Genomic DNA, 72,089 nt, shown 5'->3' on the forward strand with positions numbered 1-72,089 from the left:
AAGGTATTTCAATTTTTTGGAAATTTGATCCTGCCTCTAGAGGAGTCTACACATCTTCCTTAAATCTGGAAGCATACTTTGATCTGAGAAAGTTATAAATAAACTGATATGTTGATTATTTAGATAAAGGAGTTCCCTTATTCTGATGAAACGCAGGCATTCTTACTGAATGTTATGGACAACATTCTGTTTGAAGCTACTTTTTCATTTCTGGAATGTTTTGATTCATTCTTGTACACCAGGTCCTTTATTCCTTTATAATATTCATCACAAAGAGTGCTATCAAGACTTAGGGTACATTCTACATATAAAGCAGATCTGTAAGTTATATACGATGTACTCTGAAATTCGTCAGATTGGAAATACAAGTCTTTTCAACATGTTGGTTGGTTTCTTCTGTGCAATTATAACATTATAGTTGTGATTTTTGCCTTCACTGATTCACAGCGTTCATCACCCGCCATATACAGAATAAAGCAGTACTGCTGATGTTATAATGTAAATGTTTGGGTTTTATATATATTGTCAGAAGATTGTCTCTTGATATATGAAATCCCCAAAGCAGTGACCTGTTCAATATACTGTAAAGACCTCATGTTAAATATGAAGTGGATTCAGATACAGGGTGTAGGTTACATTAATTCACTGCTGATTTGTACTATTTTCTATTTTCAGTTCTTCTTTCTCTTTTCCATCCCTCCTTCTCTTTCTCTGTCTCTGTCTCTCTCCTGGTCTACTCAAAGAAAAATTATCAGTATTTTAAGAAAGTTTTATTGTAGAAGAACATTCTATGGGAAATCTTGGTGATATATAAATACAGGAAAGTTCAATTTTCAGAACACCAAAACTAAACCACATTGATCAGTGGGATTCATATCAAAAGAAAAAACATCTTGGAAAAAGAGAATTATGAACTTTCACAAAGCTACAAAGCAATCTCTTGGGTTTTTGTTGTTTTTGTTGTTATTTTGTGAGAATTGCTCTGAACATGTAAGTTCAAGGGTGTATGAGAATGAAAGGAAAATCAATTGAACATTTATAGACCTCAGTAAGGAATGTATTTTCAGAAGGGTCAGTTGGTTGAGTTAATTTGCTCAGCCCTAATAATCATATGTTAGTGATTTTAGATTTAGTGCCTTTAACTTACTGGAAAATGTGTCAAGCCTAAATAAAATACATTCTGTTCAAATATTCTACTTTCTTTTATTTCTACTAAATAAAACTTCTTATGATCTGTGAAGGTACTTTTTGGATGTTTAGGAAAGCGTTGCAGAAAGTGTAATTCTTAAATATATATCTTAAGATTTTATAAATTGCAAAATTAATGTAAATCATATGAAGATCTTAAACAAGTGAAAATGGTTCTCTTTATCGTTTAAATATTCTGGTAGCACTTCAGGTACTTTTGCATGAGAACTAAAAAGTGAAATTGACTGGAAGAAATCAAAGTGAAACTGCCTACTCTGTATGCATTGTCTAAGCTCTACTGTGCTTATTTTGTAACTTCCCAATCAGTTCTCTTCTAAAGACAGAATAGTTTGGTCTCAGAACAGTTGAGAGTTCTTTGTAGAAAGCTAACTTCATACAACTGATTAAATTAGTATATAATTAAGAAGCACTGTGATAAAATTTCTTTTAATATCTTCTTAGACTTCAGGTACATATTTTGTGATATGACAGTTTTGCAAAGTCAGGTTAAAGGTAGTGTCAAATAGTGATCATTTATTTGTTAATCATTACTGTTGGAAAAAATTTTGGAAATGAACTTAATGACTAATACATTAGAATACACGTTAGCTTATTCCAAGTAAATGTACTAATATCACAGGGAAATCTATAAAGATGTTACAATGTGTATCTTTAAGGGGATTGTGGCACTTTGGAGATTTTCTTCTTTAATATTTTAAATCATTGATGAATATACTACAATATATTATCATTAATTGTCATACTGGAACATACAGGAACAGAGAAATTATATGTTTTGCCATTGGCAAAATGGCAGGTTTTTGATGGTCAAGGCAATTGAATCATAACATTGACTACCTGATTAACCTATACATTTTTTATTTGATAAATTGATGCTGATATAGTTTTGCTCTTCATTATCTTCTGTGGCAAACCATTTACCATTTAAGGATCAAAAAATAATTTCATTTCATTTCTGTTTAAACTGAAAAGGAAAATTTCTAGGTAGATATAACAGTAAGGGAACTTGTGGCTTCAAGTTAAAAAGGACGCACGTTAAAGTAGCTTTAATAATATGGAACTTTTATATCCACCCAAAAAGTTATCTACAGATAGAGTACCCTCAGGGTAGGCTCAGTTATTGAACAAATGGCATTAGAGAGGCCCAGGTTTTCCCATCTTTCTACTTTGTCTTTCTTGATGTTACCTTGTCTTCAGGCTTTCATTACTAATGGCCACAAATCATGTACCAGCTAGAACAAACAGGACAATTAATTAAAAAGAGAAAAAGATGAAATTGTATGTCTACTAAGAATAAGAGAAGTTTTTTCCCGAGGAAATTGTCAATTGACTTAGCATCTTATCTGCCAGCATTACATAACCTACACATGCATACCCAGTTGCTGGAAAGGAAGATAATATTGTGATTGACTTAGAACAGTGTCCCTTATTCATTGAGATGGCACTGCAGTGAGCCTTTGACAAGAAAAGGGCTGCAAGGAAAACCAAATCAAGCTTCCTTTAGAAGAAGGAAAGGGAAAAAAAATAATGGAGAAACAACTAAAAGGGTACCCTAGTTCTACTGCAGAGATAATTCAGATAATACCCATTTTTCAAATGAAGCAAAATTTATATGTAATGAAAATTATTGATTGTAATTATACAATTTCATGAGTTTGGACAGAAATTTATGTAACAAACACCTTAACCATTTCCCTACTCCAGAAAGTTCCCTCATGTCTTTTTCCATTCCATTCCCACAGCACATAAAATGTCTGCTCTGATTTCTATCATCATAGATTATTCTGCATGTTCTTGAACTTCTTAAACTTAGATAATACATTCTGTGTTTTTTTGTGCCAGGCTTCTTTTTCTCCATATCATATTTTTGTTGACTGCATAAATAGTTCAACATGTTTTCACTTATTTTCTGTTTTTATGAGTATATCACAATTTGTTTATATATTGTCTTATTGATGGACTTTTGCTGTGAATTTACATTATTGCTTTTGGGTGAATATCTAGGAATAGAATTGCTGGGTCAGAGGATAGATGTATGTTCACCTTTACAAGAAATTATTAAATAGTTTTCCAAGTTGGTTTAATTAGTTTACATGCTCACCCACAATATATGAGGGTTCCAGGTGTGCTAAATGTTCTTCAAGATTTGCTGTTGTCAGTAATTTTTTTTTATAAAGTTGTGTTTTATTTGTTTTTTTTAAAAAATTGAGGTATAGGGCTTCCCTGGGGGTGCAGTGGTTGAGAGTCCGCCTGGCGATGCAGGGGACACGGGTTCATGCCCCGGTCTGGGAAGATCCCACATGCCACGGGGCGGCTAGGCCTGTGAGCCATGGCTGCTAAGCCTGCGCATCCGGAGCCTGTGCTCCACAATGGGAGAGGCCACAACAGTGAGAGGCCCATGTACCGCAAAAAAAAATAATAATAAAATTTTAAAAATTGAGGTATAATTGACATATATATATATATAAAACATTATATTAGTTTCAGTTGTACACCATAATGATTCATGTTTTATATATATAACAAAATTATATCACCATAATAACTCTAGTTAACATCCGTCATCATCCATACCGTCACCATCCATACTTACAAGTTTGGTTTTTTTCTTGTGATGGGAACTTTTAAGATCTACTGTCTTAACAACTCTCAAATGTAAAATACAGTATTGTTAACTATAGTCACCATGCTGTATATTACATCCCCAGGACTTATTTATTTTATAACTGAAAGTTTTCACCATTTGACCACCTTCACCCATTTTGCCCACCTCCTAACCTCTAGCAACTACCAATCTGTTCTCTAAACATATGATTTCATTTTTTCCCTAGTTTCAACATATAAGTGAGATCATATGGTATTTTCTCTGTCTGCTTATTTCAGTTAGCTCAATGCCCTCAAGGTCCATCCATGTTGTCACAAATGGCAGGATTTCCTTCCTTTTTATGGTTGAATAATATTCCATCATACATATATAGATACCACATTTTCTTTATCCACACATGCATGGATGGATACTTAGATTGCTTCTATGTTTTGGCTGTTGTAATCAATGCTGCAGTTATGATGGGGGTGCAGATAATCCTTTGAATTAGTGTTTTTGTTTCATTTGGATGAATATCTGGAAGTCGGATTGCTGGATCACATGGCAGTTCATTTTTAATTTTTTAAGGAATCTCCATACTATTCTCCATAGTGGCTCCATCAATTTGCACTTCTATCAATAGTTCAATAAGGTTGTCCTTTCTCCACCTCCTCCCAGACACTGATCTCTTGTCTTTGTGATAATAGCCCTTCTAACAGGTGTGATATCTCTTTGTAGTTTTGGTTTGCATTTACCTAATGACTGGTGATGTTAAACACCTTTTCATGTACCTATTGGCCATCTGTATGTCTTCTTTGGAAAAATGTCTATTTGGGTCCTCTGCCCATTTTTTAGTCGGAGTTTTTTCGCTATTGAGTTATGTAAATTATTTTTATGTTTTAGATATTAACCCCTTACCAGATATATGGTTTGCAAATATTTTCTCCTGTTTGGAACCTTCCCTTTTCATTTTGTTGAAGGTTTCCTTTGCTGCGCAGAGCTTTTGAACTTGATGTAGTTTCACTTGTTTTTGTTTTTGTTGCCATTGCTTTTAGTGTCATCATTTTAAATTTTTATAAACATATTTAGTGATTACAGTAGTATTGACTATATTAAGATATTTCTGTTTTTCTTACTGTGTCAGGAAATCCCTAAGAGCAGCCTCAGAAAACATAATTTGCTAGAAGCAATCACAGAATTCAGAAAAGCTGTTATACTCATGGTTACAGCTTATTTTAGTAAAAGGATACATATTAGAATCAGCAAAGAGAAGAGATGCCTAAGGTGATGTCCTGGAGAAACCATGTATAAGGTTCCAGGTGTCACCTCCTAGTGGAACAGCATAGGGGTGAGCTTAATTCTACCAGCAATGGTAAGTGTTAGCAGGTACAAAAGACTGCCAGCCAGAAGAGCTCACCCAAGTCTTGGTGTCAAGATTTTTTATTGAGAGTCCTTCCTGTTAGCGTGTAATGCATGACTGCCTTAGCTGCTTAATCTCTAGACCCCAGAGGTCAAACTAATATAGCATGGGCCAGGACCTCAGACACACAATTAACAATTTCAAGATGCTACCTAGAGAGTTTACTGAATAAATGTACAATATTTTAAAGATACATATTCTAAATTCCAAGTTACCTTAGGCAACATTTTTGGCAATATTTTTGTTATTAAGCAAAATAGGTCACCTTTTGTGACCTATATAGTTTCTCATAGAAGTTTCCCCATTACTTTTCCAGACTCTTCTCCTGACCAGTCCTAATGCCAGGTACCAATTTTTGTATTATTTATCTATTTCTATATAACAAACTACTCCAAGGCTTAATAGCTTAAAATAAAAACTGGACATCTTTACATAGTAATCTCAGAACTGCATGGGGCGAGAGCAAAGCTGTTATCCTTATTTGGAAGTCAAACCACTTCACTTACAGTAAATTCTGTTGGTAAAAGCATGTCAAGTAGCTAGCTAAGAGTCAAGTGGTAGGAAAATGGACTCTACTTCCTCATAGGGAAAGTTTCAAAATATCTGTGGCCACTTTTGTATACAAAAAAGGAGTGAGCTGCTCTCCTATCCATAGGAGTTTGGCATCAAAAGGATTGTTTTAAGTCTCAGAGATTACAAGTTGCTCTTTTTTTTTTTTTCCCTCAAGTTGGTGGATATTCTGGTAGCACAACTCTCAAAATTTAATTGGCTTCATATTTAACTGTTTCCAGACTTATCCTTTGCCAGTAGACTAACTGAAAATTATTACTAAGAATTCCAACCTGCTTCAAGACATGATTTCCTATCTAGCCTCTCAATTAAACTTTTCAACAGTCCTTCATAAAGGCTCACCCTTGGTCTCTTCCTACTGAGCAATTTCAGTCAACTGATAGGATTTATTGGGTGCCACCTTAATTTATTTGGTGGTTTTTAAGAGGAGGCTTAATGATAATCCTTCATAAGAAGCTGAGTTTTAATTAGTTCTTATCATTTAAGGATCTTCTCACTTATTTTTTTTTATGTTCATATTGAGAATTGATCAAATCTTTCATTCTGAGAGTTGCCAAATTTCTTAAATCTGTCTTTTCCCTTTCATTCTTGCTTGCAAACTGGTTGGTACTTTTCTGTACTTAGAACTGTGGAGTAACTTTTCAAATGTTACCAACAAGTAATCAACTCATGCTACTAACATTCAGTTTTCTCACTTCTTTTCAAAAGTGAGAAACTCAATAGGTCAGTTATCTACAACCTGATTTATCATTTGTAGTACTTTTTTTTATCATATTTCACCATGTATTACATGGATTAACATGGTTCCAGACTCCATTGTGTAAACCAGAATTAATGACACACATTTCAGAATTTTTGTTTCGACATACCATATTCCTGATTCAAATGCCTGTCTGTAGAACAGGCTGTAGTGAGAAACACATTAAAAAATCTCAGTGACTTCTGAGAGTAAAGTTTCTCACTCATGCTATGTATCAATCATGTGTCAGCAAAGTGCTTTTCAAGGTCACTCTGGGATTCAGACAGAAGACGTAGATATCTTATGATCCCATAATCTTTGAGAAACCAAATAATGAAATGCTGACTCCTTAAGCTTTTGCCTCAAAGTGACATACATCACTTTTTCTAACATGTAATGAAAACTCTCTTATTATTGCTTGTAGTGTCTTAATTACTGTTATTATTTTTACCATCATAAGAAGGAAGAGAAGAAAGATCTTGGAAAGATCTTCGATGACCATACCCTTCTTGATGTCTAGGCTTTTCAAAACAAAATGACTTAGTAATAAGACTTTCTTTGATCACCAGACTATCCCTTAAATTACTGAGAGCCTTTAGACTTTAAAGTTGATTACATCATCTTATAATAATGATATAGCCGTTGGATTACAAGTACCAATGTTATGTTTGAATATAAATCTGAAATTGGTTTATAGATGTGTTTTCACATAATTAGAGTATTAATTTTGACTGGAGTTTCAGCTCCTGAATGTCTTTCACCTTTGAGATACTTGACAAGCCAATTGGAAGAAGATGTTATTCTCTATGTTACCCGGCTATCCAGAGAAAGCTTCCGTGGCTGTCTCTCATAGGAAAGAGATTAAGAGATAGTAGGATCAGTGGCCAGGTCCTGGTAAGACCCCTAGTCTGAGCTACTGTTGGTGAATCCGTGGTTAGTATACTCAGAGGAGCTGTCTTTTCAGCTTAGCCAAGAAAAGATCCAGTCTCTCCAGAATTCACCAGACCCTGCCCTTTTATTTATATGAACTGTTAAATAACCCCCTTTAACAGAAGAGTCTACCCCCTTCTTGATTAAAGTCGGCTTGTGCTACCAGTTCACAATTGATCATCTACTATTCTTAAATTCAAAATGCACTGAAAACCATTTTTCTTAATGAAATTATATTTGACAGTAAAATCCAACATAAACTGATATGAGGTTATGTATGGTCTTTACTCATCCCACTTAGCATGAAAGTTCAAGGATTATTCACTGCAGAAATATTGACATTTTAATTATAAAGTTATGCAGAGACCCCACTGGGAGGTTTACAGAGCAACTGGTATCTGCATCATTTTGCTTCTTTAAAACTTCAAAAATTATGTATTTAAAACTATTATTGTCCCAACTTTTGAATATGGTAAAAGAGTTCTATATGAGTCTTTACCAATTAGAAGATAATAAAAAAATTTAAGTTCATCATGAATTAGGATATTAGGTTTTAATGAGACTCATAAGAGAAGGAGCAACTCAGTGTTCACCTACTCATGTAATAGTCTTACATTACAGATTGATGATTAATCCCTATGATAAATTTTAACTGTGCCGTTACTTGCCTTTCCAATTTGTTACATATTTTAGTTAACATTTATTTAGATACTTATTGACTTCCAAATAGATCTTAATACTATAATTCTGGGCTGTGGTACACAACTGCATCTAGTTTCTTGAAGAGTCTGAATTTAATAAGAAACAGCTTATTTTTGTACAACATATTTACCCAAATCGGCTGTGATGAATCTCCATCTTCTAAAAGTGGCAGATTCCTTAATAATATCTAGGGTAGAATACTAAAATTTTCTGCACTATCAGTTACTAAAAATCTGTTCAATTCATACCATCAAGCTCATATTCTGTTCCACATTTTCCCCTCCCTTTTACTAGCTAGGCCAGTAGCACATGGGGACTTGAATTTTTTTCCCTTCCCTCACCTTAGAATGAAAAGTGTAGTCTATGTCTTCTTTTGTGTCACTACCTCTTTCTCCTTTTCTGATTTATAGCTTCTCTGTGGTATTATGGCAGAGAGGAAGCACAAAGAAAGGGACATGTATTATTGTTAACTTATCGCTCTTGTAGTTCACTTTTTATGGGTTGTCACTGCCTCTGTGGCGATTGGTCCAAAATGGCTACACTGCATTCCTGCCACAGAAACGGGGGTGAGGGAAGGCATATTCTTGTCTTCAAGAAGACATCTTAAGAGTCCCTCATGGAACTTAATATCTTATTTGCATTTACTTAGTCATAGTTACACCCACCTACAGGGCAGATTGAAAAGTATAAAGTTGTAGCTTTGTGGCAGTGTGCCTGTCTAGAGATTAGGTTCAATAACTCGAGAACGGGGAGATTCATGGTTGGGAAGCAACTAGGAATCTCTTACAAACAGGAGGCAAAAATAGTGGCAAAAACCATATAATTAATGGGGAAGTCATTACTAAATAACATTAAGTAAGAAAAATATTTGAGATTTTTAAAAAATTTTATATAAAAGGCTATCAAATAAATTGTTTTCCTGAGCCTAATAGAAATGCATTACCCAGTACAGGGAATTGATGTTCCCAATCTACCCTACATGTATAAGCCTGTGCCTACAAAACTACTCAATTTTTGACAATGCATTCAGAAGAGGAAATTAAAAGCTAGACCTCACTTACAGAAGAAAGGGAACTCCAAACCATGTCTAAGAAATGCCTAACTGGAGTGAGTCAGTTTAGTACAGAAAAGAAGTGTATATGGGACATGATTGATATCATCAAACCACTGAAAAACTTATATAGATTTAAGTTGATTTGTGTGACTCTGGAATAAAAAAAGGAATATCTGTAATAAGAATTTTCATGGAGGTATATTTTGGTCATGAATAAGAATATTCATGGCACATATTACCTGAACCCAAGGAAGATGTCATTGGGATGATGAGTTGTACGTTCAGTGGACTTTTCAAGCAGAGGATGGATAGTGATTCTGTGTCTGGAATGTGGGCACACAGCACTTGGGTAGAGAATTGTACAGAATGTTCAGTGCTAAAAACTACATGACTCATATTTTAAAATGACACTAAGCACTGGGTCAGAGTTTCTGAAAGAGCAATATCTAGTGATTACTACCTTGGATTGCATTTGTAGAAGGCTAACAGCTGTTCCTCTGATAAAGGGTTATATAGTTAAATTATTTTAGGAGACCCTGGGAATTAACTAAGAGACTTTGTACACCTGGAAGATGCTAATGAGCATCTTCCCTCATCTTCCCTTGAGAATTGTGACCCTCAAAAGGGGTTAGACTATGTAGACTTTCCTAACCATATTTAACTACAAGAAAAAACCTCACATGCATGTTTTAACATCTCCCAGAACTGGTGCTTCACAGAAGGCAGTCTTAACAATATTCCTCAAAAAAACAAAAACATTTTAATCTCTAATTGTTGTGAACATGCAACTTAATTTCAGTAACAGCAACTCTCTCATTCCCAACCAAATCTTATATATTCTCATTTGTGCTTTTGAACGGTGATAAAGACTGGAAACACAAAAGTGAATACATTTTAATACCCTCCTTTATATAAATGTTCCAAAAAGTGTCTTTTTGGGTTTCATATGAAATTTATTTTAAAAATATTACTTTTTGGAAAAAACAGTATATATCAAAAGAATTCACTTTGAGTTTAATATATGAGATTAGATGTTTATGTGTTTGTGTTTTGAACATATATATTTTATATTATATGTATTTAGTATATTGTATAATATTAAAACTAACTTCCTGACACTCTCCCATTTTGATAGATTCTGAATTTTATCATTTGTCAGGTACTAGGCGTTGACTCACCAAAGAACTACCAGTATGACCTGTGAATGAGAACAAATTTATGGCCAACTGTAGCCAATGTAGCAACTGTAGCCAATGTAGCAAGGAAGGCTACTGCACTTAGTGGTGCCCAAGAAGGGAGAGCGCACCAGCAGAGTATTTATGTGGTTTCCGCATCCAGTTTAAAGGTGGTTCTTCCAATGGAGAGGTGCTGATCAGGCTTCCACAACATCGGTTAGGTTTGGTGGACACAGCCAGGCAAGGTGTGTATAGTAGGTGATTAAAAAGTTGACAACTGTTAGGTGAGTCTAGTTGAGTGAGCTCTTGTTCTGAGAAGGAGCTTTTACCCTGATGACAACCAGCTCAATATTCTATTTTCGAACAAAGAGGTTTTCAGAAAGTTCCTGAAATAATGCTACCGCAATCTCACTTCCTAGGCAGCCGTTTCCTGGGCTCATAAAGTCATGTTGCTCTAGAGACTATGTCTCTGGCTGTAGCTGATTTCAGTTCTCATAGGTCAAAAATGACTTAGAATTCGACTAATTCCCAACTTTAGAAAATCATATGTTGGGTAGAGGGCATAAACTAGTTTAGCACTCCTCTCATTTTTAAAAATTATGTAACAAACTTTAAACTTGCAACTTATTTAATATTATAGGAACTACGTTATTTTTCATACCTTTTTGAATTAAAGATGGATGCTATGAAATACATGATGTTACAGAAATAGTACATGAGTAGTAGAATTTTAAGAAAGCGCTAGAATTTATTTTGCAAATAATTAGTTGAATAAGAAGCTCCCAAAAGCTCTTTAAGAACCTGATTTTTAATAATAGTGTTTAAATGATTAAAATATTAGGGTTTTTTTATCCTTGTCATTTATCATGTTCTATAAGGCAAAATAGTTCTGGTTTGTTAAACATTAATTAAAATCACATATTTAGTTCTTTCTACTATTGATGATGCTTTAGTTGGTGAATTATTCATAACTAATAGTTTAGTTGCTTGGTTTCTCTCTATTTTATATGCATGTAGTACATCATTTAGAATTTGATCTTTCCCACATTAAAATCCACATTTACCTTTTAGCCCTTTATATTACCATGTAATCCTTCTTGTTTGAGAGGCCTCCTGGATGACTTTACACATAATCACAGCCGTTCTTTCAGTCGTTTGTGCTATACAATTGAGTTTAAGGTAATTTATACTGACACCAGTATCTCCTCTCTTGTTATGAACAATGACCTAACAAACTTGATTGTAAGGAACCAGAACTAGCAATTCAGCCAAGAATAAAGAGTTGAGATGCAAGTTTAAGAAAGGTGTTGAATTTATCAAACCATCAATAGACAACATAGTTTAAGATGCAAAGGTAAACTAATATGAACTCACTGCAGAATGAGTGAGCCTTAGGAGTAATTCAAAAGGGGGGATGGGTTCAGAAGAGCCTGACCTCAAGCCTTTTAAGGTGGACCTTTCAAGGTGGGCAAATGATTAGGACTGAGCAAAATTCATGAGACAGTAGTGTAGGATTGGGACACAATGAGGGATGGTGTTGAAGTAAGTAAACTGTGACTTGAGAAGTGATGGATGCTCAGGTGAGAAGATTCTTGTCTTCCATAGATTGATCTTTAGGAATTTTCTGAAGCAAACAGTGAAGTAATTTGTGGTTTTACGGTCTTATCTTTCCCAAGCAAAACTTTAAGTCACGTTGACACAAATAGTCTCGGTTACCAAAGCCGCCTAAAGCAAGAAATAACAAGTATTTACTATCTGTCTGGAACTTAGGTTTTGCTGAGTGTGTGCAAACTTTCCTGCCATCTTCATTGCTTGGATCAAGAACTAGGCTAGAATGAGCCCCATCATCTGGTGGAATTTGGAATAATGTCAACTGTCTTAGCCTCAAAGATCAGGACCATTATTTATTCATTGTTTTATTCCTTCATTTAGGCATTCAAAAATTCTCATAATGCCTTATGGGGTAGGCATTCTACTTATCTCTGGAAACACAAATGATACTAATATAGACACGGTTCTCCTACTTTCATGAAGCTACAGCCTAGATATTATATATATGCTCTTAGGTTGCAGAGGTCACCCCTTCCCACACAACTGTGAGACTCTTTAATTTCAAACAAGCCTCACATTTGTACATTAAAGGCAAATTTAGCAAATCTTTAAGGTGCTTGATTTGCAGCCGTCCCCAATCCCATTCTGTATTTCTCTTCTGGTTTTACCTCAGCAGTCCAGTCTCAGCCTTTGAGGCTGGAGATCTGATGCCCTGACCCACTCTTGCTAGTTCCCTTGTTCGGGTCTACTCACCAGGTATCAAGTGACTGGCTGGAATTCTGCCATACATACATCAGAGCTTTACCTACAGTGCACATTCACCTGGGTCGTCCAGATTCTTATTTGGGGTACCAAGTCTAAGTTCTTCATTTTCTGTGCACCTTGGACCACCCTTAACAAAGCCAGTCTCTGCACCTGAATAAACTACCCCCGGCCTATATCCTTGGCTTAGTGACAGGCCTATACCCTTCACTTAATTGGCCTTTCCTAGTTTCTAATGTTTCCCTCCTGTGGGCTTTGTGGTAGCCCAGAACAATCATACCGTCAGCCCAAGCCTACTTGAACAATGGCCAACTATATTCAGGAAAAAACAGGGTTGAAAACAAGGCAAGAAAGTGGCCAGATTGCTTAGGAAGTTTGAAAAAAATTAAATAGTAGGAACAATGCATTTTTTTCTTAATCGGACCAGCTGAAATAATTTACTTGACTAGCAAACCATTAATTAGGTAAGCCTATGTCTTGATTTGCAAAGTGCTTTTAACAATTCTGTCATATCTTTTCCCAAGTTATTTATCTCCGAATCTCTGTAGCTTTTTGTTGACATGACAATTAAGGAAAACTAAATGGACATTTGAGGAGAGTTATATACTAGAACTGTCAATATAAAAATCTTCATCTCCTAAAAGTATCAATAACTCTGGTTTGATATGTTATCAAATGTTATCTGCAAGTGGAACCCTATTCTTCTGAATTTATTTACCACAAACGCTCCTTTCTGTTCTAAAAAATATTATTACCATATTTATTACCATATCTGAATAGGCTGTGCTCATTTACATTTTTGTTCTTTGGTGACTCATCTGCCTGCTTAGATCACTAGGTCACTTCCGTTCTCTCTGGCTATTCAAGTCATTCAAAGCCATACAATTATTTTCAAGCAAATATCTACTGAGGGCCAGGACTTAAACGCTGTTAGCTTAAGATGTGGAGTACAAATATGAGGTATTCATCTTCTCTCTTCTCAAAAGGATTTTCCTGTTCATGAAGAAGAAAATCTGAAAGCTCAAATACATTCTTTCCTTCATATCTTTCTTAAATATCCCGAATAACACTGATCTTTCCCTCTGCTAGATTGCTATAGTTGGGGCTTCCCTGGTGGCACAGCGGTTGAGAGTCCACCTGCTGATGCAGGGGACATGGGTTCGTGCCCTGGTCCAGGAAGATCCCACATGCCGCAGAGCGGCTGGGCCCGTGAGCCATGGCCTCTGAGCCTCTGAGCCTGCGCGTCCGGAGCCTGTGCTCCGCCATGGGAGAGGCCACAACAGTGAGAGGCCCACGTACCGCAAAAAAGAAAAAAGAAAAAAAAAAAAAAAGAATCCTATAGTTTGTAAGCATGTGCCAGAGAATTTAGAACTTAAGAATGCATTGCTTTGTTTTCTCCTTAGTTTTGCATGCCTTAGCCATGATTTTGCAATTAAGGTGTCTTGAGAACAGGGAATAAAAGAAAAAAATTTTTTTTCATATCCCCTCCAGCACATATCTCAGTGTAAATAGCATATACTTCATAAAAAGTTCTTCATTGACTTGGTGATTGATCAAGGGCTTATTGATTAAGGCAACAATTTAAGCTGCTGTATTATACAAAAGCACTAGGCATGGTGATGAATGTTATATGAAACAAAGGGTCCAGATCACTCTTACGATTATCTCTTGTGAATAAAGCAGTTAGCTCTAGTTCAGCAATCCTCAGCTCTACTTGTGTATTCATTCTACGTATCATATCCGCAGAGAATTCAATATTATTTCTTGAGTAGAAAAGTCAATATTTCAGGAATAACATTTTGCCGTGTAATTCAAAAATGTGTTCTCACAATCTTTAGGGACATGTTCTGCATTTTTTACATGAATAAAACGCATTGAAATCATTTTGGAAGTTTCACATAAATGTGACAAATTGCATCATTGGGCCAAGTAACTTTAGGCTTAAAGCCAAATACAATTAGAAAAGATTGGAAACACTGGGATATCATAAAGGGAACAGAAGAACATGACACATTTTTCTTTTAGCACAGAATACTGGTATGCAATTAATAAAATTATAAAATATTGATTTATTTAATTGAAATAATGCATTCTTGTAAAATTAAAGCGCCATTTACACACACTTAGTCTGCAGTGCAAACTGCAGCCTTGGATGGTAATGAATTACTGATGTAAAGTCGAAACAATGATTATTGCTTTTTCTTTTCTCTGAAAAGACTGTGGGGCTAGGAAAAGAGGAAACTGTGGAGTGCAAAAAACTAAAACAATCATGGATTGCTAAAATTGGTCATATTTTACTCTTTGGATAGAAAGGTATGATTATTTGTTAATTAGGAAATAGTAATCGAAGGGTCAGTGATCAGTCTTCATCCTTGACAGACTTGATCACACTTTCCTCCCGGAAACACTTTCTTCACCTGGCTTACTTCACTGGCTGTTCCATCTGATTTTCTTTATGTTGTATCTCTTCATGTGCTAATATCTTGACATTAGAATGCTAAAGCTGGGGCTTCCCTGGTGGCGCAGTGGTTGAGAGTCTGCCTGCCGCTGCAGGGGACACGGGTTTGTGCCCCGGTCCGGGAAGATCCCACACGCCGCGGAACGGCTGGGCCCGTGAGCCACGGCCGCTGAGCCTGCACGTCCGGAGCCTGTGCTCCGCAATGGGAGAGGCCACAACAGTGAGAGGCCCGCGTACCACCAAAAAAAAAAAAAAAAAAAAAGTGGCAGGAATGCTAAAGCTTAGTCTTTGAATCTGTTCTGCATAGTATTCTCTCTTCATGATATTATCCAGCTCCAGTGGCTTTAAATATCACATAGTATATTGATGACCCCGAATTTTTATCTATAGCCCAGTTGTCTCCCTTGTACTCCTAGATGTTTTAATTAGCACTTTAAAATCATATGTCTCAAATTTAACTAATATGTTCAGAATTTAACTCCAAAACAACTTCTTCTCTCATTTAATAGCAAATAGTCTAGTTGATCAGTCCAAAAGTCTTGATACCACCTTTGAGTCTTATGTATCTCATACCTCTCATCCATTTGACTGAATGTGCACTATAACACGTCCAAATGTATCATAATATATTCCCAATCTGCACATTTCTCAACAATACCACTATACCTGCCGTGATCCAAGCCACAATTATTTTTTCGGCTGAGTTATCATAATATTCTCCTGAACTAGTCTTCCTTTCTCTGCATGTGCAGTCGATGTGTCAGGCACTCCTATGAGAACTTTATGTTTTTTATCTTTTTTCATTCTTATAACATCCTTAGGAAGTTAATACTATGATTATCCCCGTTTTAAAGAAGAGAAAATTAAGGGAAGCTAAGATACTTGTTTAGTTACCTCATAACCAGTAAGTGGCAGAGCTGAGATTTGACCTTGGGCAATGTTAAGGAGAGGTTTCATTTTGGTGTTAAAGTTCAGTTGTTGATTGAGTAAGACATACACCATATTTGTAGTATAATTATTGTATACAGATTTCCATACAAATGACCCATGTTAATAATATATGTTAAATTTCCAGACTGGTGTTTAACATAGGTATGTTTTATTTCGTAAATTTTAAAAATAATTAAATTGCATTTTACAATGTTCATAATTTGATAATGAATTTAAAAAATTAAATCAGAATAAAATATTTGTGAACTACTAGAAACTCTTATACTGGAAGTATTCTGATCAAAGTTCTTGTTTCAATTCCTAATCTATGAAGATTATGTCACAAAGATGAAGTGTGTTATTCCAGTTGATATATTTGGTGTATTTTTCAAAGAAAAACAAATTCAAGTCTAGCCTTCATGAACTGTAAATTTGGCTCTACATAGAGTTGATTCCTTTTGCTACCTGAACTTGTATTTCATATTAATTGAAACAAATATATGTGATTACATGTGAAAGCTTAATAGGAAAATAAATGTGAGGCTATTAAAATGCTTGAATAAGTATTATAGATTTTAGTTCTATTTTTTTTCTCACTCTTTGTATAAGGCAAATAGATTTTAGTTGGAGATCCAGATTGAATATCCCAGAAAAGGTGTCAGGTAAACAGTTGGTTTCATAAGACTGAACGTAATTGAAGAGGTCAGAGCTGGAACTGGAAACTCACTTGAATACAGATGTTATTTATAGCCAGTAGGCTGGGGGGATGATGGTAACAGAGACCCTTGGAACTCTCAGCATTTAGCAACCAGAAAGAGGAAAAGTGTGGAGAAGGATGAGGGTCCATGGGGGAGAGTTTTTCTCCTTAATTAATAGATGGGAAATTTTAAAGTATTTTAACGGACAAAGTACAAGGGTGGTTACAAAGTCATAAAAGATGCATCTCTATTCTGGAGGAACTAACAATATAAGGGAGAGAGAACACACGCACGTAATGATCAGCAGTAATTACCAGGTAGGAATAAAGACTTTGAAGAAACCAAAGAAAGCGGAAAGGAACATTTTTCTTACAATCATAATTAATGGTACATTTGGTCACGTTTTTGCATTTAGTCTTGAGTTGATCCTGTTTTCATCTCTGATGGCTGGAATGTTTTTAAAACAACCAATTTCAGTGCTCAGATTGCTTTTTCAGAAACTATTGCTATTCGTAATCTTACAAGAATTTTTTTTTAACCTTTCATTTTCTAATATTGACAATATGACAAGATTTTGCTAAAGGTTTCACTTTATCAAGAGGGGAGAATAGCTCACTGCCCTCAAGTAGTTCAACAGCACACATATAGTTATTATTCCTTTAGGCATAAAGCATTCAGGTCTTGAGATGGAGGTACACTACTATTCCACACAGAAAATACACTAGTGGGTTGAGCATGTGGGTAAAGAAGCATAAACCTCTTTGGAAGTAGCCAAGCACAACAACCAGCAACTAGTTTCCCACTCTGGATAGTTCAAACCCGCATATAATACTGTGATTTTTAAAGAGAAAATGCAACATTATTGTTATATGGATGTGCTTACATATACATTAAAAATGTATATATACATATATATTTTTTTCTCCCATATATTGAAGCAGGTTAAGATTTCTTTGCAGTAAATTAACAATTTCAGTTTTCATTTTGTAATAAGCACCAGTACACTTTTAGAGGCTATGTCTATGTTAGTAAGCATGGATTTTAGTAAGTTTACCCGTGTAAAAATGTTTCAACATAGTAAAAAATTACCCCAGCACTAAAAGCATTAAATATACTTTTAAGAATGGCAATTCTATAGTTGATAATGTGCATCAACTGGCAGGCTTGAAGTTAGGGAGATGAGACCATAGCACTTTTTATTAAATAAGCTCAAGTTGTACACAAGATTATAGGATTTTGCAGTATTTCTTTTCATGGAATTGTGTAAATTGATCTAATTGATAATGACTTGAATATTTTCTTTCCTCCATCTGCTTATAGTGTAATGTTTCTCCAATAAAATGACTTGTGGGGTATATAGTTGGCTCATTCTTTACAAATTACATGTCCAAAGGGCCTTTTGCTCTCATTTCATCCTCAGATGTCATGATGAGATGTCATGGACGAGAGGGGAGCAGTAACAATTTTGACTTGCATTCCTTTTGCATTTGTTTCCTATCTAATCCTGTATTAGGCAATTAACCCTTTTTGCTTTTCCTAAGATCAAATCATTTTTCTCTACTCCCTGTTTCAAATTTTTTGACCTGGCCATGATTCTTACATCTAAATCTCACGCTCTGCAGCCTCTTCTCAGTAAGCATTGGCAAGCATCTGTATCTGTGTAGAGACCTGGGAGCCGATGGCATGTCTGACTATGATGATGTTGTGTTTCCTTTAAGAGATCGAGGATAACCAGAGAGCGTGGCTCCGACACTAACTGGTGTGTTAGAATACAGTTCTGACGCTACCCATCAGGAGTTAGTGCAGGTCCCACGTGCTAAAAGACACAGTCAGTCCTCAACAAGTCTCACCTCACTTCAGATGTCAGAGCTGCACTGTGGGAGTCCCTGTGCCACCTGCAATTCTCATCAACTGGCTCTAAATGCTAGCATTTCCATAGCTTCACTAGAAAGACTTACAGAACGCAGGAGAGGACTACATTTATGATTACAGTTTTATTGCAAAGGATGCAAATCAGGACCAGTCAAATGAAGAGAGACCTGAGAGGGTTTCAAATGCAGAGCTTTCATACCTCTCTCTATGGAATCAGGGCACATCACTGTTACGGTTCTTTGTGTTCACCAGTGAGGAGTCTCCAGTGAGGTTTAAGGTCCAGAGTTTTTATTGGAGTTCTACTGTGTTGGCTTGCTTGATTGAGTTTAAGCACATGCCAATAATTCAATCTCCAGTCTCCCTTCTGTCCCTGGAGGCTGGACTCATTTAAAGTCTCAGTCCTCTAATCATGGGGATGGTCTTTCTGATGACCAGCCCCCATCCTGTGGCATCTGATTAGCATAAACTCACTGTGACCCAAGGGACTAATGAATAACAAAAACATTCCTATTGCTTAGAAAATTCAAGGGATTTGAGTTTCTCTCCGGAGAATCAGGGACAGTGGTCAGTCAAATCCTTTATTATACAACACAGACCTAAATGGAGGGGATAAGGAAGATAAGAAGAGAGACATGAGGAAACATGGAGCTGAAAAGGAAAAACAAACAGTTTCTATATACTCCAGGAGGACCCAGTTTAAAAGGCCAATGTATTTTCCATAATTTCTGCGTGTATAGTTTATATTCCACTCAACCTAATTAAGATGCATACTTTTCAATTGAAGTACAATCCAGGCATTCCTTTTGATGGGTAGGGATAAGAAAGTGGGCAAGTGACTGAAGTAAAATGCCTTAGCAATAAATGTAACAAGAATTTATGAAAAAAGAAATTGATCATAAAGAAATTGACTCATGTTTTAGACTATGAAATAGACTCTTACAATTTCGTTTATATTGTGAATTTGCAAAGCCTTTTTCTGTTACTAAAATAATAATTTTCATATGCTCATATCTACATTAAATAATTACAATGAAAATGACTATATATGTTTGCATTTGCCTCTCTCCACATATAGATATATATACACACACATACACAAATATGTGCGTGTGTGTAATATATATGTATACACATGTGTGGGTATATATCTATATCTTTATCCACCATGTAAATGCAACATACATTGGTTATAGAAAAATCATGACGAATCATTACATCGTATCTGGCTTATAATGTACAACATGCATTTTTTATTACTGCCAATTATTTAAAAAAACAAGTCTATAGTATGCATTTCTAATGCTGGATAAAAAGGGAAGAGAGGGTTTCAGATACGTTACTGAAAATCAAACAAAATACAATGGCTGTTGTTTGTTGTTAGGTTTCTTTTTGGATTTCTTGTTTTGGTATTAACATAAGGTTATACTAAATTATTTTCCATAACATAGTAGGTATTAATAAACAATTATTAATAAACAGGAAGTACTTTCTTCTTTTCTATATTAAAAAATTCCAACCTTCTTAAGGAGATTTTTATCCCTCCTCAGCAGAAAGAAATATTTTAGGAATTATATTTGCAGTCAGGCTGGCACAGTAATTTTCAAGGGAGAAACCACAGTGACCAGTGACCATTGTCACTGCTTCTGGTTACACCTGTCCCCAATGTGGAAAATATACACTTTTTGGAATATACACATTTTGAAAAAAGCTAAGGTTAATGAGATGAAAAATTAACCAGAATTTTAGTTTCATAGAGTGTGTATATAACAGTGGAATGAATTTTTAAAAACTCTGAACCTAAGGGCTCAGAATTTTATAATGTAGAAAGATTACTTGTTGTGCTTAATGAAACTATTTATTGTGGTGCCCCAACATGGATTAAATAGACACATAAATTAAATCTGTATTCTTTGGCTAACATCCAGAATGGCTATGGTACAGTTAGTGTAAGACATGCTTTCATAAATTATAAATACTTTAAAATTTCCTAAAAAAGAAATATCATACAGGTCTTTTACTGATCTGAAAAGTAAAGACTCTATGGGAATAGATTTAAGGAAAATAAAAATAAACATTTAAAAAAAGTAAATTAAAAACTTCTTCATGTGTATAATGTTACTCCCAGTAGCTGTAGCTTATATTTCCCAAGAAGCATACATGAGCTTGGTGTATTTATAAGAAAAAGGTGTGGCTTTGCTTGCTGGAGTAAAAGGTGGAGTAAAAATGTTAGCAAATGACATTAGATGTATGCTTGCCTTTCTAATCATGTTAAGCATCAGATATATTCAATTATCAGTTATAAGAATGTGCTTTTTGGGTCAGTACAATCTGTCATTTCCAACACTTCCCACTTTCAGTTTTGCATGATAACGATTTATCTTGTTTGTTGTTATTATTATTGTTTTGTTTGTTTATAGCGTCAATGCCTACAGAGAGAACTCCACAGCATATGTACTCTTAGTAGGACACCTTGATATAGCTAGTCTCTTACTTAAAAAAAAAAATCAGAAATTATCCTCTTGTCAGGAATAAAGACACAGACCTACTGGAGAACGGACTTGAGGATATGGGGAGGGGGAAGGGTGAGCTGTGACAGGGCGAGAGAGCGGCAATGGACATATACACACTAACAAACGTAGTAAGGTAGATAGCTAGTGGGAAGCAGCCGCATGGCACAGGGATATCGGCTCGTTGGTTTGTGACCGCCCGGAGGGGTGGGATAGGGAGGGTGGGAGGGAGGGAGACGCAAGAGGGAAGAGATACGGGAACAAATGTATATGTGTAACTGATTCACTTTGTTATAAAGCAGAAACTAACACACCATTGTAAAGCAATTATACCCCAATAAAGATGTTAAAAAAAATTAAAAAAAAATAAAATAGGAAAGAGTTCAAAAAACAACAACAAAAAAGAAATTATCCTCTTGAAATAATGGCAGTACTTCTCAAAATCACCCTATGAGAAATGGAAATAAAAAAGTCTGTAGGGCTTCCCTGGTGGCGCAGTGGTTGAGAGTCCGCCTGCCGATGCAGGGGGCACGGGTTCGTGCCCCGGTCCGGGAAGATCCCACATGCCGCGGAGCGGCTGGGCCCGTGAGCCATGGCCGCTGAGCCTGCGTGTCCGGAGCCTGTGTTCCGCAAGGGGCGAGGCCACAGCAGTGAGAGGCCCGCGTACCACAAAAAAAAAAAAAAAAAAAAAGTCTGTAAAATGAATATATTTACTAGTCAAACCTAGGAGAAACATACATTATGAAGTACCACCTTTGGGAAACAGTGGGATATAATAACATGAGTGTATAGCAATAGCAATAGATAAAATTATATCAACAGTGGAATTCTCTAGTGAGATTAAGAAATAAAACAATTGAAGCTTATCAAATGATAGTATTTTCATAGAGACATGTTGTTTAAGTGACGAGAGACTTACATACTGGTCTTTGAACCAGAGATTATGCTAAGTGAAAATAAAATGATTCAGGATAACTTTTGTAGTAATTTATACTCTTTTTGTTTGGTTGTTTGTTTTTGTTTTTGTTTTTTTTGTGGTACGCGGGCCTCTCACTGTTGTGGCCTCTCCTGGTGCAGAGCACAGGCTCCGGACGTGCAGGCCCAGTGGCCATGGCTCACGGGCCCAGCCGCTCCGCGGCATGTCGGATCCTCCCGGACCGGGGCACAAACCCGTGTCCCCTGCATCGGCAGGCAGACTCTCAACCACTGCGCCACCAGAGAAGCCCAGTAATTTATACTCTTTACATCCTTTTTATCATCTAGGTTACGTTATTTACCCATCTATCAATAGTTCAAAATGAAGTAGAGATAAATTGTGATGTATACATAGATTCAGTGATAAATGAAATGACTCAAAACCAATATCCTCAGTAGAAAAAGTAACTACTGCAAGTAACTACTGCTTTTTTTTTTTTTTTTTTTGCGGTACGCGGGCCTCTCACTGTTGTGGCCTCTCCCGTTGCGGAGCACAGGCTCCGGATGTGCAGGCTCACGGGCCCAGCCGCTCTGCAGCATGTGCGATCTTCCCGGACTGGGGCACGAACTCATGTCCCCTGCAATGGCAGGTGGACTCTCAACCACTGCGCCACCAGGGAAGCCCAACTACTGCTATTTTTAAGACTAAAAGATGCAGCAGGAAAGAAAAATTTGGTGCTATTTCTTGCTTAGAATTCTGCAAATCAAGTAATCAGTAGTGAACTTGGCCTTTTCTGCTTTATATGTGGACATGTCTTTGCTTTTAAGTTTGATGAATGTTGTTGGCTCTTGGGAAAAAAAGTGAAAATACATTTATTATTGTTTTAGCATCAGTAATTTTTAAAAAATTAGGTCTTCATGTGAAGGTTTTTTTTTTTTTCCAAAGAAAAATAAATGAGTGTTCTTTCCAAGGCAAAGAGTTGTCCACAGTATTTCTGATGGTCAACAATATTCTTCTGAATAATTCCAAGAATAAGGAATTCACTACTTTGTGAGGAAACTCATTTCATTGTTGGATAACTCTAACAGGGAAAAAACATATTTCATATCTTCAGCAAATTTTCTCTCTGTGCTAAAAAATGTGTGATCTTTTCTCCACTTCTTCTAACTAGCCTTTCAAGGATGTATAAGTTGCTCTTCTCCATTTAGTCTTTCTCTCGCCAGCACAGCCTTCCAGGTAGCAGTACAGTTTCTGGCATCAGACCTCTTGGATGTTAAACCAGGCTCCTTTATTTGACACCTAATTGACCTTTCACAGGTTACTTTCCAGCTGTAAAGCTCAGTTTCCTATCTTTAAAATGAGAATATATGACAACATTCTGCATCCTAGGGATGTTGTTTGGACTAAATGATATTAAGAGAATGAAAACAATCCCTGGCACAGATATAAGTTTCATAAATGTTAGCTTCTGTGATTGTAATTAAGTACACATTTCTTTCAATAATATTTATAAGAAATATTTTGGATAATGTGCTAAGTAAAACTAAAATATTTTTAACATCAAATTCCTTATTCTACCATCTGTCCTTATTTAACTATCAAATTCATCTGATTATTCTAGCACCATATCAAAAAATAAAATTAAGCTTTTCATTATTTGTCTTTAGCTAATAGTTCTTAACAATATCTTTTGACTGTGGCTTTTCCCCTAAGTACCTTCAAATCTAATAATGCATTTACAAATGTTTGGATTTAGTATCAAGCATATAGTTTCCGGGACTTGTCTCATTAACTGCTTTATAAAGTTGGAATACATAGACATAGTCTCAAGCTTCTGCCAATCTTACATCTCAGGAGTACATAATGATTAATACTACTCCTAAATTCATATGAATCAGAGACTATTTTGCAGTATCAAAGAACAAATAGATTAAAATACTTACTCTTACATTGATCTCTTTTTATTATGGGAGAAGTATTTTATAACTAAAATTTTATGAAATAATTTCAGTGAAATTCTATTTTTAAAAAGTGAAAATTTTGAAATCAGATGTTATTTAAAAACCTATAATTTTTGAATAATCTCAAAATTTATCAACATTCATTTATTCTTCCGACTAATCACCTCAAAATTTGGTGTCTCTCTTCTTTTCTTGATTGTATTATTTTCTTTAGAATTGTCCAGAGATGAAGATTACTGCCCTCCACTACATTAATATTTTCTGCTCAAAGGCTGATTGCAATATTATGCAAAATGGAACTCACCAAAAATAGTTGAAAGACAGAGAGGGCACTAAATAATTTATCCCAAATCACTCCAGATGTGGGAAGCTTTCTTTGAAATGCCAAATGCGTGGTTTTGAATGCCCTATTAATATATATTTAGCGGCTTGATGAGCTATATTATAATATAAATTGTGAATTGTTTGATGGGTTCTTCAACTTCAGTTCTAATTACAATGTAGTGAGCTCTTGATTATCCATTATAATAGGGACATGAATAGTAGAGATAAACAAAATCTACAGATTTTCCTCACATTTTTGAGAACCAGTAGTTTTGTTTTTCCACATGCAACCTTTATCTGCCCTCCATATTCTCTTTTTAACAAATAAGTAATAAACTAAAATCTATGACAAGCATAAGTTAGCCTGCCTCTTATATTTGGTAAATAGTACATTAATTTTTAAGGTCTTATCTGAAGTTTCTGTGTCCCACCAAAGACATGGAGATTTGAAGTATTAAAGGACATATTCCAATTATGATTCCACTGCACATTTGTGATATATAATAATATGGACTAATTAAGTATTCAGAGGAATGATCATGTCAATTCAAGATACATTCATTATGTATATTTAAACTTACCCTTTTAACACAGGGCAGTAAATTTGGATACGTCTGGGCATATGCCCCAAATACTTCTTCTTTCTGTTGTTTGGTTGTGCAGTCCCAACTCCAACTCAGATAAATTCTAAAGCAAGGTTAACAGGTTTAAAGAAAATAAATAAGATAAATGCAAAAATGTTTACCTCTTTCTTTCCACCAGAACTAGACAGTTACGATAATAAGAAATATCCACAGAATTAAGATTTTAATACATATTTTTCCAAGGGTTAATTCTAAAGATTTGGGAAATTCTTTTTATAGCTGAGAAACCAGGCAGGAGTTAAAGAGGTCCACATTCAGCAATGTGCTGGAACATGCTTGTATAGGTTTCTGAGAACTGCCTCCTATTATTTCAGGACTTTTGCTAGCAGCATTGGTAGCTTAAAATAGACTGTGGTAGGAATATTTAAAAGAAAATTTGCAAAGGCTACAAATCTGGTTTTGGTGTTTTTTTGTTTAGTTTTGTTTTGACAGTCCATTACTAGTACACACCTGTCAGCATTAGGCCTGTTCCTTATTTTTATATGTGGGTGTGGAAAAGGAAAATAATTCATATTATTCTCCATAAAGGAAGAATCAAGTCCTTTGTAAAAGAAGCAGGCTTGTGAATTCCAAATTACATTTAAGTGATTTAGCAAAAGTTATGCTTCCTGACACTATCAAAGTTTAAATAACTAGATCTTTTCTTTGTTTCTCAGAGCCTGTTCTCCTCTCTGGAAAATAGAATCCTTCCCTGACTCTCCTTTTCTCAAGACTCTTTCTCATAAGTTCCATGCAGTCAAGATCTATTATACACTTATCCTCAGCAACTAACCCAGTTCCCAGCATATAGTACCATTCAAAAATACTTGCCAAATGAATGAATGAATGAATTGCTCAAAATTAAATGCTCTGGGTTCTAGTCTAAGTCTTGCAAGCCTCCTGGTAACCAGCTCTCAATAATTGGATTCCTAAATCAAACGCTAAGAGGTCTAAGATCTGTTAATAAGTTTAATCTTATTTAAATAATCTGTGTAATACTTGAAGTTGCTCCTCTGTGATACTATGTGAATGGGATTCTGGCTGTTCTCTCTTTTCAGGATATCATTACATACTTGCCTCCTGGCCTCCTCTCCCTCCTCATGACCTTTTATTTTTTCTAAGAGCCTGTTCTGTTGCTATTTTCAGACACATCTTAAACTGACTGACTGTTGATCATCCATCCCAAAAGAAGAAAAATTTAAAAGACAACTCAGAAAAAAAAAACAAAAAACTTTGTTCCAGTGTTAACACAAGAAAAATCACAATGTTACAATGAACACATTAAAAGGAGAATGCAGGCTTTCTCCCAGTGGTTTGATATGTCTTTATTTTTCATTGAAAAGTAGTTTAGGGCTTCCCTGGTGGCGCAGTGGTTGAAAGTCCGCCTGCTGATGCAGGGGACACGGGTTCATGCCCCAGTCCGGGAAGATCCCACATGCCGCAGGAGCGGCTGGGCCCGTGAGCCATGGCCGCTGAGCCTGCGCATCCGGAGCCTGTGCTCCGCAATGGGAGAGGCCACAACAGTGAGAGGCCCGCATAGCGCAAAAAAAAAAAAGAAAGAAAGAAAAGTAGTTTAGCAACCAAGACACACTTTTTGCCACCCCGCTGAACCTTCACCGGCTCTCCTTTGCTCCTCTGAAGAACAGCCAAGCAGGCTCTACAAGAGGGAGACCAAGCTAGCACCTTTGTTACTGCCCCAGAGTTACTTAGTTTGTCCTCACCCCCAGCTGTTTCTAGTTACATGATCAAATAATTCCTGCCACTACCCGTCTGACTGATGCCAGAGAACTGACAGATTTCTCAAAGATTATGTCAGATTGAAGTAAGCCAGCAGGAGGCAGTGTGAAAGGATTTTAGTTTCAGTATAAGGGAAATAGTAAAGAAGTGACTGTAAGATTTTCTAGTTTGATGTAATCCAACTTGTGTATTTTCTTTTGCTGCTTGTGCCTTTTGTGTCATATCCAAGAAATCTTTGCTGAGACTAATGTCAAGAAGCTTTTTTCCTACATTTTCTAGGAGTTTTACAGCTTCAGGTCTTATAGGTAAGTCTTTATTCTGAGTTTATTTTTGTGTATGGCGTAAGATACGGGTTCAAACTTCATTCTTTTGGATTGGATATCAATTTTTCCCAATGCCATTTGTTGAAGAGGCTATTCCCCATTATGTATTCTTGGCACATTTATTGAAGATAAGTTCACCATATATGTGTGGGTTTAATTCTAGGCTGTCTGTTCTTTCCACTGGTGTATAAATCTGTCTTTATGCTAGTGTCATACTGTTTTAATAATGTAGCCTTGTAAAATTTTTTGAATGAAAAAGCAGCTTACCAGATGGGAGAAAATATTTCTAGACCATGTATCTGGTAAGGGGCTAATCCAAAATACGTAAGAACTCCTACAATTCAATAGCAAAAAAAAAAAAAAAGTAAAATAAAAAGTGGGCAAAAGACTTGACATGTCTCCAAAAGAAGACATACAGATTGCCAACAGTTATATTAAAAGATGCTCAACATCATTAATCATCAGGAAAATGCAAATTAAAACTACAGTGAGGTAACACCTCATATCGGTTAGGGTGGCTACTATAAAAAAAACAACAAAATAAGTGTTGGTGAGTATGTGGATGAATTGGAACCCTTCTTCACTGTTGGTGGGAATATAAAATGCGGCTGCTATGGAATACAGTATGGACAGTATGAACATTCATAAAAAATTAAAAATAGGACATACCCAGCAATGTCACTTCTGGGTATATACCCAAAAGAATTGAAATCAGGATCTCAAAGACATATCTGCACTCTCATGTTCATCACAGCATTGTTCATAATAGCCAACCTATGGAAACAACTGAAATGTTCATGAGCAAATGAATGGGTTAATAAATTGGGGTATATACATACAATGGATTATTAGCCTTAGAAATGCAGGAAATCCTGCCATTTGCAAACAACCTGGATTAACCTTGAGGACATTATGCCAAGTGAAAAAGCCAGTCACAGAAGAACAAATACTACATGATTCCACTTAAATGAGGAACCTAAACTCATAGAAGCAGAGACTAGAATGGTGGTTACCAGAGGTCATGGCAAGGGACAATAAAGGTACATAACATTTTGGTTGTGAAAGATGAATTATGTCTAGAGATCTGCTGTACAGAATAGTGCCTATAGTGTACTGTATACAGTAGTACTATAATGTGCACTCAAAAATTTGGTAAGAGAGTAGATCTTGTGTTAAGTGTTCTTACCCCCCGTCCTCCACACACACACACACACACGGAAAGGACACAAGGAAACTTTTGGAGGTGATGGATATGTCTGTTTCCTTGATTATGTTGATGGTTGCACAGGTGTATATATTTGTCCAAACACATCAAATTGTTTACATTAAATATGTGCAGGTATTTGACCATCAAGATAAGTAAATAAAAATAAAAGCCTTAGTTGAAATAAAGAATCGGTTGTAAGTAGGCAAGAGGTCAGCAAGAAGAACGTTATCTGTATCTGCAAGAAAGAAAATATTATGTTATTAAGTTTGATTCCAAAATATATTTTTAAAAAAGGAGTATTTGTCATGCCTGTTTTTAAAAGGCCAATTAAATGTGCCATAACCCTCCCCCTGCACAAAGGACAACTATTTGGGGGAAAACCTCATGAATAAATAAATAAATACATAAATATGTGCTGCCAGCCTTGCCAAGAAGTACTGGAGAGCATATGCTGACTTTACACTATGACCTAACATAGCGCACAAAGGTACTCTGCTCTCACATTGAAAAATATCTCTGAGCAGAGAAAGAAAAATCTGTAGAGATTTGGACAAATCTACCACAGCTGTGCCAACATATGGCAAGCTGATTAATACATGTGTCACTAGTAGTAATGAACTGTGCAAAAATATTATCCATGTAAACTGTTTATCTGAGAAATACAAGTGTTTCTTTCCAATTTTTTTTCAACTGCTTGATCAAAAATAAGTAAATTTGAAAAAACTTGAATTTTTAAAGATTTCCAAAGAGGGTTATAATTTAAAAGATTAGGATATTCAAATAAGCATATTTTGAATCATGGTATCAGTAGATCCTCTTCCTTTTATGGGTCTTTGCATCCTTCAGGAATGACCTCTTATGAAGAACTTGAGTATTTAGCATATGTAGAATTTGCTCCAGAAATTTAAAGTGTAATATTGTGCTTTTTATGACAATAGAGTGAAATACATGATTTCCTTTTTTCTGCAGTAGAAATCTGAAATATTTGATATTGAGGCAGATCACTCAATAGAACAGAGTAGTCTTTAGGGATGAATGAATGTATTCTTAGTGAGGGAAGTATTGCCCCTGGGGAGCCATGACTGGTTTGGGGGTGACAAAAATATCTCAGATATTACAAGGTTTGTCGTCTTCTAAAAGGCCACAGTAGATAAATAGATATATATTTAGTAAAACTGCAATGTTAAAAGTTCGTGGAAGTTGGGAGAGTGATTAGTAAAAAACATATGTTTAAACAGTCTCTGTAATTGGTGATAATAATAATATTAAAGAAGTGTTTAACTTCGGGCTAATGACTCCTTAGTTCCAAGTGAGGGCTGTCAATCCCTGGGGCTAGAACCAGCTATCAGAACTAAAACAGGAAGCAATTTTGCAGTTGTAGGGCAAGGAGAGCAGGTAAACACGTAGTAGGTATTTACTTGCAGTTAATGGTGTGGTAGACAAGTACTTAGAAAGTGAAATGAACAGATCAAGAATTTCATAAAACAAGAGCATACAGTTGCCAGCTAAAATATAGGGCACCCAGTTAAATTTGAATTTGAGATCCACAAGGAATAATTTGGGGCATACATATACTACACATTATTCATTATCTTAGAATCAGATTTAACTTTCTACCCCATATTTTAATTTGATAAATCTGGACACTGTTTTCTACCAAAGTGCCAGTTTTGTATTGGAAAATATGAAAATCAATGATCCTAAAACCTTCAATTATCTAAAAATTTATGGTCCCTCAAAAGGCTCTGTTTGTTTTCAGAGATTAATTTATAAGTTAAAGAATTTGTCTAAACTCAAAAAGGCTGAAATACTAATCTATTTTCATTTTTTTTTACAATCTTTGTACCATCACTGTCACCCTAGATCAGTCTATCTCTGCTGCCATGGAAACCACTTAAATAAAAAATTACAAACTTATCCACCGAAATATACACATATACACATATTTAAATATTTATAATCACATCCCACGGGACTCTTAATGATCTTCTGTGCTAAGCAGTAGGATGGAGACACATTCCATTTACTTACATACTTTTTGAGCATTGTTACTATTTGCATTTGGCAGATAGGTAGCTGGACAGATAGAAAGATAATAGAAAGAAAAAATAGCTGGGTCTTGCCTCTGATTTGTGGATAAATACATAATATACAGTCAGTCAGCTGACAAATATCCTTCGTTTCAATACCTGAATAAGTTATGAATTTCTTATCAAAGGAAGGTCATTGATTTTCATAAGGTTGGGTTGGCCACAGACTTTTAGAACTGCTATTTTTCCATTACCCCATCTTTCATGCTATATTCCTACACATCATTAATTACTCATAATATTCAGTTATGTTCAGTCTTTACCACCAACAGTCTAAGGACCTAGATTACTGTTAGGTATCTCTCACTTCTTCTGGAAAAACACCAAGTGTATATCTGAAAATAAACAATCTATTGGGCAGTTGGCCCTGTTACAACTCCCATTTCCACCCTACATATAGTCTCATGTTGAATTAACAGAAAGCAGAGAAATGAACATTAATTGTGTAAATTAAGTATCAAGAGCTACAGTTTGAAAAACAACAGTGCCTTGAGGGTCCTTAAATGCATCTTCCTGTTTGATTTATAGTGATTGTAGCAACCTGGAGAGAGCAAAAAGGAAGATCAATAATCTTGACCTGGTTTTATTTTAAATTTTCATTTATTTACCATGGATTTTCCCCATTAATTTGATTTGAAAAAATATTTTTTTGAACTATTATCCACCTTGATTACTGAGTTTTTCTTGATATCCCTTAAATTTTACATCCAAACCAATTGCTTCACTTGCCTCACTGGCTTCCCCCTTGTCCCAGTCTTGACATTGACGAAGCAGTTTGTTCAAGAATAGATTTCCTGCTTTAATTTAATGACTAGGTAAACATATTAACTTCCATGATTTAATGCAGCCATGCTGTGTATCATAGATATACCACCTTATTTATTTATTTATAATTTATTTTTTATTGAAGTATAGTTGATTTACAATGCTGTGTTAATTACTGCTGTACAGCAAAGTGATTCAGTTACAATACATATGCATTCTTTTTATAAATATTCTTTTCCGTTATGGTTTATCATAGGATATTGAATATAGTTCTCTGTGCTATACAGTAGGACCTTGTTTTTTATATATTCTATATGTAAAAGTTTACATCTGCTAATCCCAACCTCCCACTCCATCCCTCTTCCAACCCCTTCCCCCTTGGCAACCATCAGTCTGTTCTCTATGACCGTGAGTCTGTTTCTGTTCCTAGGTAGGTTCATTTGTATCATATTTTAGATTCCACATATAAGTGGTATCATAAAGTGTTTGTCTTTCTATTTCTGACTTACTTCACTTAGTATGAACGCAACTATAGTTGCATTGATGCTCCTTTATACTTAACTCATGATCCAGTCTATAATTCTTTCACTGATTCTTGATTTTATCAATACTGTCATCAGTGAATAAAGAAAACTCATTTTTATAGACTCATTTTTATATAAACAATTTTATACTCATTCTTTAAGAGTGAATATGGACTGAGCTGAAAAATACCTGAAAGGCCACAGAGGCATCAATTAGAGCATCACTTTTTACTAAGAAATATTTTTTCTGTGACAGTTAGTGCCACATTTTTAAAAATGAAAACTAAAGATTTTTTTAAAAGTTCATTGCATTTTTTTTCTTTTAACATCTTTATTGGAGTATAACTGCTTTACAATGGTATATTAGTTTCTGCTGTATAACAAAGTGAATCAGCTACACGTATACATATATCTCCATACCCCTCCCTCTTGTATCTCCCTCCCACCTTCCCTATCCCACCCCTCTAGGTGGTCACAAAGCACAGAGCTGATCTCCCTGTCCTACGCAGCTGCTTCCCCCTAGCTATCTATTTTACATTTGGTGGTGTATATATGACCATGCCACTCTCTCACTTCATTCCAACTTCCCCTTCCCTGGGTCCTCAAATCCATTCTCTACGTCTGCATCTTTATTCCTGTCCTGCCCCTAGGTTCTTCAGAACCATTTTTTTGTTTTTTTGTTTTAGATTCCATATATATATATATATATATGTGTTAGCATACGGTATTTGTTTTTCTCTTTCTGACTTACTTCACTCTATGAGAGACTCTAGGTCCATCCACCTCACTATAAATAACTCAATTTTGTTTCTTTTTATGGCTGAGTAATATTCCATTGTATATATGTGCCACATCTTCTTTATCCATTCATCTGTTGATGGACACTAAGGTTGTTTCCATGTCCTGGCTTTGGTAAATAGAGCTGCAATGAATATATTGGTACATGACTCTTATTGAATTATGGTTTTCTCAGGGTATATGCCCAGTAGTGGGATTGCTGGGTCAAATGGTAGTTCTATTTTTAGTTTTTTAAGGAACCTCCATACTGTTCTCCATAGTGTCTGTATCAATTCACCTTCCCACCAACAGTGCAACAGGGTTCCCTTTTCTCCACACCGTCTCCAGCATTTATTGTTCATAGATTTTTTGATGATGGCCATTCTGACCGGTGTGAGGTGATACCTCACTGAAGTTTTGATTTGCATTTCTCTAATGAGTACTGATGTTAAACATCCTTTCATGTGTTTGTTGGCAATCTGTATATCTTCTTTGGAGAAATGTCTATTTAGGTCTTCTGCCCATTTTTGGACTGGGTTGTTTGTTTTTTTGATACTGAGCTGCATGAATTGCTTGTATATTCTGGAGATTAATCCTTTGTTAGTTGCTTCGCTTGCAAATATTTTCTCCCATTCTGAGGGTTATCTTTTCATCTTGTTTATGTTTTCCTTTGCTGTGCAAAATCTTTTAAGTTTCATTAGGTCCCATTTGTTTATTTTTGTTTTTATTTCCATTTCTCTAGGAGGTGGGTCATAAAGGACCTTGCTGTGATTTATGTCATACAGTGTTCTGCCTATGTTTTACTCTAAGAGTTTTATAGTGTCTGACCTTACATTTAGGTCTTTAATCCATTTTGAGTTTATTTTTGTGTATGGTATTAAGGTGTGTCCTAATTTCATTCTTTTTCATGCAGCTATCCAGTTTTTCCAGCACCACTTACTGAAGAGGCTGTCTTTTCTCCATTGTATATTCTTGCCTCCTTTATCAAAGTTAAGGTGACCATATGTGTGTTGGTTTATCTCTGGGCTTTCTGTCCTGTTCCATTGATCTATATTTCTGTTTTTGTGCCAGTACCATACTGTCTTGATTACTGTAGCTTTGTAGTATAGTCTGAAGTCCAGGAGCCTGATTCCTCCAGCTCCATTTTTCTTTCTCAAGATTGCTTTGGCTATTCAGGGTCTTTTGTGTTTCCATACAAAGATGTCACAAAGAAAGAAAACTACAGGCCAATATCACTGATGAACATAGATGCAAAAAGCCTCAACAAAATACTAGCAAACGGAGTCAAACAGCACATTAAAAGGATCATACACCATGATCAAGTGGGGTTTATCCCAAGAATGCAAGAATTCCTCAATATACGCAAATCAATCAATGTGATATACCATATTAACAAATTGAAGGAGAAAAACCATATGATCATCTCAGTAGATGCAGAAAATGCTTTCAACAAAGTTCAGCACCCATTGTTAATATGGTGTAATCTCTCATTATCCTTTGCATTTCTGCAGTGTTAGTTGTTACTTCTCCTTTTTCATTTCTAATTCTGTTGATTTGAGTCTTCTCCCTTTTTTCCTTGATGAGTCTGGCTAATGGTTTATGAGTTTTGTTTATCTTCTCAAAGAACCAGCTTTTATTTTATTGATCTTTGCTATTGTTTCCTTCATTTCTTTTATTTCTGATCTGATCTTTATTATTTCTTTCCTTCTGATAACTTTGTAGGGTTTTTGTTTTTCTTTCTCTAATTGCTTTAGATGTAAGATTAGGTTGTTTATTTGAGATGTCTCTTGTTTCTTGAGGTAGGATTGTATTGCTATAAACTTCCCTCTTAGAACTGCTTTTGCTGCATCCCATTGGTTTTGGGTCATCATGTTTTCATTATCATTTGTTTCTGGGTATTTTCTGATTTCTTCTTTGATTTCTTCAGTGATCTCTTGGTTATTTAATAGTGTATTGTTTAGCCTTCGTGTGTTTGTATTTTTTACAGATTTTATTCCTTTAATTGATATCTAGTCTCACAATGTTGTGGTCAGAAAAGGTACTTGATACGATTTCAGTTTTCTTAAATTTACCAAGGCTTGATTTGTGACCTAAGATCTGATCTATCCTGCAGAATGTTCCATGGGAACTTGAGAAGAGAGTGTATTCTGTTGTTTTAGGATGGAATGTGCTATAAATATCAATTAAGTCCATCTTGTTTAATGTATCATTTAAAGCTTGTGTTTCCTTATTTATTTTCATTTTGGATGATCTGTGCATTGGTGAAAGTGGGTGTTAAAGTTCCCTACTATGATTGTGTTACTTTTCATTTCCCCTTTTATGGCTGTTAGCATTTGCGTTATGTAGTGAGGTGCTTCTATGTTGGGTGCATAAATATTTACAATTGTTATATCTTCTTCTTGGATTGATCCCTTGATCATTATATAGTGTCTTTCTTTTTCTCTTGTAATAGACTTTATTTTAAAGTCTATTTTGTCTGATATATGAATTGCTACTCCAGCTTTCTCTTGATTTCCATTTGCATGGAACATCTATTTCCCTCCCCTCACTTTCAGTCTGTATGTGTCCCTAGGTCTGAAGTGGGTCTCTTGTAGACAGCATATATACAGGTCTTGTTTTTGTATCCACTCAGCGAGCCTGTGTCTTTTGGTTGGAGCATTTAATCCATTTACATTTTTTTTTACAGCTTTATTGGAGTATAATTGCTTTACAATGGTGTGTTAGTTTCTGCTTTATAGCAAAGTGAATCCATTTACATTTGAGGTAATTATCGATATGTTTGTTCCTATTACCATTTTCTTAATTGTTTTGGGTTTGTTATTGTAGGTCTTTTCCTTCTCTTGTGTTTCCTGCCTAGAGAAGTTCCTTTAGCATTTTTTGTGAAGCTGGTTTGGTGGTGCTGAATTCTCTTAACTTTTGCTTGTCTGTAAAGGTTTTAATTTCTCTGTCAAATCTGTATGAGATCCTTCCTGGGTAGAGTAATCTTGGCTGTAGGTGTTTCCCTCTCATCACTTTAAATATGTCCTGCCACTCCCTTCTGGCTTGCAGAGTTTCTGCTGAAAGATCAGCTGTTAGTCTTATGGGGATTCCCTTGTGTGTTATTTGTTGTTTTTCTCTTGCTGCTTTTAATATGTTTTCTTTGTATTTAATTTTTGACAGTTTGATTAATATGTGTCTTGGCGTGTTTCTCCTTGGATTTATCCTTTATTGGACTCTCTGCCCTTCCTGGACTTCACTGACTATTTCCTTTCCCATATTAGGGAAGTTTTCAAGTAGAATGTCTTCAAATATTTTCAGTCCCTTTCTTTTTCTCTTCTTCTTCTGGGACCCCTATAATTTGAATGTTGGTGCATTTAATGTTGTCCCAGAGGTCTCTGAGATTGTCCTCAATTCTTTTCATTCTTTTTTCTTTATTCTGCTCTGTGGTAGTTACTTCAACTATTTTATGACCCGATCACTTATCAGTTCTTTGCCTCAGTTATTCTGCTATTAATTTCTTCTAGATGATTTTAAATTTCATTTATTGTGGTGTTCATCATTGTTTGTTTGCTCTTTAGTTCTTCTAGGTCCTTTTTAAACATTTCTTGTATTTTATCCGTTCTATTTCCAAGATTTTGGATCATCTTTACTGTCATTACTCTGAATTTGTTGTCAGGTAGACTGCCAATGTCCTCTTCATTTGTTTGGTCTGGTGGGTTTTTATGTTGCTCCTTCATCTGCTGTTTGTTTCTCTTTCTTCTCATTTTGCTTAACTTACTGTGTTTGGGGTCTCCTTTTCACAGGCTGCAGGTGCGTAGTTCCCATTGTTTTTGGTGTCTACCCCCAGTGGATAGGGCTGGTTCAGTGGGTTGTGTAGGGTTCCTGGTGAAGGGGACTGGTGCCTGTGTTCTGGTGGATGAGGCTGAATCTTGTCTTAGTGGTGGTTAGGACCATGGCCGGTTGTGTGTTTTGGGCTGTCTGTGAACTTATTATGATTTTAGGCAGCCTCTCTGCCAGTGAGTGGGGTTGTGTTCCTGTCTTGCTAGTTGTTTGGAATGGGTTGTCCAGCACTGGAGCTTGCTGGTCATTGAGTGGAGCTGGGTCTTATCATTGAGATCGAGATCTCTGGGAGAGCTCTCGCTGATTGCTGTTACATGGAGCCGGGAGGGAGACCAATGTCCTGAACTCAGCTCTACCACCTCAGAGGCTCAGGCCTGACACCCAGCTGGAGCAGCAAGACCCTGTCAGCCACACAGCTCAAAGTTGTTTTCATGAAGGTGAAATGACATTGTAGTGCTTAAAAAGGTACCTTTTTCATTTTACACGTGATATTTCCTCTAGTTGGATACAGTAACTTCTGTCCCTTCAGCCGAATGTTTGGGTATCCATATGACTTTTGTTTTCTTTGGCCCGCTCTTGCATTCTTGCCTGTGTCACAGAGCCAGGAACCCTCACTTGGCAGCCAGTCCATCCTAAGGACTCCTACAGGTCTCAGGACGTGGCCTCTCCATCTCCTGCCACAGTGCAACACTCCACTGTGTGCAGCAGGCAGCAGGCAGGACATCTCTACTGTATTTCCATTAGTCCTCTATGATTCTTTTATTTACTACAAAGAATATCATAATTTGACAGATTTTACTAAAACGTTTTCCAATAACATGCAGTTTAACATGAAAATGAGATCTCTGAATGGGAGTCCAGTTTGAGTCAGACCTATAGTTCTAAAGAGAGGTACTCATGAATCAGAAGAAAATTAGCACTGTCAGTATTGTGAGCAATGTAGAGAGTGTAATCAGAAAATTTAATTAAACAACTTTCTACATTATACAAATTACATACACAAGTTCAGTGTAAGTAGGACCCATTAAGCCTCCACATGTATATAAATAAATGGGAGAGAACTCTATGTTTTGATGCCTTTTAAAAATCTCATGTACAAATTTAAACCTTCCAGAGTTAGGGTTAGGGTTAGAAGACAAAACATTTATCACTTTATATCTGAAGTTTCTCTTGTAGCTCTGGGTAATTACACTGTAGTCATATTTGGTTGCCAGTGAGAGTACATTTCAGAGCTACAGTAAACTGAATTCCAAGGACACAAGTGCATTTCACAGTTCTCAGAAACTTGATAATAAATCAACTGGAAAATTGTGAAAAAAGAAAATAGTAACAATTACATGTAGAGTTGTTACATTCACAACATATTTTAAATATTCTGATAAATAACAGGATTCATATGTTTGCTAAGTTTTTACTGAAAATTAATATAAACACATTTGAAAAATATCTTCATTATAAATTTGAAGATAAATAGTTAAGTATAGATCAATTTCTATAAAGTGTCTCTAAATCAATCTGCATAGATTCTAGGATATACATATATTCTAGGAAATATACAATTTTCCAATCTGATCTAAGGAAACTACATAATGTATTGAAAGAACTATTGTTTGTTTGTTTAACATGAGTGGGCTGCATAAGAGGCATTTGTTTTTTGATCATGAAAACTAATCTGAAGCGATTTTTGGTGTTTCACAAGGCTATTAAAACTTCAAGCATCACTTCTCTCATCTAGGGATCAGTTTGATTTCCTAATACCTTGTATTCCCCTGTCTCTACCTCCCTTATCCTTAATTAAGCACATATAACTAGTGCTAATAATATATGTTAAATCTTCTGGGAATGTATATTAAATCCATCTCCTCAAAACCTCATGAGTTCATTCACTTTAATAATACAAGTGTGTCTTTAAGAAGATGACTCCAATATATTTATCTTTGCACCAGAATTTTCTAAACTTTTGGTAATGTATATTATAAATAACTTTTTTTTCTTAGTAATATATATTTGCTTTTTAAAGTACATTAAAGAGTTGCCAGTCTTGTTGTAATTGGGAGAAAACAGGCTGCAGCCCATTTGGCAGATTGAGAGTCACCTGTAGCCAAAGTTGGGGTTATGCAGCCATATCTGGGGTTAGCTAGGAAAGAGCACATGGTACCATCTGGGAGCCACCTCCCTGAGAGTTCAGACTCCAATTTTGAAAACCTTAAGGGTGGTAATATATATTAAACAGCAAAGGAACATTACAGTTTTGATACCTGCTCAGCACATGAAAATGACATTTCCAAGTGTAGGGATTCAGCCAAACAGGAAGAGAATTTCCGGTTTTTATAGTCATACATTCTAGTCAATTCAAGACTTCAGACATGAGTCATCATAAAGCTACCTGAGAGAATGAAAAATAAAGGATTAGAAGCCCAGCAAAGGATTTTGTATTTGTGTCAATGTCGAGGTAAGAAATGTAAGAAGCAAGAATAGGGGAACTTAATTAAGCTTGATAATGAGGTCAACTACCTTGTTACTAGTGTCTAAAATAACCTGAATATGTGAACTGCTGTGAATCCATAGATGTAATTTTTAGAAATCCTGTTGAAGGGAGAAAGTTATAAAGTGCTAAGAAAGGCTGGCATTCTTCTCCTGTGATCTTTGGAACATAAAATATATCCTAGTTTCACCCATTCTCCCAAAACACATTTCATATTTCGCTATCATATCTATGCTCTTCTCTCTGGCTGGGTTATTTTAATGCTCTGCTTTCCTTTTCTAACTCTGTATATTCAGAACTAAGCTCTGTTACCATCTCTTCCAGGAAGGCTTCATGAACTACTCCAGACTACAACACATTCTTCCAAGTTATATTTTCTTCCACATCAAGCGTATTGTTTGACTACCCTTTTTTCATTATGGTTGGCCCAAACAAGTAAAACCTAAGTTCATGAAGGGCAGGGACCATGCTTATTCTGTTCTGTATCAGCCACAACAAAAATCCTGATTCATAACAAGGGAGTTAGAAATGCCACTTTAACTCCTTCATTCATTTATTCAACAACTAATGCTACTGCAAATATTTATTGAGAGCATATGATGGGCTCAGTGCTATGTATAAGAAGAGATAAAGGTTCTTCTAGATCAAGACTTAGAGCACTCCAGCTTGTAGTGGTAAGAGTAGCTTATTGAATGCCTTCATTGTTCTAAGGCATAAGCAGATATAGGAGTAAACAAACCAAAGTCCTCCCATTGAGGGATGGGGAGGGGGACAATAATAATGTTAGGTGGTTTAAGATAAGAGCATAGGTGGTTGTCATTTCACGTAAGGTTGTCAGGAAAGTCTCCTTTGTTATAATGACATTGAGCGGGACTTAAGATATATTGGGAAATAGTGTTACAGGCAGAGAAATCACAAAATCCCTGACTTGAGAGCATTCTTAGAGTATGTTTGGCCAAAAAGGAAAAGCAAGTGTAACTGGAGCAGAGTCATCCATGGTTGAAGGGAGACATAGGGTCAAACGGTGGTTGTGGTTGGAACCCCAGAGCATTTGATTCCTGTGCTTCTCTAGTTACTGTAGTTTTCATGCTGAATAAGATGAAGTGCTGGATTTTGAGCAGTGTCACCGTTGACTTTTGTTTTGAAAGATAATCTAGATGTTGTGTAGATGTGAAAGTGAAGGATTCTCTGAGAATCAGTCGCATTCCTAATGTTAATCTCCAGGGACACCTAAAGCCAAACCTGAAGGTAAGGTATTAACTACTGATTAATACAGCCTGCGGTGGAGTCTGAGCCGGATCAAGGACAACCTGTATTAGCTTGTCCTCATTGTTTATAGAATAATGTTTGTCCCTGGTTTCTGTTGTGCTTTTAATATTAAGCTTTCCTTGTTCAAATTACTGTGTCATTTCTCTCTCTTGATTGCACTCAGACTAACAAAGTAGTCCTTGGGTTGCTCTGCATTTTAGGCTATCTATAAGGGCTGCCTTGGGATCTCGGTGTCTTAAAGAGACTTTGGTAAAACTGCTTTATTTTTCACTACTTTATTTTCCTTCTCTTCCCAAGAGGTACTAGGGCAGGCTAGAGAACAGTCAGAGGAATCACATCATGTATTATTTCTCTGATTATGAATAAGTTTTCCTTACCAATATTTTTGCACTTTCCCTACCATGAACTCTTTCCTTGAAGGCTCATTTTTCCTTTTTGAAAGACTCTTGGTAGCCCAGACATGACTTATTCATAGGGTATACTCAGCTGAATTTCTGTAACTTAGATACCAAGTCTATGCAAGTTTGGAAAATTGTCAAGACGTATGCACAAGCACAAAGAAGTCTTTTGAGATGATTCAGTTTATTAAACATCCATCCCAGATATGTGTTGTTTGATTTCTTTTGTTTGTCAATATAGAGGCAGAAAGCATCTTAGAAATCATGTTAAGGGCAAAAATTGTTACCCCAGAGGACCAAATATAATTATCCTGGGTACTTGAAGAAAGTATACCAACTATACTAAAGATTAAAAGCAACAAGCAGCTTTACTGCATTTTCTTAATAGTCTCTGGGGAGCTTTTGTCAAAACGCTTCCCCTTAATCCTGATTTGTTAAAAGGCTGTGGGGAATTGGAACTCTTCAGTCTTTTCAATATATTTGATCTGTTTACATAGAGAGCCAGCTCAGTCTCAGTTATAGGTTAGAATTTCTTTTCTTACAGAAATTACTTAATAGCTGAATAAACATCAACATCAAGGGCATTTACCATAGAGTACAATGCAATTAGTATAATTTTTCAAATTTCTTCCAGCATTAGTGGATTATATAAACATGGAGAGCATTTTCTTTCCTTTTGATTAACCTTGGACTTTATAATGGAAACAGCAAAATCAAAGTCATTATTGAATAATTTTAGTAAATAAAGTTCTAGAAGAATACTATATATATATATATGCATATATAGAAACACACATTCGTGTGTCTGTGCATGTGTGTAGCTATGGGAAATGTAAGGTTTAAATTGAAGGGTTTTAATTTGCCACTTTTGAGTTAAATTCACATGAAATATCTGCATTATAGTAATCTATTCTACTTCTTAATCTTTTGAGCCCACATTTTGACTCTTTTAAGTGATATGCATATAAATTTGGAAATTAAAATCTCAGGGGAATTCTATATATACTTTTGTTTTTATTTCTCTTACAGGAACCTAATGATAGTGGCTTCCTAAAATCACAGAGAATTTTACTAAATATTACTAAATAGTAGCAGTTACTGCTGTATTTTTTTCAAAGTCCTTTTCCATAGACAAAACCTGATTGCCTAGATCTGTAGAGAAGAGAATAAATGGCAAGTTACCATTTTAAGTTTGGCAATCTATTCTTAAATGCTTATCTAGTAATATGGCTTTGGAGTGATGAGCAAACAAGAGGCACCTCATAATGACAATTCCAGAAGCCTCTGTGTATTCCCTTAAAACTTTCAGATTCTCTGAAGCTTTGACTTTGACCAGCTCCTCTAATGCCCTTGGTAAGACATACATAGGTTATATTTTCATTAGAGAGTCCTCACTCCACACAACACAATATTTTAAATTTTTAAAAATTATTTATTTATTTGTTTGGTTGGTTGCGTTGGGTCTTTGTCGCTGCATGCGGGCTTTCTCTAGTTGGTCATTGTGGTGCATGGGCTTCTCATCGCAGTGGCTTCTCTTGTTGCAGAGCACTGGCTCTAGGTGCACGGGCTTCAGTAGTTGTGGCACATGGGCTCAGTAGTTGTGGCTCACAGGCTCTAGAGCACAGGCTCAGTAGTTGTGGCGCACAGGCTTAGTTGCTCCACGGCATGTGGGATCTTCCGGGACCAGGGATTGAACCCGTGTCCCCTGCATTGGCAGGCGGATTCTTAACCACTGCGCCATCAGGGAAGTCCCAATGTTTTTTAAAAAATGAGGAGGAATGTAAACTTCGTCTGATAAGAAATCCTTTCAAAGACAAAACAGTCAAAAGGAAGAAACTTGTCAAATAAGCGGTAGCTATGACTGTGTAAAGCATTGTTCATTTAAAGCCATTCTGGCGGATTCAAAAAGCATTCTAAAAAAACTCTCAAAGACTTGAAAATGATTTCTGAGACATGTAAGTCAACTGCCCTGTATTTTTCTTCTAAATAAGAAAGAGAGAGAAGAAAATACAGGAACAAAGAAAGAAGGCCTAAGAAAGAAAAAGACACTTTTATTTTGAACAGTTCTTTTGTTATTCTTTTAATCATCTTTGCAGCGTTCCTGTTATTTTCTAATCTTTTCATGAGTGAACATGAATTTATAAATCTATATAACATGTAAAGGGAGGGACACCTTCATACTAATAGGATATTAGTGGCACATGTGGTATTGACTCAAGGATAAGAGTAACCCTGGTACCACTGGCTGAATATTACCTGCAACCTTCCCGGTAGTGTCTATTTAGGGATAGCTAGGTTGTAAGTGGGCTGAGACATTTGTATGAATGGGCTTTAGGAAAACCTACTCAGCTACTTCTCTTGTGGTCCAGTCCAAAGAATCCATCTACAAAGCAGGGGACTCGGGTTCGATCCCTGGTCAGGGAACTAAGATCCCACCTGCCACGGGGCAAGTAAGCCCGCGCGCCACAACTACAGAGCTTGCATGCCTCATCTAGAGCCCAGGTGCCACAAACTACAGAGCCCACGCACCCTGGAGCCTGCGCGCCACAACTAGAGAGAAGCCCACGCGCCACAACAGAAGATCCCACGTGCCGCCACTGAGACCCGATGCAGCCAAAAATAAAATAAAATAAAATAAATAAATAATAAATAAATCTTAAAACAGGGAAAACCTACTCAAGCAGTAAATCAGAGTCCTAGAAGGAAATGATGGCATATTGAAATTTGGGCAAGTTGGGAGGCATTTAGTAAGACAAAATTGTGGACAAACTCTGGTGAAACCCAAGGGATTGTGCAATTTCCTAGGGCTAGTGATAGTAAGGCACCGTTAATACCTTTCGTTCAAAGGAGCAAAGGGTTGAAATAGTTACCAAAACATGGAGAGGGGGCTCCCTGAGAAGCACTGTGACTTTGTTTCAAGTGATGCTTATAAGAAACTTGAAGGAGGAAAATGTGTATGTGGGTATAAATCACCAGCCTCGCTCTGTGCCTTTATTCCAATTTCCTGCTATGCTCTCCTTCCTGAAAGAGAGCAGGGAGGGTTATTCATGTAGTCTCTATTGATCAGCTTCCCAGTGTGTACTGACCACAGAGTAGGGTAAAGAAATATGGAAATTTGGGTCTAAACTAAATGGCAAGCGGAAGATATCCAGCACAGTTAGAAATAGTGACAAGAAATAGAGGAGATGCATTTAAGAAACAGAGAAGAGACAGACATGTCAGAAACAATTACATTTTGCTGGGGAAAATGCGGGAGTATTATCATGGATCCCAGAAAACCTTGCTTCCTTGGTTTATTTTCACTGTTTGTGCTGATGTCATTTGTTTGATTTGAGTCCTTTTTTTTTTTTTTTTTTTTTCTTTTAAGCGGAAGACACTTTCCGTAACATTTTGGACTAGAATAGCTGGGACTATCTCAGTTACTTGTTCTGTTCAGTGTCATGGGAACGTCCCCAAGTTGTGGAAATATGTATGCTCTGTAACAAAATTTCAAAAGCAAAGACAAAGCCTCCGAAATATAAGAAATTTTGTATTTATTACACAGGATTTTAGAGGATTGTTTCAGTGTTTCTTGCTGTGTAGCAAATTAGCCGACAGGTGGTGGCTTAAAACAATAATTATTACTTGTCGTGATTCTGTGAGTTGACTGGTCACCTGGGCAGTTCTTCTGCTCCACGTGGTAGAGCTGAGGTCACTCGTGTGATTTTTATCAACTGTGAGCTCAGTGGGAGCTAGAATGTACACAGTGGCCTCTCATCCTCCATGGTCTCTCACCCTTTAATAGTCTAGCTTGCATTTATTACACAATGTAGACTGGTTTCTAAAAACTTTCAAAGAAGATAAGACCCAATGTGCAAGTGTCTATTAGGCCTCTGTTAACATCATATCTGATAATGTCCTTGGTCAAGGGAAGTTGTATGCCAAAGCCCAGAATTAGTGCAGGGAGGACCCTACCAGGGGTGCATTATTCACTGTGGGCCACTGATGTAGGATTCTAAGAAAAGTTTGTGTTTAAATGACATGATTTTTTTTTTATTGGAGTGTAATTGCTTTACAGTGTTGTGTTAGTTTCTGCTGTACAATGAAGTGAATCAGCTATATGTATACATGTATCCCCTGCCTCTTGGACCTCCCTCCCACCTCCGCAATCCCACCCATCTAGGTCACCACAGAGCACCGAGCTGAGCTCCCTGTGCTATACCGTTCCCACTAGCTATCTATTTTACACATGGTAGTGTATTTATGTCAGTCCTAATCTTCAGTGCAGGAATAGAGATGCAGACATAGAGAATGGACGTGTGGACACAGCCGGGGGGAAGGGGAGGGTGGGATGAATTGGGCGATTAGGTTTGACATGATTTCTTTATACTGAAACTTTTTATGAATGCCAATAAAACTGATTTGCACCGAATACACAAAAGTGAAAAGAAAAAGGTTAAATTCACGTGTTCAAGTTCCTTGCAGTGCCACACATGAGACAGGTGATTTCAGTGAAGTGCTGTAATAGAATTACATATGAAATGTTCGGAGAAATCTGAAGACGAGACCATAATCTCAGTCTCGGGATTGGGATGAGGGAAACAATTTTCTTTTCTTTTCTTTTCTTTTTTCTGTGTCTTGAGGAAAAAGTAGGTCTTTGTGAGTATAGAAGGAATACAATTAGGATATTCCAGGAAAGGGATGAGAAACAGTATGGTAACATGATTGTTTATCAAGTGTTTGGGGAATTGTGAGAAGCTTTGTCTGAATAAAAAAGATTATATGGAGTAAACTAGAGCTGACAAGGAAGATTCAGTCCACTTTTAAAAATGTTGGTGATGCCCAGCTTCTGTGTCATATAAGAAAATGACACATCAAATGTCTGATAACTGAGGACAGTGTGGGGTGCATGATATTTCCATTAAAGACTATCCAGGGCTTCCCTGGTGGCGCAGTGGTTGAGAGTCCGCCTGCCGATGCAGGGGACACGGGTTCGTGCCCCGGTCCAGGAAGATCCCACATGCCGCGGAGCGGCTGGGCCCGTGAGCCATGGCCACTGAGCCTGCGCGTCCAGAGCCTATGCTCCGCAACGGGAGAGGCCACAACAGTGAGAGGCCCGCGTACCGCCAAAAAAAAAAAAAAAAAAGACTATCCAGATTTATCATACAGGATACCCAGGGGTTCTGCAGGGGCTCTCCAGGTGGGAGCCAAGCATGTAGGTGTTGTGTTTATGAGGGAAAGAGGTCAAATCAGTGAAGAGGAGCCGGTGTTATGACAGGAAGACATATATCTGTGCCAGATCAGAGGCACAAGGCAAAGGAGTAATGCTAATCATGAAAACAGGTAATGGAGCACTGCTACTACAAACTGATGTATCAATAAATCATGGATACAGACTTTACTAGGGACTTGTCGGCTTCTTTTAAACGTCTCTAAAACTAGGATCCTCACATTAATTTGGAGCCAATGATACCTACTTTAGACTACCACTTTAATTAAATAATGTATAATATATATAAAGTCATAACTGAACTGCTTGCAAATCGCAGATGGTTAATAAATTGTAGTGGTTGTTATTTTTATCTACACAGTTTAATGAGTAATAGGTACCTCATTAGGCTTTTTACAGTCATTAATTTCTAACCTCCAGTAATACCCTACAAAGTAAATATTGTTATCTTTATTGTATATAAACAAAATGAGTCTTGGAGACCTTAATTCCTTGCTCAAATTCATAAGGTGAGTCAGTAGAAAATCCACATTCAAACCTAAGTTTTCTTGATGTAAAAGGTTGGTAACTGTTAGATTCTGCCACAGTGAAAAATGACATTTTATTAGGTGTAAATTATTGGGTAAATATGAGTGATTTGTCCCTTAGCCCACGACTTCTCTCTAAGTGCTGGGTCTGTTTTTACCAAAGAAGACATCTTAATAAAGCTGGGCTACAAAGTTTACAGGGAATATAGAAGGGACAGAGTGTCTTTGGATGAAGGAACTATTGCTTTTGAATATATTTCGTTTAGAGTATCTGGTAATTCCTTTGGAGATTAATAGTGTGCCTTTATAAATATCAATCTGAGTCATTGGGGAGCAGTTTCAAGGAGAACAGAGAGCAGATACAAAAGACCTTCACCACATGGGCAGAAACACTCCAAAGTTTCGAGGTCTTCTCATGTAATACCAGCTTGTACACTGTGGAGCTGAAGGTCGGTGTGGCCTCAAGATGCTCTGTGAGAAGCGTGGAGCTTGTGGGAGGGCTTCGGGAAAGAAAGAACATTAAACACATTCTCCTTTGGAGAATCCATCCATGCCTCTCCTTTCCCTTACTTCATCTCTACCCCCAAGACTGTATCCCTTGCCTTAGTTTAAAGGAGCCAAAGAAGGAGATGTATAATTGTATTACCATTTTCTGAAGCTTAGAAAGTGAGATATCAGGACATTTAATGTTTTTCTCATGTTAATGTCATTATGTTACTTCCTACTCTATGTTGTAATATATTTTCATTTAATACTTGGAACCACCTAGTGAGGAAATGCCAGTTACATCTCACCTATATCTCTTCAAATACCACCACCATCTTCTCACTTGCTGTACTTCAGCAGCACTGCTTTTCTCTGAAAAGAAACCCAAGCGTATTCCTACCTGAGGACCTTTGATTGTGCTTCTCTTTCCACCTGGAAGCTCTTTCCCCAGTGTCTGCGTGGATAACACTCTTCATTCAGGTTGCAGCTCAGATGTCATCTCTTCTCCAAAGTTTTCCTTGGTGATTCAATCTAATGGCACCTCTCCAGTCTTACCCACAAATATTCTTTCAACTGGTCCTTTTGAAAAATGTCTTCATCCTACAAATCAAGCCTGAAATTAATCTTGTTTAAGTGATGTCTCTTGTCTATTACTGTTTCTTCCCCAGATTAGAAGGTAGGGACTTTGGCATCAGAACCTTGCTTGTCTTTCTCTTCTCTGTATCACTGGTACTTAGATGGCTGAGAACTTGGCATAATGGCAGTGACCAATATCTGCTTGCTGCATAAATGGATGGATTAAAGCAATTATACTCCAATAAAGATGTTTAAAAAATTGCTGATAATATACAGACAAAAAATAAATAAATGGATGGATTTCTGATTTAGCTACTAAAAAAAAGAAGTGGAACTATAAGAAAGTTAGATGTGTTCCCATAGTTTGGGAAACTTTTCCAGTGAAGAACCAAATAGTGTATATCTGGGACTTTGAGAGCTTCATGGATTCTGTCACAGCTACTCAAATCTACCATTGTACTGTGGCTGAATTCCAATAAAACTTTACTTACAAAAACAGACGGTGGGGGGCTTCCCTGGTGGCACAGTGGTTGAGAGTCCGCCTGCCATGCAGGGGACACAGGTTTGTACCCCGGTCCGGGAAGATCCCACATGCCGCGGAGATGCTAGGCCCGTGAGCTGTGGCCGCTGAGCCTGCATGTCCGGAGCCTGTGCTCCGCAACAGGAGAGGCCACAACAGTGAGAGGCCCGCGTACCACAAAAAAAAAAAAAAAAAGAAAAGAAAAACAGACGGTGGGCCATAGTTCACCAAACCCTGCTGTAGAATATGGGAAAAATGCCCTGATGTGTGTATAAGCACATCTTCCGATGTGCCAGTAGCTGTGGTAAATTTGTATGTGATGAGTCAACTTTTGCCCTCATTTTCTTTTACCCTATACCAAGTAACCAAATATACATAGTATTTTAGGTTTAGGTGACTGGTTCTGTGAATTAGATTTGTGTCTCAAAAGGGACATGATACTAGTTTTCATAAGTACAACACTTTTAATAAGTGAGTTAATCATCTACAAACAACATTTAAACAACCTACCTTTGTCTTTCTTTCTATTGCATATCCTCCTACCCTAGCTACTGGGGCAGTTTTTAAATATATTTTGTTCCAGATATTATAGTTTAGAAGAATTATTTAAAGTAATATATAGATTATGGTTTTAAAATCACAGCTTGATAGGAGAATTCCTAGAATATCAACAGTTATGTCATACCCTCAGCCCACACAGTTTTTCTTCACATAAATAATTGATGTATATTAATTTCTTTGCCTCCCTCTACCTAGCTTCATGTTTAAAAAAGAGTTAAGCCTGTTAATGTCACAGAACATTATGAAATAATTGAAATTATTTCACCCAATTAAATAACAATGCCACACGAGTGATTCAGGAAACACAAAGCTGACGTGATATAATTGCCATCTTCTGCTTGACTATATAAAAATAATGCAGCCAACATAATAATTGAAAATCTCAGAGGACAACAGTTTTGGATTTGTTTCTGATCAACTATGAATTATAATATATTGCCGTGTTAACGTCTGACTGAAATATTCATCAAATATTATCATCGAGTGAGGTGATGGATTTAATAAAATTTAACAAGTTAACCTATATACATTGAAAACCCATACTTCAAAATTTTACTGCTATTTCTGAAATTTTATGCAGGTATAATATTACTTTTCTTCAGAAGGACTATTCATCTTGGTGATCGATGACTATGGATTTGGATGTCGCTCTGTCACACTGCTAAATATTATCTTTGACACCGGCATGTGTATCTTCTATTTACGCATTATAAATATGGCTTTTATTTTCTGAAATTCAGAGAATATGTCATCTGATCCTGTATATTATTATTATTTGGATGAGGAAATATTCTCTAGGTTTGGTCCTCAGGAAGATTGATTCTTTTTACTGAAAACCTGTTGTTTTGCCAAATAATTTTTTCATAGGTCCATTAAATAGTCCATTAAATGGCAGTAATTCATATGCATTTCATTTAGGACTTAAATCTGCCAGATGGTTTATAGCACAGTTGACTTCAGCCATTTAGAATGTTATTCATAAACATTTGTCATCTTAAATCTTGTCATGAATCTCTTTCATGCAAGTATTTTTCTTTGTAGGAAATCAGTTAGTTACATGGTCCTAATTCTTTATGAGCTACTTCTTTCTTCTACGAGCTCATTAGTTTTTCCCTAAATAGATTTGCAGAATAAAGCCAAAGGTTTTCATAAAAGCACTGCTATGTAACCTTTAAGCTAGTTTTATCCCACTTGTACTACGATAATTAACTATGGCCTCAAGAAGGCAGAGATATAAGTGACAGAAATTAGATTTTTGAAAAAGTAAAATCCCATTTTTAGTGAAAAGACTCTGTATAACTAATGTTAAATCCTTTATAAAAATGTGTCATTTAGAGAAAAATACATCTTTACATATGGAGCAGCCAGTGATAAATACGTGACATCAGTTAATTATACTATTAGAATCTGAGGTTACTCTTAGGTAAGGTAAATGTTCAGAATTTTATCACCTGCAAATTCAGTTTCTGTGTTAGCATACATATTTAGTGTGTAAGTCAGCATTGTCGGTGAAATGAAATGAATTTTAATGGAAAATGCAGATTTGCTGATTATGTATAAATAGCTAGTAAAGTTACTATGTTAAAGTATGGTTTTATTAGAGTCCTGAGAAACTGAGTTCCAAACATTAATGTACATAATGTTACATTGTGTTAAATATGACAGTACACATAGAATGTGTGATTGGCCAGTTCATAGTCTAAACAGTGTTTCCCAAATCCATATATTTTAAGATGGATATTCCACATGTCTATTAGGAAAATTTTTGATGAATGAATAGAATGTGTACCTATAAAGCTCAGAGACATATGCTTTTAGAGATAAGGAATAGAAGACTTTGCCAGTCCTCTGTATATATACCAAGTAGCTTTTGTTGAAGAAAATTGCAGCACTAATCCTTCAGGTTCCCTAGACATGTTATAGAATATGCATATCAACTGATAAAACAATCATACATTTAAATATTTTATAGATGCATACAAATAAACACCACATAATAGAATATTTTAATAAACTTCTGCAAACATTTTTATCCTCAGTATTTGGGAGATTTTCTAATTAAAAATTTGAAAATGATAAATATGTGTATTTTTAAACTTCCTGAACTATTTAAAAGTTTTTCTCCAAACTATGGACTCTCAAACTTGTCTAGTTGTTTACTATTATGTGTTCTCCAAGTTCAGTATCATCTGGTTTGAGCCCATTATTTTAAGCGTAACTTTGTAGATTAGAGTTCTCTTAACACATATTCTAGTATTCTTCTTCCTTGATTAGCAGTCTGGACATTTTCATCACTATCTACTGAAATAGCAGGAAAGATTTTAGGCATCACTCTTTCGCTGTGTTCCAAAATTTTACTCCTGTTCTATATGTGGAAAATTTTTTGAGGAGGACAGAAATATTAAGTTACAGTTTCTTTGAATGTTACCTTCATTAAATGTGATAAGTTACAGGTAAGGGTAATATTATAAACATTTAACAATATTTACCTATAGCACAGGTACCACCCAATCAGAAATGACACTGTAAACAATTTGAATGGCTAAACTGTGTTGAGTGCCTGAATAACAGCCCAAACTACCTGACGTAAATTCGTTAGTTCAGTATAACCCCTCTAAATGCTGATGGCTGTAAAAAACTGTGCCTTTAAAACAATGTCAATTGTTTATGGTGTTTATTTATTTATTATTTTAGATGAGACAGCTACCAAGTTCCAGTGATAGAAATCAGGCATGTTTCCAAGTCCTCTCCACTTCCTTCCTTTTAGCTTGTTGATTAATAACTTGATGGCACTTTCACCTGATCTATTTGTATGGCTCTCTTCCTATAAAAAAAATCATAAACCAATAAGATTTTGACATATTGATAATTAATAAGGTACAAGCTTAATTGATATTAGTTGCTAATTGACCTTCAGAGTAGCTATTTTATTTATTTATTTATTTTGCGGTACTGCGGGCTTCTCACTGTTGTGGCCTCTCCCGTTGCGGAGCACAGGCTCCGGACGCGCAGGCTCAGCGACCATGGCTCACGGGCCCAGCAGCTCCGCGGCGTGTGGGATCTTCCCGGTCCAGGGCACGAACCCGTGTCCCCTGCATCAGCAGGCGGACTCTCAACCACTGCGCCACCAGGGAAGCCGCAGAGTAAATATTTTAAATCACAGGTATAATTTAGCAAAATGATTCCCAATGTTGAAAGTGCTTTTCTTACCTATTCTGCTGTTAGTCTTTATGTTTTTAGAAGACACTAAAAATTTAGTCTTCAGAGTTAAAATTATAATTTTAATAACTGTAAAATCTGAAGTAAACAAAAATGACTTTAGAGATTTTGTAAAAATTTTGTAAACAAAAATTACCTTAGAATTTTTTATCATTTTTTCCAGTTTTAAGATTTTATTGACATGTAACATATTGTAAATTTAAGGTATACTATATGAGGATTGGATACACATATATTGTAACACGATTACCACGGTAAGGTTAGTTAACACCTCAATTTTTAAACTATTCCAACTTCTAGGAAATTTAAAAATTATGTAATGGACACCCATGTGAGCACCATAAAAATGTAAGAAGTAGTTACATTTTGCCCTATTTATATCAGCTCTCTCTTTAAAAAATAAAATAAATTCAGTAAATACAGCTAAATCTTACCCTTTATGTCCTTCTCCTCCAGAGATAAGCACTCTGCTGAACTTGGGATAAAGCAGTCCCATGCATAGTGTTATAGTTTTGCTACATGCATATTATCAATGTTATATATTTTATAGTTTCACATATGAAAATGAAACATATGGTATTGTGTAATATGTATAATTTAGTAACTTGTTAACATGGAAGAAATGATTAATGTATACTATTATCATTCTTGATTTTTAAGAAAAATGCTTCTGGGCTTCCCTGGTGGCGCAGTGGTTGAGAGTCCGCCTGCCGATGCAGGGGACACGGGTTCATGCCCCGGTCCGGGAAGATCCCACATGCCACAGAGCGGCTAGGCCCGTGAGCCATGGCCGATGAGCCTGCGCATCCGGAGCCTGTGCTCCACAACAGGAGAGGCCATGGCAGTGAGAGGCCCGCGTACGGCAAAAAAAAAAAAAAGAAAAAGAAAAATGCTTCTAATGTCTCACTATTAAGTATGTTGGCTTTTTAAACATAGTTTTGTAATTGTGCTTTCACTGTTTAAGAACACACTTTTTTCTAGCCTGTGTTGCCTTTGGCATATGTAGCCAATTGAATTTTTGGGCTCCGTTACTCCTACCTGGATCTCCCCCCTTGCCGTAGTTTTATTGTTGATGAAGTGTACCTTCTGTCTTGCCATGGCAGGAACATAAACAGAGGAAGATTTATTTGGGGTTTGCTTTTCTCAACTGTCTATCGTGGGAGTGATATTTATGTCAACATTTTTTTTTTGACTTACTATACCATGAGAATAGTGAGAATTTGGTCTTCAAAAACCTACTGCTTTCATATCTCAAGTATATATATTTCTTCCTGCAAAAGCCACCATTAAAAATTAACATTTTGACATTTTCTTTGGTCAAGGGACTGGTCTTAAGAATTCCTCTTTCACTGGGGTTTTAGCCTTTAAAGATCCTGGCCTTTGTTCTGGGGTCTCCTTTTCAACCTTCACTTTACATGGGCCCAGATGCTAAAACTCAGCCTTCTGCAGTGGATCCATGATGCAGAGGGCTGCCACACTCTCACACTGCAGTGTTAGCAACCATTCATGGCTATCTCCTGGGAATTCCCTTTTATGTTTCTTCAGTGTTTAGATCTGTATTTCAATGAATAAATAAATAAATAATGATATTTATCTGGAACGTCTAGATGTGGGACAATTTTAGAACTCCTTAGTCAATTTGTTAGGAGATATTTTGTTTTCTCTATAGCTGAGATGGGGAGTTTGATAGAACTGTTGGTAATTTTCACAAGCAAACATTTTTGCAGGTATGTTGTACAGTACAGTTGACCCTTGAGCAACATACATGGGGGGTGGAGGTGTGGAGAGGGATTAGGGATGCCAGCCCTCCTCCCATTTGAAAATCTGCATATAAATTGTAGTCGGGCCCTCCCTATCTGAGGTTCCACATCTGTGGGTTCAACCAACCCCAGGTATACCACTGTAATATATACTATTGGAAAAAAAGCTGCATGTAAGTGGATTCAGGCAGTTCAAACCTGTGTTGTTCAAGGGTCAACTGTGTAGAACCTCAGAATATTGTATGCCAATGTGTTTGTATTTTAGTGTATTACAAATTGCTTTTGAGAAAAAAAGATTGGTCTCTATGCCTGAGTGGAAATCCTTATCACAGGACACAGCATGGTATTCTGTTCAGGTGTGTCTAACAGGCTGCATAACTTGATTTTAATCTTATCCCAAGCCTCAGTGAATATAAATGACTAATACAACATATGACTTTGAATTTAATTTGAAACTAAAGAAGCATAAACCCAGACTTTGATGGGATTCAGACTAGAACTTAACTTTCTTCAAAAGTTTGATGGAAAAGAACCATATTTATAAAGGCTTGTTGAAGAATTAAGCTCTGGAGAAAAAAAAAAGACTATGAATAAGTCAAAAGTGTTTGGATAGTTAGTTCAAATATTTAATGTTGACCATTTATTGGAATTGTAATTAACTTTTCTGTTGTAAGGAAATTTGACTGAAAAATGAATTTTTACTTAAAAAAAGCTAGAAAATCTCTTATTTTATTTTCTGCCATTTTGTATTTTTCCTGTGTCCCAACTGATCAATATTAAAGCAGTAAATAATCAGAGGGAAACATAACTCATATATGGGAGATGTTGCTGGATATTCCTTGTTTAAATTATTCCCATCTTAATTTTGATGAAAATGAAAATTTAAATCTCTTCCTACTGAATGCTTTACTAATTCACTATAATTAAGTAGAGCCTAATATAATTTTTTGGTTTTTTTTAATGAAACTTTCATTGTTTCTTATAAATTTTTCTTGCTGGAAAATTGTTTCTATTCTTGATTTTTCTTTTTTCTTTATGGCAATTTTCTTTCAAGGAATAGGCAAGAAAAGTTTGCTAGGGAATGACATGGAATTTTTATCAGATAATTGACATTGTTTGGGTGGGAGTCTAAGTAAATGTTTATATTTATTCTGAAGTTGGAATAAATCAGGTCTACTAAAAACGTGAAACTACTATATTTAGTGGTAAGACAAGACACTTTTTAAAAGGGTATTTGAACTTCAGTAGCATTGCTGTAAATTGTTAAAATTTTATTGTGCATAAATATGGCTCAGCACCAAAATTTAATTTTTTTAATTGAAATTTTTTTTCTAGCTTGATTGAGGTATTACTGTCATATGACATATGTAAGCTTAAGGTGTGCAATGTGATGATTTAATATACGTATACATTGCAAGATGACTATCACAGTAAATTTAGTTAAAACCTACATCTCAGATGGAATCACTTTTAAAGCAAGTTAATTGGATGTGTAGTTCAGTATATTCCAGTTAGTTCATTGTTGAACTTTTATAACTAAATGAATTATTGAGCAATGGCTCACTAAATTATAAAGCAAACCAAATGCAATTAATACTTTTTCTTCATGTTAGCTATCAATATGTGTTCTTTGTGTCTAAAATGTGTGCGTGTTTGTACAAAGAAGTTTCAAAAGCCAAAACATAAACTGATCATATGATATATTATTCACCATCATGTCTAGACCCTTATCATGATTCTAGTTCAAAATACATTCATCTGGATAGATTCTAGAACAATGGTAACAATTTCACGTATTCTGTGACGTTTTCTGCAATATTGGGCTAAGAGAGTTGTATAAGCTTTAAAAATGGAGTTGTATTACATTCAATCCAGATTCCTTTGTGTGGTAAGCAAATTTTCAGAACTCATAAAACAGAGAATAAAGGACTGTCATATATTGCAAATTATCCTGTAATCTTAAATCAGATACAAGGAACTATTGTAAAAAGTCTGTACAGTGATTAAATATTTATGTGAACATCTGTATGTTACTGAAAGTAGCATTATTAAGTTCTTTGAATAATTCACATGTTCAGATATGAGAATGTAAAAATAATTTTGGGGTATAAACAAGTAGACACATTTTACACAACTTGCAAATAACAGATTTCTTTTTATTTACTTTTTATCCCATCTCCACAGAAGAATAAGATACTTCCTGCTTTTTTCATTTATCTAATGAGTTTAATTTCACTGCTTTCCTCTTCTTATTATTGTGGCATGTTGCTTGGGAGTAACTTTATTTTGTACCAAAACAGAGCTAATTTGAATTTATAATCTTCTACCCCCAAGAGTTACTGTTTTCATAAGAGAAATTTACAACATATAGACACCCACCTTCTCACTGCTTTTTTTTTTTTTTCTTTTTTTTGCGGTACGCTGGCCTCTCACTGCTGCGGCCTCTCCCGTTGCGGAGCACAGGCTCCAGACGCGCAGGCTCAGCGGCCATGGCTCACGGGCCCAGCCATTCCGCGGCATGTGGGATCCTCCCGGACCGGGGCACGAACCCATGTCCCCTGCATCGGCAGGCGGACTCTCAACCACTGCGTCACCAGGGAAGCCCCTCACTGCTCTTTATTTTACAGAAAGGAAGAGGCACAAATGCTTGGATTTGCAGTCTCTCCCTAGATTGTACACAGCTCCATCATACTCCCACCAATTGTATAATATACAATTAATTGAAAGGAAAATACAATTAGGGAAGACATTCTCATTCTCTTAATTTCCAATTTCCTCAGTGGGTAAATTGTATTATTCTATATCTCTTTAGAGACTCATTTCCATGTTAAGGAGAAAAAAGTAGATTAAAACACTTTCAGAAGGCTTTCCCAAAAAAGAGAGAGAAAAAGAATCATTCACTGGAAAAAAGTATGGAAAAAGATTTTCCTATGAAGCTTATTTTTCAAGGGAAAGGGATATATTCTCTGAAAGCAACCCTGCCCACCCCCAACTTCATCTAATAGCTCTTTGGCCAGAACAGGATCTCATGGTCACCCATGAGATCACCACTGTAAGTGGGCCTGGAAAATAGCTAACATGTTCATGGAGATGCCCATTGGATAACAAACAGAGAAAGTTTGCTTAGTCAACCAAGCAACACAATAAATATTTCACATCTTAACTGACTGCAGCTCATGCATGAAGTCAGTTTCTAAACACCCTTTCCTCCTGGACCTGTCTCCTGACCCTTACGTTTAGCTAGGCCCTCTGTTCTGTGCTACCATATTATATTGAACTTCTCCTTATCCTGTCATAACATTTTTAACAGCAAATTTTAAGAACTCATTTGTCAACATTTCATTAGACACTAAATACCATGAAAAGGCTAGAGTAAAGCACAAATTGAACATAAAATAATCATTGAAGATATGTTTCCCAGAAAAGAATGAGGGAACTAAAAATGACTGAACAGCTATTTAAAATACTTGGAACACATTAGGTACTTACTAATTTTAGCTTCTTTCCTTTTTGCTCTATTTCTTTCCTTTTCCAAATTAACAAAACTTTGAAACATAGAAGAGATTTGAAGAACCTAAAAAATTTTTTTAGCGGTATCTAAAGAAGCATACTTGGCAGCAGTTTGGATTCAGAATTCAGTTTCTTTGAGTTCTGGTTTCAAATCTTACTGAAGAGGTAAAAGATATCTAGCTCATAGGGTTATTATGGAAAATAAACAACATAACCCAAGTTAAATGTCGATCACTATCCCTATAATACTAGACAAGCAGTGAATATCTATATGAGGTCTTCTTTTTTTTTAGCTTTGAAGGCCACTCTCTTATCAAAGTAGACCCAACAGTGTGAACAAACCACTCACCATTTCATCATAATTATATTGGCATTATTTAAGAAATCTTACTTTTCTCTTTTTCAACTTATGAAGGTGAAAACTGAACTGAGGATGAGCTCAGAAGAGTTGTGAAAGTTTTATCCTTAGAGGGTCAAGTTACAGAAGAATAAATCCTGAAGATTAATCTGTTCCTGGAGCTCTAAACTTATTAATAACCTGAACAAAGCAATTGAAAATCTGCTCATCAGTTCTGCAGATGATACTAAATTAGGCAGGCTTGTTAATGACTCTGAAATTGAGAAGTGCAATTTTAAATGAACCTGACAAATTGTAAATGAGTATTCTTTCCCAAAAGCTTAAATAAATAATACATCAATGATAACCTTTTTTTAGGACCAAAAAGCAAAACAAGCATAGAGTATGGGAATATTAGCCAGACAAAAGCACAGAAGAATGGAATAAAAGATTAGGGTGGGTAGAAGAGGAAATATTAGCAATTTCTTCTTTTTTGAAAAAAAAAAACACTTTAAAAATGAAGTTTAAAATTGTGTTCAATACGCATTTTTCAAGGAATGTTTACATCATTATTTTAAATGTGCTTCATTTTGTTACATTGCCTAACTCAGCAGATCTGAAAATGTTAAAAACTTTCTCTTTCCTGAGCAACCAACCAATATGCATGAGTTGCATACACCCTTACTGGCTTAAATTACTTAGTCTCTTGAAAAATGACTTTACCTGCTGAAATCTTTTTCTTCCTCTATTCTGTTGAAAGTACTCTTGCTAACATCATCCGTGCCCTCAATAAAGAAAACTTTTCATCATTTACTGTATTTGTTCATCTCTTGAATGAATATTAGGCTCATTTGACTGTATTATGACACAGCTATTAGAGGCTATGAATTAAGGCCAAGTTTCCAGTGATAATAGACATTGTGTTTCTGACAGGTTGAAGCTGTAAGGCATAGATTTTCCATGGTATCATACAAGGCTCTAAAGAGCATTTTGGTAATTTAGAAGATATTATTGTCATTACAGTGATTAGGGAGTACTTTTGGCCAGGAGTGTCAGGGTGCCCAGGTCATTGTAGAGCACAGGATAATGCTTCACAGAATACAGTTGTTATAAACTAAGTAATACCCTACTGGACATTCACATGCAGGGGTTTGTGGGAAAAAAAACAAACAAACAAACAAACAAAAACCCTCTTCAGATAATGAACCTGGAACCTTGTTTTTACATATAAAGCACAAGTAATTTTTCATGTTTTCAGGATACACTGAATTCCCAAAGAATATAATAATTATACTGGGGGAGATATATATTTGATTTTGTTCAGAACTTTGAAGAACTGTTCACCATTTAATAAAATCGTGTCACCAACAGCAACATTACTCGTGGTACAGCATATAAGTTACACATAAACACATTTGAACCAGTCTGAATTTGTAGTTGTCACATTCATGGTGATTCTATGTTGAGGTTCAGCAACTGGCTACTTTATTACATTTTCTAATTAATCCATTCTGAGCATTTATTTAGTGAAATACATATTATTTTATTATAAACTACTTTGTAATTTCATATATAATAGTTATGTAATTATACTAGCTTCAAGGGTATTTGTGTAAGTCATATTGTCTTTAATTTTATAAATGTACAGAGTTTTATAGAATGCTTGTTATTATAAGAGATTCTGTTGAAGCTGAGCGCTTTGGCTGTAGATGAAGGCAGTGCTGTTTTGAGTAGGTTTATTCCTCGAGTTACTCTGAGGTAAAGATCATCCCTGTCAATCACTAGGGGATCCTCATTTAGGAAATCTTGTCTGGAAGATGAGCCTTAGACAGCAGTAGAAGACATTTGAAGTCATGCGTCTTGCGGGGCTCTTAGTTCCCCGACCAGGGATTGAACCTAGGTCCCCCACAGTGGAAACATGAAGTCCTAATCACTGGACTGCCAGGGAGGTCCCAAGATTGTTTTTATTATTGGAAATAGATATGTTTTCTGCCAAACAGAAGCAGATAGAGATTTAGGCAGGGAAGTCTCCATGTTGTGCGCCACAAAGTGAAAGTCAGACTAAGTAATTGCTTATTGTTGGCTGGGCCTATTTACCTTCTCTTAATCCCCCAAATTTAGTAATGCTTAGAAAATCTCAACTGTACTGGAATACATTAAGAAAAGTATCTTATTTGCAGGCTTGGAGCATATTGCTTAGGGGGAGGAAATGTTCTCCTAATCCAGTCTAAGTGGTGGCAGAAAAGGTGAATCTTAGGCTTCCCTGGTGGCGCAGTGCTTAAGAATCCTCCTGCCGATGCAGGGGACACAGGTTCGAGCCCTGGTCCAGGAAGCGCCCACATGCTGCGGAGCAACTAAGCCCGTGCACCACAACTACTAAGCCCATGAGCCACAACTACTGAGCCCACGTGCCACAACTACTGAAGCCCGCGTGCCTAGAGCCCGTGCTCTGCAACAAGAGAAGCCACCGCAATGAGAAGCCCACTCACCGCAATGAAGAGTAGCCCCTGCTCACCACAACTAGAGAAAGCCCGTGTGCAGCAACGAAGACCCAACAAGGCCGAAAATAAATAAATATTAAAAAAAAAAAAGTGTATCTTACAGAACAAGGAAGGAACAATAAGATCCACTTCTTACACTACTTGTTGATATTTACTCCCTCCATTTACAGCTTAAGGAGCCTGGTATGACAATCTTCAGGGTGTTAGCCAAATTCCTTATACTTGCCAGATTAATAAATTCGTTACAAACAGCCAGTTGTCTCTCCTTCTAAATCTGGCTGTCAGGACATCCCTTTCCTGTTTTGCCTCATTTCTTCTGTCTCCATCAGTGGATTCTTTTTTTCTTGTCATACATTTAAATAGTAGTGCTTTCAGTTTCCTAGTCTCAGTCTTATTTTTTCTGCATATTACATCCTCATCATCAGAGATCTTACATGAGTTTATCTACAACCTAAACACTAAATGTCAATACTGAATTATTGAGTTCTACATCTATTTTTTCCAATTTCCCATTAATCTCTTCATCTAGATTCACCAAAGCCACTTCAAACCAAACATCTTCATTACTGACCCATTCTCTAGCTTTTCATTCTCCCCAAGTGGTGCCTCATCCTGTATAGTGCATCTAGATTAATGAGAGACACCATATTTACCCACTCTATCCGGATTTTGATCTCTCAGTTACCCGCCCCCCCCACAGTGTAAAATACATCACCAGCTTCTGTGGATGTTTCTCCTGAATATCCACGTGGTCTCCAGTTTCTCTCCAGCTCCATTTTCATGATCACTACTCTGCATAGACTATAACAATACATTCATAACTGAGTTCCTGCATTCTAACTGAATCTCCTTCTATATATCCTCTTTATGTGATTTCTTTTTAAAACATTTTTATTGGAGTATAGTTGATTTACAATGTTGTGTTAGTTTCAGGTGTACAGAAAAGTGAATCAGTTATACGTATATCCACTCCTTTTTAGATTCTTTTCCCATATAGGCCATTACAGAGTATTGAGTTCCCTGTGCTGTACAGTAGGTCCTTATTAGTTATCTACTCTTTATCTGATTTCTAAACTAGGATGTAGAAGATGATCCAACAGAAAACAGAAATATTATCATTTCTGTGGCAGTTTTACTGGGCCACGAATTCTTGGTCACCCCCTGCCACTGGGAGGCAAGATATATGTCTGTCCCCTGAAGCTGGGATCTGTGACTGCTTGACCACTAGAATATGAAAGGGATGATGCTCTGTCAGTTTCCAGGTCCAAGAAGATGGAGTGATTTGCATTTAAAGCAGGTTATCTTTCTAGAAAAATTCATGGCTTTATAATTTCTAAAACCCTAGTCATTGACTGTAAAAAAACAATTTTATTTTTTCAGAGCAGTTTTAGGTTCACAGCAAAATTGAGGGGAAGGTACAGAGATTTCCCGTATGCCCCCTGTGCCCACACACGCACAGCCTCCCCCATTATCAGCAACTCCCCCACCCCCAGATGGTACATTTGTTACAACTGATGAACCTGCATTGACACATCAGAGTCACCCAAAGTCTACAGTTTACATTAGGGTTCATTCTTGGTGTTGTGATATTCTGTGGGTTTGGACAAATGTATAATGACAGGTGCTTACCATTATAGTATCATGAAAAATATTTTCACTGCCCTAAAAATCCTGTAATTTACTTTTCAGATGTTTTCCAGTATTCATCCAGTCTTATATGCTTGTTTTCGTTTTCCAGATGCCTCAAACCTTTTATTGACCTCATGCTTCTTAACCTTGCATCTGCAGTATTCCCTCAAGATTTAACCTTTAACCTTGGGTTGCTCCAATCTTTTTCAGAATCTTGAGGTATACAGTTAGCCTCATTTTTCTCTATTTATGCATTCTAACACTCTTTGTATTTCTAACATATTACTCTAAATTTAGCCTAGTAATCTACAATGAGATATTGTAAATGCCCGGAATGTATTCCACTCAAATAGATCCTACCTGAGTAGTCTAATTCTGCTCAGGAATTGAAGCAACATCTAACTGACGCTTGGAATCTACCTATTACATTTCAACCTGTCTCCTTTCTAGTTCACACCATTCCACCTGAACCATCCTTGGTATCGTACTTCCCTAAATGTTCCGTTAAAGCAACGTGCTTGTTCTCCAAGGAGTGATCAGAAATCAAGGCCCGTAGAAGTCCAGATCTGAAATTGCAGCATCAGTTAGCGTGACTTAACATATTCTTACTGAGATGAAACTTCAGATTTATAATAATTTAGAAAGCCACAGGAGATACACAAAAATATGCAGTATATACAGAGCAACTTAAATGTAATATGTGGAAGCAGACACTAGCTGGATTTATGGAAGAACTTTTATTATTATTTCTCTTGTCTTTTCTCCTCTGTTTTTTCTCTCATTTTCTGTCCCCCCAATTCTTTTAAAGTGAGTGGGCCATGCACATTCAATCCTAGTTTGTGACCCTCACTGACAGACTAACCCCACATCTTAGGATCACTTGAGCAAATTGCTGTTATTGAGCAGTGAGACCCCTGGCTTAAAAAAAAAAAAGTTTCCTAGTATTCATAGATAGAGTGACAATGATATGTTGAGAAAGCTCTCTCAGAAAAATAGGGAGCAGTTGGTTGAAATACTGAAGTGCTCATTTAATTAGGATTTTTGGGATAAAACTCCCATATAGGCTGATAGAAACTTTCCTGTGGGGTTTCTATGTATTTCACTTTTGATGGAATGGCAGTGAGAGACTGGATGGCAAAACTGAGAAACTACATCTTTTACGATAATAGATGATCTGAGGGGGGGGCTTGATTGCTAATATGAGCGAGCGATGGTGGTTGCTCGTCAAACATACGATATGAGGATACCTCTAACACGATATGGGTCTTCTAGCTCATAATCTCGTGAGACGCACCACATCCTACCACTATAGGAAAGCTTAAGGAACCCTGACAGTGGGACATTCTAAATATTTGTTACGAATGCCTCCCCCAAATTCTGCAGTAGTACAGCCTGTTTTCAGACGTATCGGGGAAATCTGAGAAAGGCTGACACTAGCCCTGCCATAGTACGAGGAGATGTTTATGGAATGTCATAAACTCTGGCTTAGTTCTTTCAGCAATTGCTCAGCTAAGGGATCTGACATAAACAGTACATTCTTATTAGCAGAGCAGCCTGACTGAGCTCATTGTACACCTGGTGAGATAAACAGTTCCTCTCCAATTAAACACAAGCCCTTTGGCATAATGGTGTGTTTCTGGGAGATATACTCCATGGGTCTCTTGAATTCCTGTATGTTTTATAGGCAGAAGCCCTAAGGGCCTTTGTCCCAGACTACTTTTTTTTTTTTTTTTTTTTTTTTTTTTTTTTTTTTTTTTTTTTTTTGCAATATGCGGGCCTCTCACTGCTGTGGCCTCTCCCGTTGCGGAGCACAGGCTCCGGATGCGCAGGCTCAGCGGCCATGGCTCACGGGCCCAGCCGCTCCGCGGCATGTGGGATCTTCCCGGACCAGGGCACGAACCCGTGTCCCCTGCATCGGCAGGCGGACTCTCAACCACTGCGCCACCAGGGAAGCCCCAGACTACATTTTTAAAGGATTTCTGTATAGCACAGGGCAGGTTTGCTTACTGTCCAGTACTATAAAGATAATGTCTCCATCTGGGGCAGAATTAGGACAGGTTAGCTTGAAACCCATTAAAAAGATGGGGGTTTCCTAAGCTTGGGCATATCAGCTGTGGCAGAGACCACTGGGGGTTTAGCATTTACCCTGACTTCTGTGTGTTGCCTTCAGGAGACTTAGGGCACAAGGGGAAACGGTGAATATGAAGCTCATGCTGCCTGTTATACTGTGATTAATACAAACCTTTGTCTCTGACCCAGGAGTCCTGTGTCTTCTGCTACTGTGTCTTGGCTGTAACATCCTAGGTTCATTTAGGATGTGGCTGAGAAGGTAAAATGAGCTGAAGGTCAGGAGCTCCAGGCAGAGATACTTCTGAGTCTGATATACATTGTAAAAAATATTAGGGTCACACTCACTTCATTTTCTGGCACTGGGACATTTAGGGACTGAGAAGTTGCAACATAGAGATCCTTTTTCTTTTTTAACTCTGTTTTTATTTTTATTTTAATAGATCTTTATTGGAGTATAATTGCTTCACAATACTGTGTAAGTTTCTGTTGCACAACAAAGCGAATCAGACATATACATACACATGTCCCCGTATCCACTCACTCTGGAGCCTCCCTCCCGTCCTCCCTATCCCACCCCTCTAGGTCATCGCAAAGCACCGAGCTGATCTCTCTGTGCTATCCTGCTGCATCCCACCAGCCAATTTTACATTCAGTAGTGTATATATGTTGATGCTACTCTCACTTCGCCCCAGCCTCGCCCTCCCACCCCATGTCCTCAAGTCCATTCTCTATGTTTACCTCTTTATTCCTGTCCTGCAACTAGGTTCATCAGTACCTTTTTTTTTTTTTTTTTACATTCCATATATGTGTTAGCACACGGTATTTTCTTTCTGACTTACTTCACACTGTATGACAGACTCTAGATCCATCCACCTCACTACAAATAACACAGTTGCGTTTCTTTTTATGGCTGAGTAATATTCCATTGTATATATGTGCCACATCTTCTTTTTTTTTTTTTTTTTTTCAGTACGCGGGCCTCTCACTGCTATGGCCTCTCCCGTTGCAGAGCACAGGCTCCGGATGTGCAGGCTCAGTGGCCATGGCTCATGGGCCTAGCCGCTCCGTGGCATGTGGGATCCTCCCAGACCGGGGCACAAACCCGTGTCCCCTGCACTGGCAGGCGTACTCTCAACCACTGCGCCACCAGGGAAGCCCATGCCACATCTTTATCCATTCATCTGTCGATGGACATTTAGGTTGCTTCCATGTCCTGGCTATTGTAAATAGTGCTGCAATGAACATTGTGGTACATGTCTCATTTTGAATTATGGTTTTCTCAGGGTATATGCCGTAGTGGGATTGCTGGGTCATACGGTAGTTTTATTTTTAGTTTTCGAAGGAACCTCCATACTGTTCTCCATAGTGGCTGTATCAATTTACATTCCCACCAACAGTGCAAGAGGGTTTCCTTTTCTCCATACCCTCTCCAGCATTTATTGTTTGTGGATTTTTTGATAATGCTCATTCTAACCTGTGTGATGTGATATGTCATTGTAGTTTTGATTTGCATTTCTCTAATAATTAGTGATGTTGAGCATCTTTTTCATGTGTCTCTTGGCCATCTGTATGTCTTCCTTGGTGAAATGTCTAGGTCTTCCGTCCATTTTTTAACTGGATTGTTTGCTTTATTGATATTGAGCTCGATGAGCTGTTTGTATATTTTGGAGATTAATCCTTTGTTGTTTCATTTGCAAATATTTTCTCCCATTCTGAGGGTTGTCTTTTTGCCTTGTTTATGGTTTCCTTTGCTATGCAAAAGCTTTTAAGTTTAATTGAGTCCCATTTGTTTATTTTTGTTTTTATTTCCGTTACTCTAGGAGGTGGGCCATAAAAGATCTTGCTGTGGTTATGTCAAAGAGTGTTTCTCCTATGTTTTCCTCTAAGAGTTTTATAGTGTGTGGTCTTACATTTAAGTCTTTAATCCATTTGGAGTTTATTTTTGTGTATGGTGTTAGGTAGTGTTCTAATTTAATTCTTTTACATGTAGCTGTCCAGTTTTCCCAGCACCACTTATTGAAGAGGCTGTCTTTTCTCCATTGTATGTTCTTGTCTCCTTTGTCATAAATTAGGTGCCCATATGTGCATGGGTTTCTCTCTGGGCATTCTATCCTGTACGATTGATCTATATTTCTGTTTTTGTGCCAGTACCAGACTGTCTTGATTACTGTAGCTGTGGTATAGTTTGATGTCGGGGAGCCTGATTCTTCCAACTCCATTTTTCTTTCTCATGATTGCTTTGGCTGTTTGGGGTCTTTTGTGTTTCCATACGAGTTGTAAGATGTTTTTGTTCTAATTCTGTGAAGAATGCCATTGGTAGTTTGATAGGGATTGCTTTGAATCTGTAGATTGTTTTGGGTAGTATAGTCATTTGCACAATATTAATTCTTCCAATTTAAGAACATGGTATATTTCTCCATCTGTTTATTTCATCTTTGATTTATTTTATCAGTGTTTTATAGTCTTCTGAATACAAGTCTTTCACTCCTCAGGCAGGTTTATTCCAAGGTATTTTATTCTTTTTGTTGCAGTGGTAAATGGGAGTGTTTCCTTAATTTCTCTCTTTGACTTTTCATTGTTGGTGTATAGGAATGCCAGAGATTTCTGTGCATTCATTTTGTATTCTGCAACCTTACCAAATTCATTGATTAGTTCTAGTAGTTTTCTGGTGGCATCTTTAGGATTGTCTGTGTATAGTATCATGTCATCGGCAAACAGTGACAGTTTTACTTCTTTTCCAATTTGTATTGCTTTTACTTCTTTTTCTTCTCTGCTTGCTGTGGCTAGAGCTTCCAAAACTATGTTGAATAAGAGTGGCGAAAGTGGACATCCTTGTCTTGTTCCTGATCTTAGTGGAAATGCTTTCAGTTTTTCACCATTGAGTGTGATGCTTTCTGTGGGTTTGTCACATATGGCCTTTATTATGTTGAAGTAGGTTCCCTCTATGCCCATTTTCTGGAGAGTTTTTATCATAAATGGGTGTTGAATTTTGTCAAAAGCTTTTTCTGCATCTATTGAGGTGATCATATGGATTTTATTCCTTAATTTTTAATATGGTGTATCACATTGATTGATTTGCATATATTGAAGAATCCTTGTAGCCCTGGTATAAATCCCACTTGATCATAGTGTATGATCCTTTTAATGTGCTGTTGGATTCTGTTTGCTAGTATTTTATTCAGGATTTTTGCTTCTATATTCATCAGTGATATTTGTCTGTAATTTCCTTTTTTTGTAGTATCTTTTTCTGGTTTTGGTATCAGGGTGATGGTGACTTTGTAGAATGAATTTGGGAGTGTTTCTTCCTCTGCAATTTTTTGGAGGAGTTTGAGAAAGGTTGGTGTTAGCTCTTCTCTAAATGTTTGATAGAATTCACCTGTGAAGCCATCTGGTCCTAGACTTTTGTTTGTTGGAGGATTTTAAATTATGGTTTCAATTACATTACTTGTGAGCAGTCTGTTTATATTTTCTAACTCTTCCTTGCTCAGTCTTGGAAAATTGTACCTTTCCAAGAATTTGTCCATTTCTTCATGGTTGCCCATTTTATTGGCATATAGTTGTTCGTAGTAGTCTCATATAATCCTTTGCATTTCTGCAGTGTCAGTTGTGATTTCCCTTTTTTTATTTCTAATTTTATTAATTTGCATCCTCTCCCTTTTTTTCTTGATGAGTCTGGCTAAGAGTTTCTCAGTTTTTTTTATCTTCTCAAAAAACCAGCTTTTAGTTTTACTGATCTTTGCTACGGTTTTCTTCATTTCTATTTCATTTATTTCTGCTCTGATTTTTATGATTTCTTTCCTTCTACTGACTTTGGGTTCTCTTTGTTCTTCTTTCTCTAGTTGTTTTAAGTGTAGGGTTAGATTGTTTATTTGAGATTTTTCTTGTTTCCTGAGGTGAGATTGTATTGCTGTAAACATCCCTCTTAGAACTACTTTTGCTGTGTGCCATAGGTTTTGGGGCATTGTGCTTTTGTTGTCATTTGTTTCTATGTATTTTTTTATTTCTTCTTTGATTTCTTCAGTGATCTCTTGGTTATTTAGTAGCGCACCTCCATGTATTTGTGTTTTTTACGGTTTTTTTCCTTTAATTGATTTCCAGTCTCATAGCGTTGTGGTCAGAAATGATGCTTGATATGATTTAAATTTTCTTAAATTTTCCAAGTCTTAATTTGTGACCCAAGATGTGATCTATCCTGGAGAATGTTCCATGTGCCCTTGAGAAGAAAGTGTATTCTGCCACTTTTGTGTGGAATGTTCTATAAATATCAGTTAGATCTATCTGGTCTACTGTGTCATTTAAAGCTTGTGTTTCCCTATTTATTTTCTGTTTGGATGATCTGTCCATTGGTGTAAGTGAGGTGTTAAAGTCCCCTACTATTATTGTGTTATTGTTCTTTCTCCTTTCATGGTTGTTAGCATTTGCCTTATGTATTAAGGTGCTCCTATGTTGTGTGCATAAATATTTATAATTTTTATATCTTCTTCTTGGATTGATCCTTTGATCATTATGTAGTGTCCCTCCTTATCTCTTGTAAGAGTCTTTATTTTAAAGTCTATTTTATCTGATACGAGTATTGCTACTCCAGCTTTCTTTTGAGTTCCATTTGCATGGAATATTTGTTTATACCCTTCACTTTCAGTCTGTATGTGTCCCTAGGTCTGAAATGGGTCTCTTGTAGACAGCCTATATATGGGTCTTGTTTTTGTATCCATTCAGCCAGTCTGTGTCTTTTGGTTGTGGCATTTAATCCATTTACATTCAAGGTTATTATTGATATGTATGTTCCTATTACCATTTTCTTAATTGTTTTGGGTTTGTTTTTGTGGGTCTTTTTCTTCTCTTGTGTTTCACGCTTAGAGAAGTTCCTTTAGCATTTGTTGTAAAGCTGGTTTGGTGGTGCTGAATTCTCTTAGCTTTTGCTTGTCTGAAAAGCTTTTGACTTTTCCATCCAATCTAAATGAGATCCTTGCTGGGTAGGATAGTCTTGGTTGTAGGATTTTCTCTTTTGTCGCTTTAAGTATGTTCTGCCACTCCCTTCTGGCCTGCAGAGTTTCTGCTGAAAAATCAGCTGATAACCTTATCGGGATTCCTTTGTATGTTACTCTTTGTTTTTCCCTTGCTGCTTTTAATATTTTTTCTTTGAATTTAATTTTTGTTAGTTTGATTGATGTATGTCTTGGTGTGTTTTTCTTAGCGTTTATCATGTATGGGACTCTGTGTGCTTCCTGGACTTGGGTGACTATTTCCTTTCCCATGGTAGGGAAGTTTTCGACTATAATCTCTTCAAATATTTTCTCAGACCCTTTATTTTTCTCTTCTTCTTCTGGGACCCCTATAATTTGAAAGTTGGTGTGTTTAATGTTGTCCCAGAGGTCTCTGAGATTGTCTTCAATTCTTTTCATTCTTTTTTCTTTATTCTGCTCTTCATCAGTTATTTTCACCATTTTGTCTTCCAGCTCACTTATTCGTTCTTTTGCTTCAGTTTTTCTGTTATTGATTCCTTCTAGTGTATTTTTCATTTCAGTTTTTGTGTTGTTCATCTCTGTTTGTTTGTTCTTTAGTTCTTCTAGATCTTTGTTAAACATTTCTTGTATTTTCTCAGTCCGTGCCTCCTTTCTATTTCTGAGATTCTGGATCATCTTTACTATCATTACTCTGAATTCTTTTTCTGGTAGATTGCCTATTTCCTTTTCATTTATTTGGTCTTGTAGGTTTTTACCTTGCTCCTTCATCTGTGACATATTTTTTTGCCGTCTTTCTTTTTTTTTTTTTTTTATGAGTGGGATTGTGTTCCTTTTTTACTGGTTGTTTGGCCTGAGGCCTCCAACACTGGAGTTTATAGGCAATTGGGTAGAGCTGGGTCTTGGTGCTGAGATGAGGAACTCCATGAGACCTCACGCCGATGAATATTTCCTGGAGGTCTGAGGTTCTCTGTTGGTCCAGAGGTTCAGACTCAGAGCTCCTACTGCAGGAGCTTTAGCCCAACCCCCGGCTCGTTAACCAAGATCCTGCAAGCTGCGTGGGATGGCAAAAAAAAAGCACAATAACAAAGTAAAAAATAAAATTAGACTAGGAAACTAACAGATATGTTAGAAAGAATATAAAAATAAAAATATAGATGAATCAACAACTGGAAGGTACATCAGTATCAGAATAGTAAAACAGAGGAGGAGGGAAAAGGAAAAAAAAAAAAAGGGAGAGGGAGAAGGCCTTGGCTGTGGAGGGCAGGGCCTAAGCAAGGGCAATGTTTGGGTGGTGGGCAGGGCCAATGCTCAGGACCCACAGGGCTTGAAAAGGCCCTGGGGGTGGGGGTGAGCCTTAGGCTCAAGGAACAGAAGGCAGGGGACCTCACCTGGGAGCCCAGCAGGCTTCCTGGGCTCGAGTGGGGTGGCAAGCACCCTCCTCTCCTGCCCCTCTGGTCTGGGAGGGCCCCTCCCGCCTGCCTCTCCTGATCTCCCCAGCCTCCCTCCTATGCCCCCAAGGACCCACGCAGCCTGGAGGGGGTTTTGGGGGGCAGTGGACCAGCCTGGGAGCTCAGCAGCTTCCCCAGGCCCGAGTGGGTGGGGCAGTCGCCCTCCGCTCCTCTCCTGCTCTTCCTGGAGAGTCCTTCCCACCTGCCTCTCGTGATCTCCCCAGCCTCAGGGGTGCCAATCCTGTCTGGCCTCCACTTCTCCCCACCCTCCCTCAGTCTCCCTACATCCTACCGGTTCACTGTGGGGTTTCTCCCATCTCCTTGGGCATCAGAGTCTCCCACCAGCTGCCGTTAGGCACCCTAGTTGTGTGGAGACGCTTACTCTGTGTCTTCTCACACCGCCATCTTGACTCCTCCTCTGCAACACAGAGGTTCTTTTTTTTTTTTTTTGCGGTACACAGGCCTCTCACTGTTGTGGCCTCTCCCGTTGCGGAGCACAGGCTCCAGACGCGCAGGCTCAGCGCCATGGCTCACGGGCCTAGCCTCTCTGCGGCATGTGGGATCTTCCCAGACCGGGGCACGAACCCGTGTCCCCTGCATTGGCAGGCGGACTCTCAACCACTGCGCCACCAGGGAAGCCAAACATAGAGATTCTTGAAGAGAAAGTTGCACACTTCACTACTGATCACTGCATGGTTATCACTGAAATGATACAGACAGGAGGACAAATCAATCGTTCATAGATATACAGAGTTTGGCAGTGCCCTGGGCCTTTGGGAACCAGTGTAAGGACACTAAAGGATGATTCCCAGTGATGTGATGTGAGAATTTGACCCAAAGTCAGGTGGACTCTCAGTTGTCCACTTCATATAGTTTACTTCATCCTCTTTTTCCTTGCATGTTCTCCAATGAGAAATCTGCTATAATACTTATCCTTGAACCTCTATAGGAAGGGAATTATTTTTCTTTCAGGATTTTTTTTTGCCTTTGATTTTCTGGAGTTTTAATATAATATGCCCAGGTGGGTTGGTTTATTTGTTCGTTGTTTGTTTGTTTGTTTAAGTCCTGCTTGTTGTTGTCTGAGTTTTCTGGATGTGCAGTAGGGTGTCATTAATTGTAAAAAGTTCTGGCATTACTTCTTCAATTTTATTCTCACTTTGTGTTCCTTCTGTGTTCCAATTATGCTTTTGTAACACCTTTTGAAATTGTCCTACAATTATTTGGTGTTCTGTTCTCCGTATCTGTGTGTTTTCATTAATTTTCCTCTCAGAACATCAATTGTGGATGTTCCTATTGACTTGTACTCAAGCTCATGATTCCTTGGTCATGTCAAGTCTACTCATGTTCTTGTTGAAGTTATTTTTCATTTATGTTATGGTGTTTTGATTTATAACATTTCCTTTTTTTTAACATCTTTATTGGAGTATAATTGCTTTACAGTGGTGTGTTAGTTTCTGCTGTACAACAAAGTGAGTCAGCTATACGTACACATATATCCCCATATCCCCTCCCTCTTGCGTCTCCCTCCCACCCTCCCTATCCCACCCCTCTAGGTGGTCACAAAGCACCAAGCTGATCTCCCTGTGCTATGCGGCTGCATACCACATTTTATATTTGGTAGTGTGTATGAGTCTCTGCCACTCTCTCACTTCGTCCCAGCTTACCCTTCCCCCTCCTCGTGTTCTCAAGTACATTCTCTACGTCTGCGTCTTTATTCCTGTCCTGCCCCTAGGTTCTTCAGAACCATTTTCTTTTTTTTTAGATTCCATATATCTGTGTTAGCATACAGTATTTGTTTTTCTCTTTCTGACTTACTTCACTCTGTATGACAGACTCTTTCCTTTTGATTCTCCAGTTTTCATCTCTGTGCTTATGTTACCTATGTATTCTTGCATCTTTCCTCTTTCCCTTAGAGCTCTTAGCATATTAATTATGCCTATTTAAATTCTCTTTGTTAGCATTCCAACATCTTTCTCATATATGAGTCTGGTTCTGATGGTTACTTTGTTTCTTCAGAGGATTTTTTTTTCTTTTTGCATCCCTTGTAATTTTTCTGTCAAAAGCTGGACATGGATTGGGTAATGGAAAATCAGTAAAATAGACTTTTAGTGTGAAAATATATGTTAATATGACAAGGAGCTGGGCTGTGTTTAGTGTTTTCTTATAGCTACAGGTACCAGAGGTTTGAGATTCCTCTAGTGCACTTATTTTTGTCTTCCATATTTGCTTTGTGCTTTCCTAAGTACTCTTCCTTAGAAGGATGCTGTGTGTTACAGCTCTTTCAGTTGTAATTCATAGCTGTAATACAGGAGCCCTTTTAGTTGGAGTTAGGGTATCAAATACAAGGCGGAACGCTCTATAATCTTACAACTATCATTCATCTTTTAGTCATC

This window comes from Monodon monoceros, unplaced genomic scaffold, assembly GCF_005190385.1.
Source record: "Monodon monoceros isolate NGI ecotype Baffin Bay Population unplaced genomic scaffold, NGI_Narwhal_1 Super_Scaffold_18, whole genome shotgun sequence".
Lineage (NCBI taxonomy): Eukaryota > Metazoa > Chordata > Mammalia > Artiodactyla > Monodontidae > Monodon > Monodon monoceros.